General features: G+C 42.9%; 1 protein-coding gene across 4 annotated transcripts; it reads left to right on the top strand.

The window, feature by feature from the left end:
* Nucleotides 1-10261: 10261 nt before the first annotated feature.
* CLTCL1 (clathrin heavy chain like 1) lies at nt 10262-65495 on the top strand. 4 transcript variants are annotated; one of them, XM_056859917.1, is made up of 33 exons: nt 10262-10316; nt 20831-21038; nt 26260-26528; nt 27231-27392; nt 27884-27997; nt 32139-32312; nt 33953-34150; nt 35131-35331; nt 36222-36374; nt 37337-37459; nt 38547-38684; nt 39666-39830; nt 42006-42186; nt 44537-44700; nt 45165-45290; nt 45634-45776; nt 46425-46659; nt 48266-48388; nt 49386-49531; nt 50341-50524; nt 51131-51323; nt 51760-51917; nt 52057-52221; nt 53202-53309; nt 54994-55161; nt 55259-55408; nt 56392-56523; nt 56887-56997; nt 57560-57730; nt 59340-59561; nt 60421-60441; nt 63579-63654; nt 65335-65495. In XM_056859917.1, the coding sequence occupies exons 1-33, from the start codon at nt 10275-10277 to the stop codon at nt 65448-65450; spliced, it is 5040 nt and encodes a 1679-aa protein (XP_056715895.1). In that variant the 5' UTR covers nt 10262-10274; the 3' UTR covers nt 65451-65495. The 4 variants fall into 4 exon arrangements, with proteins under 4 accessions (XP_056715895.1, XP_056715896.1, XP_056715897.1 ...); XM_056859918.1 differs by lacking the exon at nt 60421-60441; XM_056859919.1 differs by lacking the exon at nt 63579-63654 and having other exon boundaries at nt 65335-65494.
* Nucleotides 65496-68210: the final 2715 nt, after the last annotated feature.

The following is a 68210-nucleotide window of genomic DNA, read 5'->3' as shown; positions in this document are numbered from 1 at the left end:
TTTGGGGATTGTATGACTGAATATTCCTTTATAATGGGGGGAAAGAAAATCTCTGCATAGAAAACTAGCATGTCAAGGAGAAGATTATACTAGTTTGCTATTTTGGAGGAACTCTTTTAAATTCAGGATTAATTCATGACAGGCCCTGCTCCTAGTCTGAAGTGGTACAATCCACCTCGGCCTTTTTAGTGCTGAACGTGGGATTGCTCATACATTGCGTGGAGTAAGACAATATCAAACAGCAGAGGATTTTTTCCACATATGTTGCTCACATAGGATACAGTCTTTCCATCTCTGCTGGTGTGCAGTCTCCATTTCAATGGACCTTGCTCAGAATTCCAAACATACATACCTTCTTATGCCGTTATTGGTGTGGAGAGGAGGGTTATACAGCAGCATTGCTTATCAGGTAAATGTCCTGGTGTGTGAGATGCTGGTAATCAAAACAGTTTGTCATCTGGAGTAGACAGGTTAAGTTGTTAAGGTTGTTCTCTTGAAGCTGTAGCATTCTTTAGAGATGTTTAAATTGTTTGGGAGTTCTAAAGTGCTCTTCTGTAGCGCAGATCATAGGAGCTGTATGCCCTCTCCAAAGGGTTGTGTTTTAGTCTTAACTGTCCTATATTTGTATAGAGTTCGACCAAACTACAGATTGTGATCTAATGCACCTGTATTATTGCTGCAAAGTCAGGTAGCCACCTAACTACAATGGATGTAGTGGTCCCTAGAGTTCCATGTGTCTTAGTGTAGCGATTGTACTGAAGAGCTGCAGTTCCTCAGAATACCTTTATATAAAGCCCCAGGAGCTGTAATTTCAGTTTAACTGGAATAAAAATCATCCAGGCATTGCAGTTGATCCCTTTGGGTACTCCTGCAGAGTTGTAGTAGGAAACAACTGCGCTGACACTTTGGTAACTCCATACTGGCTTTTCCTTGGAAAATACATTTCATGGGTTGAACCACTGCTTAGTTCATTTACTCATTGACTGACTTCCATTGAGTATGAAGTTTCCTCTGAATTCTTGGTGAAAGCGTCAGTGCATTCATTCTTTTTTGTATTGCAAAAGTGTACTTCTGCGAAGTGGAGAGGCTGTACTTCATAACATAGCCCCTTCAGCCTTGGAAAGCAGCTGACACTTAAATTCTCTATTGATGATGAAGCCCTTTTCTCCTTGACATTCTGAAGTATAAATCCTTGTGATAGAGATGTTGAAATAACTGAAACTTTTTTGTTGTAAGGTAACTTGTATCTTTGGATCAACTTCTCAGCTAATACATTTCTGTTTAATTGCAAGCTGACTGAAATACAGGTTTGCAGTTTTAACCTGAATTGAAGGTCCTTTGGACAGTCGGATGCTTAATAAAGGTGCTTGTTCATTAAGAGTGTCTGCCTTTGTCTTTCTTTCTTGCTAATGCTGAGAATGCTCAAGTAATGGTTCTGGAAATGTACCGTCCCCTCTCAATAACACCAAATATGTTGATGCAATAAACAATGTGTGCGTGTGATTGGGAATGCTGCTTGGTGAAGCTGAGGCAATTGGCAGGCTAGTCCTAGAAAGGCTCTCCTATAAACAGGTTACAAATCCCTCCCTCCCATACTGGAAGGAGTTATAGGCAGGTTGTGGATGTAGGTGGCAATGGGGATGAGGTAGATCAGGCATCCTTCAGGAACAGAAATGGAAGTGCTCCCCCTTCTGATTTAAAGTGACTTGTTTAACTATTGGACTGCGTTCCCTGGTGGTAAGTGAGTAGGAGGCATTTGAGGACAGCTCTGTTGTCTCTATCAGCCATAACATGTATAGCCCTAGCACCATTGTGAGCAGTTTGCTTATTTATACCCCTACTTCTCAGGGAAACCCTACTGGGTCGCCATAAATCAGCTGCGACTTGACGGCACTTCACAGGCACACACTGTCTCAGTCATAGGCTTCTGGGGTAGCTCCCAGATAAAATGAATAAAATCACAGTCCCATAAATCAACTAAACTACAAGATATGCAAACACAAATAAAATTTACAATATATTTTGGCAATAAGTTAAAAAGCGACTGGAAGAAATCGGTCAAGGTAAGTAAATAGAGAAGTCTTGGCCTGAACCTTAAAAAGATGTCAGGATTCTGTTCTTACCTACAGGCCTGAATGGGTCATGAATGCTATGATGGGTAAATGGAACTTCCATGTTCTCAAGCAGGTATATCTCTAAATACCAAGTGGTGTGTTGACTCCATGGCCTGCTTGCTGGCAGGTCACACCTGTCTTTCCACTGCTGGGAACAACATCTGGTGCAGTAGGATTCTTATCAACCTATGTGCATAGTTAACAGCTTATCAAGATAGTAAGTTGATGGTACTTTACCCAATCGAGGCTGTTAGTAGACCATGTACTCCTCTCTAATTTAAATAGTGTAGGTTTTAGTAAAACAAAAGGCTATGCTCATGGCTGAAAATATGAAAATATGATATTATGGATTGGTCCGGGGGGGAGGGGAAAATTTGTATTGGAAGAAGGAAAGTGTAAAGTGTAATTATAAAGATATGGAGATGTAAAATGACCTCCAATGCAATAATATATATATATATATATATATATATATATAAAAGAGAGAAAAAAAGAAATAGTGTAGGTCAGGATGATCATTTTTTCTACTTTAGGTGATGCCTGATAATACAAATCCTTTGATCCTATGGATGGGAAACCTGCAGTACAACTGAAAGAGGCTTTTATAAGCTGAACACAAAACTTATGTCTTAACCTTTACTGAATATCTAGCGTGCCTGGAGAAACACTTACCTTTTATTGCTGAAGAAATTTGCAGAGTCAGAGTTTGCAAAGCTCCTAAGCCACTTTCCAAAAAGCAATCATTTACTTAAACCTCTAAGAACATCTGACTGTGCAAAAATGACCAGGCTGATAATATACCTCGTAGTCCTCTCCATTCGAAACACTGTGGGTCAGGAGGATCATGTTTTCTACTTGAGGTGCTCAATAATACAAACCCTTTGATCGTATGGACAGGAAACCTGCAGTAAAATTGCAGGATGCTTTCATAAGCTGAACCCGAAACTTACATTTTAACTTTTATTGAATAAACACATTTTTCTGCAGTTCGGCTCTGCCAGAGATAGAAATGGTTATTCTGTGTGTATGCATTTGTGTAAAATGTATAGTCCCTTGCATATTTGTGAATAATGCTATCTTGTTTTTAACCTAAAGAGGTTCCCAAATAGCCCCAAGAAATAAATCTTGTACAAATGGCATTAAGTTTCAATATAAATGTTTACTGGAATGCTAATTCACAGCTGGATCTGGAACCAGACACAATGGAGGGATAACTAGGTGCTTCCTGCCTTCCATCTGGGCCTACTAATGGTAGTTGGAAGGAAACAGGAGAAAGAAGGGCTCTCAGCCTGGAGACAAGGCAAATAAAGTGTATGTGTGTGTATGTGTGTGTGTGTTGCTGCCTTGAACATAAAGTCCAGCAGTGTGTTCACATAGTGGCCAACCAGGTACCTCTAGGAAGCCCACAAACAAGACAACTTCAGCAGCATTATCCTGCCTGTGTTCCAAAGCACCTAGTATAATAGGCATGCTCCTCTGATCCTGGAGAGAATAGGTATGCATCATGGCTAGTATCCATTTTTACTAGTAGCCATGAATAGCCCTCTCCTCCATGAACATGTTCACTCCTCTCTTAAAGCCTTCCAAGTTGGCAGCCATCACTGCATCCTGGGGCAGGTAGTTCCACAAGTTAACTATTTCTTGATATGCCTGGTCACACCAATTTGTTCCTGATGTAATCTTTGGTTTGTACAAAGTTGTTTCTGATTTCCCCTTTCTCTCCTTCCCCCCTTTTATATGCCTCTAAAACCGAATAAGCCCATGATTAAGCAAGAATTGGGATGAGATGGGGGATTCGGAAGGAAGGAAGCAGTTGGTGCAGAAGAAAAGGCCCAATGCGAAAAAAAGCTGGTGGCATGAAGCAATTAAAGACAATGTTGTGACATGGTATGCGTTTGCAACTCAGCAGAAAATATAAACAGCAAAATCAGTTACTCTACATGTGTCTCATGCATATCTTCCCAGTGCTTTAAATAAGCCTCTTGCAGAGAAACAGATGGATTCTGAAGCTTGTAAGCAAACTGACAAAGACAAAGCAGGATTCTGTAGAAACTTAAACTGAGTGTGCTTGGGGAAGAACTGAAGAGTCAGGACTTTGTGACTACTTTGCTTATGAACTGGATGAGATGAAAAGTGAACATCAGTGCTAAATGCACTTCATATACAATTTAAACTTCTTTTTGGGTACACTGCAATCCTCATGTTCTGTTTTGAGAGGATGAGGCAAGCACCCTTCTATTACGGCCGTTTCTGCATGAATAGTTTGCAATGTTTCATGCAATCTTTCATCTTTTCTTTTCCGCACTGTTTCCCCTCCGTTTGGTGTTGAAAACGTTTTGCGATTGTTTAATCTCCATGTAGGGTTGCCAATCTCCAGGTGGTGGCTGGAGATCTCCCGCTATTACAACTGATCTCCAGGCGATATAAATCAGTTCCCCTGGAGTAAATGGCTGCTTTGGCAATTGGACTCTATGGCATTACAGTCCCTCCCATCTCCAAACCCCACCCTCCTCAGACTCCACCCCCAAAATCTCCAGGTATTTCCCAGCCCAGAGCTGGCAACCCTATCTCCATGTCTTCTACAACCACTTATACCACGATGTTTCCTTTTTCTCTATTTCAAAGATGACTTCTCTTGAGGTGCAGACATGTTTGAAAAGCTCTTCATTACTCTGCCCCTCAGTTGTCCCCTCAATTGTCCACACCCACTGTGTTGGCCATCTCTCTTCTCCCTCGCCTCTCCTCCAGCCACCCCTCTAGGTGAGAACTCTTCCTTTCTGCTACTACAATTGCTGCAACCAAACAGAGAAAAAAAGCAGCCTCCTATCATGCATTGACAGAAACATCACTAAAATTAGTTTTTACTTTATATTTTTGTTTTTAATTACTGAAGTCTGCTTTGGAAGCCAATATTTTGGGTTGAAAAGTGGGCTAAAATGCAATATATATATATATATATATATATATATATATATATATATATATATATATATATATATATATATATGTTTGTTTGCAATTTTCTAGCCGCATATCTTAACCATGCCCCTTCCCCAGCTCCTAACTACAGCTAGTGGGCTCCAAAGAATCTGATGACTTATGTTGAAAACTAGACAGATCTAAGAGGATTAACAGGGTCATACTCTCCACCCACCGTCCCCCTTTCCAGATATAAGTCATTCACCAAAGGTGCTAAAACAATTCAAGTCCCCAAATCCTGACTGAAATGGGTCCAGAAGATCAGGGTTTGAATGGCTACCACTGTCTTCATGCCTTACTAAAAACAAAACAAAAAAGAGCAAAGTATGACTGTGGGTTGGTAGTTATTAACCCAGCAATGTTAGTTATTTTAGATTGTTTAGACTAGAGTGACTCTGCATAGAGTGACTCTAATCCACACACACATTTCAAATAAGAAAATGTGGATTTGTTTGCACCTCTCCTATTCTCATACTGAATATTGCTCCCTAAATCCCCAGCCCCACTCCATCACATATTGCTGATAGCTCTATTCTGTTCTATGTTGTATTCACTTGCTCTACAGTAGCCTGTTCTGCATGGGTTTAAAAGCCAAGATAGTTTTTGTTCTTTTGTTGAAAGATATATCCCAGAAAGACAAACATGAAATAATATGCTTGTCACAATTCGAAATGTATCTCAGTGACTCTAGTGTGGGAAATGCTAGGCTGTGTATTTTATGGCCATATGATGATGGGGTGTTTCTTTTAACACCCTAAATGACACATAGTAAAATAAAGTTAAGGTCCCCTGTGCAAGCACAGGGTCATTCCTGACCCATGGGGTGATGTCACATCCCAACGTTTACTAGGCAGACTTTGTTTACGGGGCGGTTTGCCAGTGCCTTCCCCAGTCATCTTCCCTTTACCCCCAGCAAGCTGGGTACTCATTTTATCGACCTCGGAAGGATGGAAGGCTGAGTCAACCTTGAGCCGACTACCTGAAACCAACTTCCCTCAGGATTGAACTCAGGTCGTGAGCAGAGCTTTGACTGCAGTACTGCAGCTTACCACTCTGCGCCACAGGGCTCCTAAATGACACACGTGTGTGTGTAAAGTGCCGTCAAGTCGCAGCCGACACATGCACCCCTTTTAATGTTCCCTTTTTTGCTGTCAAGTCACAGCTGACTTATGGTGACTCCTGGTGGGGTTTTCAGAGGTGGTTTGACATCGCTTTCCTCCGCATCACAACCCTGGTATTCCTTGGAGGTCTCCCATCCAAATACCAGCCAGGGCTTAGATGCTTAGCATCTGCAATGAGATCAGGCTAGCTTGGGTCTATCGAGGTCAGGGCTAGCAGAGGGGGAAAATAGGTACTTGTGCTCCAGTCATGGAAATCCAACATTGCGGGTTGGATCCTGTGGATCTGTTCCATTAGGGTGGCGCTTTTCTCCAGTGTGCCGACCCCTGATGCAAAAGACACTCTTGTGTCAGTAGAAGCCTCCTTGCACCAGAGGAAAGCATAATTGTTAGTGGAAAGCATCCACAGGACCCGACTCTCTGTGTAGTCTGGCCCTCGTTCATGCATTTATATGCACAGACTGTAAGGACCAGAGGAAAGCTTTTCTCCACTCAGAAATGTGACCTACAGATGCTGGGTGGGGGAATGAACCCTTGAACCATGTTTGATTTGCCAGGGATGGGTAACAAAGCACTGGGACTATTCATGGTAAAAGGAGACAGTTGCATTGTAGGTTATGGTCAGCGATGTGTTCATTGCAGCTCCCCATTTTAAGAACCTGATTGTTTTGCTGAGTGATAAATACAATTAATGCAAATATCTAATTAGACGTATTTTGTTAATACTCGCTGGTAGCTGATGCACTTTACTACTCTTGCGTCGAAGTTCGAACAAGGCAGTATGTTTCCATGGCCTTTTCAATCTGCAAGCCACAAATCATCCCTTAGCATCAGAAGTCCATTGAAATCTTGGGAAGTCTGCGGTTTGTGGAATGCCAACCAAGTTTGGAACTGTGTAATTCAAGAAACCTCACAAATGGACTGAATTATATGATGAGATAAACTTCAGCCAAGATCCTGTTCAGTCTCCTACCACAGGCTTTCTTCCCCTAGTGTTTTTCATATTATGCATACTATTCAGAATTAGTTGAAAGTTTCAATTATTGGCATCTCTGTACCCCATCCGATTAATACCCACTTAATTTAGTCCTTTAAAAAAAATGAGCAGGGCAATGTGTAAACGCTTGTGGCCACCTTTTTAGTAATAGACCTATAAAACATTGAATTCAGGTGTCATGATAGGGTTGCCAGGTCCCTCTCTACCACCCTATTATGGGTACAAAGAAGATCTTCAGGTTGAACCAAAGCCTACTGGGATGGAGACATACTGGCATCTCTCCCTTGGAAATAGAAAAGTCAGCAGTAGTTTGAATGGATTTTTTCTATGTTATTTTGCTTGGCTTTATGCAGCTAGCTACATACTGTTGCAGTTCAAAATGCATTGCATTAATATTTGCCTGTGAAACTTGTTTGCACTAGGTGATCTCAGGTATGCACGCCCAAAGCAAATACGAACCTGCCAATGGTCTAGCTAACCCTGTCGTGCCTACTCTTGATTGGCAGTGGCTACCAGAGATATAATGAATTGAACCAGGAACTATTTGCATGCAAAGTGTATCTCCTTGCACTCCAGGTGCATATATGCCTTCTTTCCTAACCACACTGACAAGGAGGGGAACAGCAGTGCTTAAAAGCTGGTAAGGTTGCAACCCTATGGACACTTGGACTCTATGGCATTGAAATCCCTCCCCTCCCCAAACCCCACCCTCCTCAGGCTCCGCCCCCAAAACCTCCCGCAGGTGGCGAAGAGGGACCTGGCAACCCTAATAAAGAGTAACAAATTTACTGCAGCAGAAACTTCCACGGAGTCTACTATTTATATTAAACATGAACTGTTGTTGCAAGGAGATGCTGCATGGTAGAGCAGAAGGTCCCAGGTTCATTCTCAATTAAAAAGATATCATGTTGTAGCTGGTTTTGGGAAAGACGTTTTTCCTGCCTAAGACTGTAGCGAGCTACTACACAGTCAAATGTATCTGAGGAAAGGGCACCACCAAAATCTGACAGGCCTAAGGTTGCCAACCTCCAGGTGGGAGCTGGCAATCTCTCGCTATTACAACTCCAGGCCAGAGATCAGTTCACCTTGAGAAAATGGGTGCTTTGGAAGGCGGCTTCTATGGCATTATACTGCACTGAAGTCCCTTCCCAAACCCTGCCCCCTCCTTGGGGTCCACCCCCAAAAATCTCCAGGAACCTGGAGCTGGCAACCCTAGCAGGCCACAGTGCATGTTTACTCATAAGTAAGTCCCACAGAGAATAATGGAATTTGCATCCAAGTAAGCATACATCAGATCGTAGCCTTTAAGGTGCTAATTTCTGACACTTTTAAATACTACTTTCCCCCCAAGTCTCTCAGGGCAGCATACATGGAGTTTCCCCCCCCTCTCTCTTGACCCTCACATCAACCCTGTGAGGGAGGATGAGCTGAACGATTGGCCTAGTATGCTGAGTGGCAATTTGAACCCAGGTCTCCCCACTCTTCACACAAGGGTGCACCTCTTTGCGTACTCTAGAATGACATGCTAGCATGCTCCTTATGCCGCAACTTCTTGTAATTCACAGGAGGCTCTTAATGTGCATGGTATTTTTCAGAGCTGCCTGAGTTAAAACAAACAAACATGCCAAACAAGAGGAGCATGGCCATCATATTAGGTGCTGTGGAACACAGGCAGCACAATGCTGCTGCAGTCGTCTCTTTTGAGGGCTTCCTGGAGGCACCTGGTTGGCCATTGTGTGAAAAGGCTGCTGGACTTGACGGGCCTTGGTCTGATCCAGCAGGGCCTTTCTTACGCTCTTATAAATAAAAAGGTGGGTCTCTAATAGGGTTGCCAGCTGCCTGAAGAAGAAAATGTCCCATCCCTTAAACAGAGGCTCAATGGAATGTTCTTTACCAGGTGATAATTCACAGTGGCTTGTTCAATTCAGACTAATGCTTGTCTGAATTCACTTTCCTCTGCTTAAAGACAGATGGATCCACATTCTAAGCTGTATCTGAAGAAGTGAGCTGTGGCTCACCCTACCAGAAAACATTTTTGTTAAGTCTTTTAAGGTGCTACTGGACTCTTGCCCTTTTTTTACCAGGTGATGTCATTTACATCCACGCTAGGAAAAGCTTCAGCTGCCCATCTCTGCACATTAAACCGGTTTTAAAAAGGCATGGCATTTTTTTTTTTATCCAGGCTTGTTGGCAACCCTAGTCTGTGACCCAAGAAGCCTTCTGTAGATTGTGTCATTGAGGAGAAGAGCATAGGAGGAGGGGGGGGGTTGATACACTGGAGGCAAGTGTTGTAACATTTAAAGGTAAATACTTCTTTCGTGGGCCAGAAGGAGCAGCAAGCCAAAGCTCCCACCCCAATTAAGGAGATCTACATCTATGGGGCAGAGGATGAGAAGAATTGGGGGCGTGAGAGGAGGAGGAGGAGGAGGAGGAGGAGGAGGAGGAGGAGAGGTCACGTGACCACGTGTGGCAGGCCCAGATCCCAGATTCTGCAGCGGAAGAACACACGAGCGTTGTCAACGTTCCTCAGCGACAGGCTTGGGGGAAAAATCCCGGGAGAGATGCTTTTCCCCCGCCAGCCCTGTCCCTATCAAATCCCCTCGAAAAAACGTCTGAAGAATATAGTTCTAAGAATAATAATTAAAAAAAAAAAAAAAACATTGACTCGGGCAAGGGACTATTTGTCAGAAGACCCTGCCTCTTTTTTTTCTCCCCCCTCCCGTCTGAAGGGCGGAGTGATCTCCACCGTAGAGTGATGGGGTCCGGGAGATGAGACAGAAAAGGGAGCCGGAGCCGATGGAGCAGAAGCCCTGAGAGGAGGAGGAGAGGGTGTGGGGGGGGGAAACCGTCTGCGCCTGCGCAGTGGCCACTCTCCCTGCGAACCGCCGCCTCCGCCCCCCTCCCCTTGCGCGCGCGCGTGTGTGTGAGGGGGGGCAACAGCCGCGGCTTCCTTTCTGCCGCCAGACCCTCCGCGCTCCCCCCCTACCCTTAACACCTCCCCCTGGACCCCCTTCCCCCCCTCTTTTCGTGCCCCTCGCCCAAGGAGGGGGCTGCTCTGCCTCCACCATGGCTCAAATACTCCCTATACGGTTCCAGGAGCATTTTCAGGTGAGCAGCTGCTGGGGGGTGGGGGAGGAGAGGGGCTTTCTGGGTGGGGGGGCTTCCTGGCGAAAAGCTGGAGTGGTGGGAGTGTGTCCCCTTTTTCATATCGTCTTCCCCACCTACCCACCCCTATTTCAGTGTTGAGCGTTGAAAGGATGGGGGGGGGGGAAAGCGGCTGCGGCCTACTGTGGGGGTGGGGGCTTCCCCCACGAGGAAGGGGACGTGTGTTATTACGCCCCTCAGTCCCACCCCCGAGAAAGGCAGTGATGCCAGTTATGGGGGTGGGGGGAGGTTGAATTAAGGGAGGTTGGATGAGAGGCTCCCTTCTCTGTCTATGGGGGTTCCCCTCTATTTGGGGGGTGGGGCGAAGGAGGTTTTTCAGTTTCGCCCCTAGCCTTTCTTCTATCCCCCCCAATAGGAATTAAGGGGGAAAATATGGCTTTTCATTGAACGTGGGGGTTTCTTTACCCCCCCCCCCCACTCCCTTATTCTAGTTTTAAAAATGTGCACAGTTGCCTATTTCAGATAAATTCCTTATTTCTCTGTTGGGGGAATAATCTAACTCCTGCTGCACCTGATGTCGGGACTGGATTCCCCCCCCCCTTCTTTATTTGCGTTTTGCTAAGGGCTTCCGACTTGGGATTGCTGCCTTTGCGGGTATTTGTGCAGAGTCACTGGCCCCTTGAATGACTGACTCTCCTCCTTTTTGTATGTGTGTGGAGTGGAGAGGCAAGGCATTGAGCTCTCTGGCTGCATTACCAGGCTATGAGGAATATGGGGTGCAGTGAAGGACACGTTCAGGACATAATTGTGGGGTTTGGGCAGTAATGGCTCACAGCTTTGCCCCCAGAGATGTTTTCGCCCGTCAGCAACCTCTAAAACTCCTGGTGGTTTTTAGGAACCTCTCAAATCCCGCAGATTGAAACACAGACTGAGAAGGATTTGGAAAGGAACGGATAAATTTGGTCTGAAACATGCAGATCTCTATCTTGCCTTCCTTTTTACTTCTGCTCCTCTGGCAGAAGTATTTGGTAGCACTAACAAATTAAAAGGGCTGTGGCCCCTGTGAATCACAGTGTAAACTGTAACGCCACAAGAGCTTTGATAAGGGTTGGGGAGAGATGCCTGCAGACTGGGTTTACGGAGAACGCTGCCTTAAGAAAAGGCAGTTTAAAGTAGCAATTGAAGGAATTCTATAAATGAATTAGACGACAGGAAGTCGGCTTGGCAAACACTCTAAGCTCTGCACCTCCCTTGCTGTGTCGGAGGCCTCCATTTCCAAATGTGAAGTGTCTGATGTCACCATGTGTTTTGTTTCCTGTTCAGTGTTGGAATTTTTACATTTTTATGGTCTCGTTCAAATATGTTAGCATTCCCTAGCAAGATAATCTGAAGGATCTGCCGTGTGACCGTACCCAGTTTGTTTTACAGACCTAGTTTTTCAGAAGTTTAGCTTATGATTGCTGGATGACTGCAAAAAGAGTACATTTGTTGGTATCTTCTGGTGGGATAAGTAGGATAGCATTCCTGCCTGTGACTAGGACTGTACTAGATCAGTTTGAATGTATATAGCTAAGCTAAGGCTCATACTTGAACTGAAAAGAGAAATTAGACTCCTACTGATTGAGTTCCTGCATTGGTGAACTTTACATTTGATTGTTAAACCCGATGGAGATGACATTGGATAGCTGTTTTGAAAACTTTTAAAAAAATTATTCCAGGCTGTCCTGTTTTGAATGTTCCTTCAGCCTCCTTTCTCCTAGTTTCTCTTGGTCTCTGCACCTTTTAGTCCTTGATCTGTCCCTGCTTGAGGTTTAGGTTCAACCCAAATTGACAACTGGACTGTGGGCTTATTTCTGTGATGAACTGAGCACTCTGACCAATCAGTGTCAGAAATTTCATTACTACGAAGGAATACAGTATAATTGTTGAACTGTAACTGTTTTAAATATAAATTCTTAAACATTCAGCTGCTTGCAATAATTTAATGTGATGCAGGAAGACAGCACTTAATGCTGTAGAAAGGCAAATAGTATGAACTATATACAGGACTTGTTTCTGTTCCTGTACAGCCTGATTGTAGGACTTAAAGTGGAGGTCTACCTTGGATTTTTGAGGAGTTGGGAAGGATACTGGAGAAGCACCTAGTAATGTACAACATCTAAGGCAGAGGTGAAAGGAAATTTAGCCTCTGAACCAGTATATTAAATTGAATGAGTATTCCTCCAGCTGTTCTCCCAAGCGGTTTCTGGAAAGGAACTGTTGAGAGGCAGTGTGGCGTAGTGGTTAGAGTAGATTATGATCTGGGAGACAAGATTCAAATTGCACTCTGCCATGGAATCTTACTGGGTGACGTTGGGCCAACCACACTCTCAGCCTAACCTACCTCATAGGGTTGTTATGAGGATAAAATGGAGAAGAAGAGAAAGATGTAACCTGCTTTGGGTCCCCATTGTGGAGAAAAGTGGGCTGTAAATGACGTCAATAAGTAAGTAGTTTGGCTGCACCTTGAACTGATAAAACCCAACTTGATAGGCAGCTGTGTATTGTGTTAATGTTGTGGTCATGTCTGAAGAACTCTTGACTTGAGATGGTGGCTCCTATGGAGCTGCTTATTCTGTTATTAAATCTGGAAATAACATTAAACTGTTGAGACTGAACATTTATTTTTAACGTAGAAGCCATTCTTCATGAGGCAGCAATATGGTGTCAAGTGGTTAACAAGAGCCATAATACAGTAGAGAAAGGATAGAATGAGAACAACTTGAGCTTGACAATAAAGTACCAGGTTTATGAATGCAAAAGATGTCCTGTTCTAAACAGCAATATTTAAATAGGTGGTTTCTGCTTCGTCAGACTATCTATGGAGTGCCTGTTCTCTTAGCCGGATGTGGGTACAAGAGGGAATCCCAAGCAATGAGTTGGATGCTTCTAATGCTATAGTATTTGCCTTTGGGAAGTCTGCATAGTGGATTGTATCAGCCAGTGTGTTTTTCTGGCAGAAAGAGCACTTCAGTCAGTGCAATAGAAGAGCAATTATAGCTGCTTTCTTTCCACTGTAGCACCCCATGATTGTGAAAGTTCTCTGACCTCCTTAGTGCAGAATTCTGGGGGGCTCAGTGAGCTTCAGAAAAAGGGAGAAGTGGCAAAGACCCATTCCGTAAGCTTTGCTCTGCTTGTGGTTTGCTGGATTCAGCCCACTGCTCCTTTTAAAGATCAAGTCGATAGTCAGTAAATGACTTCGGTGAACAAATAATGAGACTTTAGTATTTGATTTCCACTGATCATGGAAGTTTGGCTCCCACTCCTGTTTTCCAAGAAAATCAAATTGGAATCCAGTGTTCTGATTGCGTCATTAAAAACTGTATTTGATGATAGTTTATCAAACATTTGTCTTTGAAAGCCTGGTATGAATAATAACTTAGGTGTGTGCTGCTGGTACCTACTAGATTTGCTTATACAGGTTCTGATGGGCAGGTCAGGTACCCTACCAGTGAAATTACCTGACTTAAGAGCATATCCTTATGTGTTCTTACAGCTGTTGATGCAAAATGACCTTGACACAAAGCATCTTATGTGTTTAACGTCACTATTCCTCATAAACAAATATGTGGACACACGTTCTTCATGAATAGACTGCAGGAATTGTGAGTCATTATCTGAACGAAACTATTTGTTGCTTTCTCTGTAGGAACTATTCTCTCAGTTGTGCTGAAACTGTGATATTAAAAAGGCCTGCTATAATACGGTTTTCTTTGGTTCCTGTGTACATAAGTTCATGGGAACCAGTAACCTGGATTTGATAGCCAGTTAAAATTTCCACTACAAAATGGTCATCATGCTTAAGCTTTGCTGAAATCTCTGCTCAGAAACAGATTTTAAAAATGTGGTAAAGAACCAGAGCTTGGAATGTGTTCCTTAAATGAACACGAACTTGCATGCCTTTGCCTATATTACAGGCAGTAAATAAGCACCATTAAAATTTGATTAGGCAATTAAAAATCACAGCTAAGAAATCATAGCAGCAAGTAACTGCTGACATATGATTTCACCAACAGCAGAGTGGAGAACAAATCTCAACAAAAAACAACCTATCAGAAGTCAAGCCCCCCCCCCAAAAAAAACTCACCCCAAAGTGGAACAAATACTGTTGCCTATCCTGACATTTGTCTCACTCTTCTTTCAAGGAGCTTAGTGTGATATACATAGTTCAGTTCCATATCCTTCAACAACCCTATAAAGTAGGGGTTTTTTTGCCATCAAATCACAGCAGACTTATGGTGACCCCATGGGTTTTTCAAGGCAAGAGACATTCAGAGATGGTTTGCTATTGATTTCCTCTGTATTGCAACCCTGGACTTCCTTGGTGGTCTCCCATTCAAATACTAATCAGGGCCGACCCTGCTTAACTTCCGAGATTTAATCAGATTGGGTAGGCTGAGGGTTATGGGCTGAAAGTCCCCTAGTGACCTGTATGGCTGGGTGGGAATCTGAATCCAGGTTCCTCAGGTCTTAGTCCAGCACCATGTAACACCCAACTCATGGGAGTAGCATGTTAAAGTTGTAGAGCACATTAAAAATATTGGTTGGAATTTTTAAAGAAGGGTAATGGATTAAGAGCAATCCTAAACAGGTCTACTTGAGTCTATTCATAGGGTCTTACTCCCAGAAACGTGTATTTAGGATTGCCCTGTCAGTTAGTGGCTGGAAGAAACATGGTAGTGTTTACAAGTTTGTCATGAGATGAGAATGATTACAGCAATCTTTCTTCCTAACTTTCATTGGGGATTACTTTAAACTCCCTCCTCCCTGCAAGTCTGATATTAGAATATCAGTGGAGTACTGTATATAGCTATCTAGGAGAAGGACTCTTCAGATGGGAGGAAGGAAGGAATGCTATTAAAAAAAACTTGTCCAGTGCATTTGGTTAGATTAAAGGAATTCAAGTATGTTTCAGTTCTTGTCGCCCTGCAGGGCTTCAGTTTTTCCATATTTCAAAAAATAGCCTTTAGATTTGCTGTTGCACCAGGCACCATCATGTACAGAAAAGATCTTTATCTCCTGCGATTGAAGGAAGGAGCAATGGTGGATTGCTCCAGCTCTTTGTGTAGAAAACATGTATTATTTGGGATATGAGTTTCTTTCCTTTCATGTAGTCAGTTTGAGTAGTCCTAACTGTTGTAGATAAACAAATGAGATGCCTTGATTCTTGTGAATGGGACTTAAAATGAAGAAGAAGATGAAGAGTTGGTTTTTTATATGCCGACTTTCTCTCCCACTTAAGGAAGAATCAAACCGGCTTACAATCACCTTCCCTTCCCCACAACAGACACCCTGTGAGGTAGGTGGGGCTGAGAGAGTGTGGCTAGCCCAAGGTCATCCAGCTGGCTTCATGTGTAATAGTGGGGAAACAAATCCAGTTCACCAGGTTAGCGTCCGCCACTTATGTGGAAGAGTGGAGAATCAAACCGGGCTCCAGATTAGAGTCCGCCGCTTCAAATGCAATGATGCAAAAGGTGCACCAAACAGGGACTCTCGAACACTTCCGTTGTTTGTGCAAGTTTATTGTTCAGATTTTTTAAAGTTCTTCCACGTTTTGCCTGCATGGTACTCTGAGTGAAATATTAGTCTGTGAAAAGTCCGAAGTAGGAATATAGCATTTATTTTAGATGCTATTTTAATTCCTATTACGAAGCATTTCCATCCATGCCTCCTGAGAACAGCGTGTAGCTGCAGCAAACAGAGCCTATTGATGTAAGAGTGGAACATTGCCACAACTGAACGGCACAGAAATATGGCAAAGCTGTAACTTCTCATCTTGCTTAATGCTACAGAGCACAATTTAAGAGTGTTCTTCTTTCTTTTCATTCTCTGTCCCCTCCCCCAAAAAACTGGGATGACTGCTCATATGTTCATCTGTGGTCGGATTTATTCAGCCTCCTCTGTGGCCCATGATATGCAAGGCCTAGCTTCTCCTCAAGTTATCCATCTAATATTTGGATGAACCTGCTTCTTTCCACAGAGCTGGAAAGACTTCTTACCGGCTGATCAGCGTTCCTGAAATGTTGCATGGGTGCCTTCTAGACATCAGCTCCTTTCATTTTAATTTGATTTTGCCATAAATTTCTGTATTTTCACTTTGGGGTTTTTTTTTTTTTTTTTGAATCAACATGCAGCTATCATGTTCACTGGCCATAATAACCTAGGACATAAAAACAGCACTCTAGATCAGGCCAGCTTTATTTATTATAGGTATATTTGCCATGCCCTGACCTGGATAGCCCAGGCCAGCTTGATCTCGTCAGGTCTCAGAAGCTAAGCAGGGTCGACCCTGGCAAGTATTTGAATGGGAGACCTTCAAGGAATAGCAGGGTCGTGATGCAGAGGCAGGCAATGGCAAATCACCTCTGAACATCTCTTGTCTTGAAAACCCCACCGGGGATCGCCATAGTTGAGATGTGACTTGACGGCAGAAAAACCAAAAACAATATTTGCCATATATAAAAAATACAGATCTCAGGCATATATGCAGTGAGACCCTTGGCCTAATGGCCATCAGCTAACTCCTAATGTTGGAGTTAATTCCTGTTTGTCATTTGCTACCTTTTGACAGGATGTGTGTAAAATCTTGGATTTTATTTTCACCAGGGGTGTGTGTGAGCAGGACAAGTTGAAAGAAGGAGCTTCTTAAAACCCTGAATGTTCCCCCCAGTTCATTAGATCTTAAATTTAACAACAGAACATTGGATAGTGAATTCTTCTCTTCCTCCACTCTCTGCAAGAAATATCTGTGCCCCAGGATGGACAGTGGCAGCCCTGATGGTGGTTTCTGCCCATATTTTAAAACTTTTCTTGTAATTATGGAGTGTGGTTATAAGAATGGGGGCATGTGTTGTGTATCCCAGCTCACCTGTTGCACTCTTATAGTTCGCTAGTAAGGTGCTTGTTCCTGGTAATCTTTCTCCTGAGAATACTTACAGAAGGGACAGAAAAGCACGATGGGCCTGAGACGGGCAGTATTGAGTGTTTGGAAGAAATGGAAAATGAAATGGATGAACAAACAATCAAGATGGACCCCAATAGTCTGCGTAAAAGAAAGTGTCATAGATGGTAACTTAGGGTTAAAAATGAAAAATAAGGGTTATTATAGAGTGAAGGACATATTAGATCACCAAGGAAATTTGAAACCTCTTCAGAGAGTATTAGATGAAGTGGGCCAAAGACATTGGCTGGGACTGAGGGGACTATATGAAGCAGTAAAACAAGGAAGATGGGGAGAATGTATGAAAAGAGAGGACAATGAATTGGAAGAGTTAATAAAGAGTGAAGCATATATTAGAAAAGGATTAGCAAGGAAAATATACAGAATGATGATAAGAGATAAAGAATTTATGATTAGAATAATTCAGGCAAAATGGGCAAAAGAAACCACAATATCAACACAAATGGTGAATAAAATGATGAAGGGTATTACAATGTTGAAGATGGATAGATATAAAGAGTTGGAAAGGAAAATAATGCTGAAGTGGTACAGAACACCGGCCCAAATAGCACATATGATTAAAGGAATGAGACCGAATTGTTGGCATTGTAACGCAAAAGAGGGGTGGTTCTCACATTTGTGGTGGGAGTGCCCAAGGGTAATAGAATTTTGGAACAAAATACTTAGTAAAATTAGAGAATTGTTTAAGATTAGACTTCAAGTAACTGTAGACCTGATGTTTATGGGAATAATGGGTTGTGAGAAGGTAGAAAAGAGTGAACAAGAGATGTTTAAAGCGATGATATTAGCGGCTCACGCAGTTATAGCTTTTGGATGGAAAGATAAAACAAAGTGGACTATGGACAGGTGGAATAATTATGTGTTCGAATATGTGCAAACAGATGTATTGGGATACTTAAAACAACAGACGATGGGAGAAACAGAAGAAATGGAACTGAAGACTAAGTGGAACCCATACATTAATTGGGTGAAAAGAGGAGAAGCCAACGAAGAGACTTTAGTAAAACTAAAAAGGCTATGCTCATGGCTGAAAATATGAAAATATGATATTATGGATTGGTCCGTGGGGGGAGGGAAAGGGGGGGAAGGGGGAAATTTGTATTGGAAGAAGGAAAGTGTAAACTGTAATTATAAAGGTATGGAGATGTAAAATGACCTCCAATGCAATAAAAAATATATTAAAAAAAGGGGGGGGAAAGAAAAACACGATGGAGGAATTTTCTGTTGGCAAATAAAGTGACAGTATGATTCTTATAGAAATGCATGTAGGCCATCAACAAAAAGATAACACAGATTATTAAACTTCACAACATAACTCTTAAGGCAAGTAGAAACAATAAAATAACATTTGAAGCCAATAGTAGATCTTTAACTATTAAACAGTTAGCTAAGCAGGAAATAATAGCAATGAAGATGGCAACTACCAAAGACCTAGATAAACAAATTGATATTCTTGGTTCTGTTGTATAGACCCTCAGCTATGGCTTGCATAGTAATTGTGATTAAACTGTGGAAGTCTTGTGAAAGCAAGCCATTGGTTTGATATCAAATAATTCTAGTGTTTGGCTAAACCCATGTTATTTGGTCGCAAAATATCTAAGCTCCAGAAGGTAAAATAGTAGTTTGAACAAGAGTGAACTGTTCTTGATGGTTTGAATATTTGTCTATTTGTTAGTTCTCTGCACCTTCTACCATATGAAATTCTCAATCCCTAATTGAACTGACTTCTGGTTTGCTTTGGTTTCAAATACTTCAGACACTTCTGATTTCGCTTATGCGAGTTATATGTCAGAAATCTGCGTTCTTGAACTCCTCCTATTCTTGTTTGACCTGATGTTATTGGGCATTAACGCATGGGCAGAATGTTCCTGGTTCGCTCCTCTGTTATCTCACAATAATCCCACAATATTTAATCCCACAATATTTAAGTCTGGATAATCAAACGCATGACGCCAGCCTATCCCACATTAAGTCTGAAACAAGTAGCTGCTGGAGGCTCCCCGTGCGTTTGAACCAACCATATAATGTGGGATAGTTCGCAATGCGGGATAGCAGGGGAGTGACATCACCCAAGGATTGGCTGAGGAGTTATCCAATCAAAGGGCGATTCTCCCTCTTTTTTTTTTCTTGGAACACCAGCGTTCCGGTATACCATCGTCTCAACCTGTCAATTAAAAAAAGGCGGGACGGGAGACCGGAAGCGGCAATTGCTCGCACAGGAAAGGGGGCGGGACGGGGGACGGGAAGCGACAATTGCTCGCGCAGGGAAGGGGGCGGGACGGAGGAGACCGGTAAGGGGCATTAGTAGTGAGCTAGCCGAGTAATTACACGCACGTCGGCGTTCCGGTAATGTAGCGGAATAAAAAAAAAGTAGCGGATTAGCACCGAAAAGATCGCTATAAACCAGGGATTGATTAACCCGGGTTTTTTTGCCTTAATTCGCGACTAAGGTGGGTCCGATGCGCAGCCCTTGGACGGTCGTGCGTGTGGACCACGGAGATTCGCTACTATTAAGGCACAAAAGCGAGACAAATTGGCCGTGCGTTAAGCCCCATTATTTGCTTTGCAAGGCAAATAGGGAGTGCAAATGTCACTGCATAAGTACAAAATTGCTAGATGCTCTTACAGTGTACAGCAACTTGAGATGGTACAAGTTTGCTCTATAAGGCATTCATGAATTGGATGGGAGTATAGGGTTAAGGTGGATGTGGGATCGTCATTTAATCAGTAGGAATGGATTTTTGATGTACTTCTTTGGGCGAGAACTGCAACTTAAATAACTGAAATGATGGGAGACATATGACAACCTACTGACAATGCACTTTGATTAAATAATCAGACGCTGTCATGGACATCTGTGGAAGGTGTGGAATCAAAGAACAGAGTAGTGGAAATTACCATTCTTTAATGCCATACATTGTGATGTGAAGATTTATTATGAGTTAAACCCAGTCTTAAAAAGCATTTCACTCATTCCACAAGAGAATATGTCACAGGAATTTTTTGTTGTTCCCAGAACGTATAGTTGTTCCTCTGCAAAAATTGAAATGCCTTCTTAAAATGAAAGGAGATAACAGTTCTTCCTTGATTTTTCTAGCTTTTCTCCAGGCCTTCGCATCTCCAGAGTCTAATGGAGTGTGCGACCCACAAAACAAGAATTACATCCCTTCTAGTGTGTTTACTGTTTGTCTTGTACAATTCTGCTACATAGCGATTATCTCAGTTCTTCTGGTCTTGTAAACTGAATCTCACTCTCTAATAAAGAGGCTTTGTATGTAAATATAAAAACACATAAATGTGGCTGTTTTTAAAATAGTTACCAAGAAGCTTATACTATCAATATGGCAGTTGGACAGTTGCATAACGTCTGAGGTTCTGAGCCTTCTAACTGGGTTATGGTAAAAAAGTGCCCCATTTCCCAAAATGCTGTAAATATTTTAATTTGAATATTTAGGAGGTGCTATCTTCTGTGGGCAAGATAACCTATTCAAATATTAACTAGTTATCTCCTGTTTAGCTTCAAAATCTTGGAATCAATCCAGCAAACGTTGGATTCAGTACCTTAACAATGGAATCTGACAAATTCATCTGCATCCGTGAAAAAGTCGGAGAGCAAGCGCAGGTTGTGATCATAGATATGAGCGATCCAACGACTCCTATCAGGCGCCCAATCTCTGCAGAAAGTGCCATCATGAATCCAGCTTCTAAAGTAATTGCTCTAAAAGGTAAGTTAAATTTACTGTTTTGGTATTTACCTGGGACGAAAGGTGAACTGCAGAAAATGCAGTACAACTGTAATGCAGCTGTGCTGCAAACTTAATTGACATCCAATAGATAAAGCACAATTGTCAAAAAATTGGCACGTTAGGAATGGTGCCTATTATTTTACTGAGAAGGAGCTAGCTTGTCAAATCCTATATTAAGCAAGCTTTCCAAAGAAAACTATTGAAAATTAGTGTTAAGATGATGCAGCTAGTGTGCAATCTGGTCTGTAAAATGTATCTATATGGAATAAATTAGCTGGGCTAGACAATTCCAAAACTCCCAAGTGACTTTTCCAGCTCAGACAGCACTTACTGCTGTTACAGGGCAGTATTTGTCAACAGTTACATCTGCCAGTTAAATCGCACCCTGTGAATACAAATCGCAAAACTAAGTTTAGATTCAGTTGCAAGTTTCTAGCGAAGTAAAACTGAAATGTAAAGTTTCTGTTGCAGCTTGTCTTCAAGATTCTGGGACTTTGGTTTTTCTGATGCTCCCTGAGCAGCAGCTAAAAATGTCCCTGTTTGAGCAAAAGCACTTTAGTGTCTAGTATTAAAATGGTGTCACTGTCACTGACCATGTACTTTCCTTCCTGCATTCTTGTCTTAAAACAGATGGTGAGTTAACTTGTCCTGACACATTTCATGTTTAATAGTATGGAATGGTCTAATCTCATAAAAAGTACTGAATTTAAAAAAACAATCTGGCAATTCATTACGGAGTTAATTGGGGTCTAGATGCTGTAATTTTTTTTAAGTTTGGAGAACAAAGCTACTTTTTCTCTATTGTTTGACTTGTGGTGGGTAAAACTGTACCAAGAGATGGCCACAAGCAGTCCCATCAGGGTACAGTTAATCGACAAAAACAAGTTGCAATACTTTTATGAGAGACCTCTGCTAGCATGGTGTCTTGTGTGCTGGTCACTGATTTGATCCTAAATGTGGTACTTGTCCCCACAGTCTATGACAATACTTGTAGGGGTCCACGATGCCGTTTATCTCTTAACTTTTTTATTGGGAATGTACCATCAGAAGCCTGAGGCATATGCTCAGGCTTGCTAAAAACAATATTGGAGGCAGTAAACTCTTTTGAACCGCCTCTGCGCATATAGCATGCAGTGAATAACAGGAATGATAATTCAGACCCAAGACTCAGTCTGTATGCTATTAAAATCTTCTAAGCCCTATCTTGGACCCCTATGAGTCAAGCTATTGGCCAAGAAACAATTATATCCAGGGCTACAACTAAACTAACTAAAATCTAACACTATTTTGTTGCTATGCTGTGATCATGCTAACCACAGAGATGCAAGTAATGTAGAATGGCAACATTGAGAGGGGGAACCACTAATCTGTAAGAGTTGCTGTAGCATTACCATATGCTTTTCTATTTGCTACTTGAAAAGGAGATAAGAGACTGGCCTGACAGTACCTCTTAATGTACTTATCCAATGTTGGTAGCGGAACTGCAGCCTGCACAAAAACATAGCTTCCAGCAGCTATGTAGACAAACTTATGTTTCTTTGACACTTGAGTGCTGTATTCTAAGCTTTCTGTGGTGGACAGTGGGGATTGCAGAAAAATCCTTTTGCATATTGTGATTTCCCTGAAAACGTAGTGTGGTTTGTTTGATCAATGAACCTACAATACTAGTTCCTGAGAAACAAAGTGCTTCTCTAAGCTGTGTGTATGCATACAGATTGCATTTCTGGATTGCATGTGGCATTCCCACAGTGATCAAAGCATTCTTGTCCTTGTATCTATGTATCTTGTTTTTTGTTCTGTACCACTTCTAGTAATCTTTGTTGAACAGAATGGGGAATGTGGCACACTCTGGAAGACATTTCCATATGCAAAGCATGGGAATGCAAAAATGCAATTTCATGCTCTACTCTTGCACAAGTATAAAGTGTTCAAAGCCTCTTCTCCCAGAATCTGACATACTATTCAGGCCTGCAGTTTTTTAAAGGCATCTGAATAGAGAGCAGATTTCTGCCTCTTACGATAAGAGACATAATTAAGTTGTGTAATTCATGCTGCTTTGTACTGATCCTCTATTGTGGGTAAGTTTTCTGTGGGGATGACAGTATATGACCTAATCTGCAGTGAGGGATGTTACTGTTACGATTGGGGTAAAGCTGTTGCATGTTGCTCTTTCCCCAAATTTTTTAGAGCTTTCTAGGCAGACGTGAGTCTGCTTGTTTGAGCTGCTACGGTAACTGTTCTTGGCAAGTCCCATCCCAGTAATACAACTCTGTACTAAGGAATCAGTTAAAGAGGCTACAAAATAAGATGACGTCATCTGACCTGATAATAAAACATGAGCCAGGTTTTAATGCATCCTCATCTTGGAAATTTCAGCCTCCTCCTTGGCATTGTTGCAGTAGTAGGGACTCAGCATCATTATTCATACCCATCCATCTTCAAAGATAATGCTGTTCCATGCGGGAATGGTGCTTGCCTCTGCCTGCTAATGTGATATAATATTGTTGTTCCAAAGGAATAAAAGTCTGAAGCCTCCAGTTTAGGGGCTTGAAGCTGACTGTGGACACTGAGGTCAAAAACAGAGGATGAGAGCGAGCTAGCCTGACAGGGGCACTACACATAAAAAGGGCACGTTTAGCTGCACAGGAAGATCAGTGGCTTTGATATGAGGTGAAAACTCTAGGAAATGCAAGCACTTTGATCTTGATCTTCTTGGCAGCCATCGATTACTTCTAGCTTGATTCTTGGTATTTTTTGTTGTTGTGTATCAAGATGAATAGCGCTTCATTTCTCCTTTTGCCCCTTCCTGGATCCAGGCCACTTTTGCTTCTAGAGAAAAGAATGACTAATCTGTTCTCCTCCCAGATGAAGCATAGTTCAATTGGGTTAGCCGGGTTTACTTCCTTTTTAGAACAACAAAAGCTGCTATTCAGAATGGACTAGTAAAAAGTAGTGGCAGTGTACTCAAATCACTTTGCTTCTGACTGCAGACAATTCTAGGATAGCTATCCTGAATAATACTGAGGGGTCAGTCAAATAAGTTAATTTTTTTTCTTTGGGGGCTGAAAGTGTCCCTTATCCAGCTTGACTACTATCCAGCCTTGAATACTACCATTGCAAGGTTTTGAAGCGCACAGAAGGTTTCTAGATCCTGCAGATGGCAATCTTCTGGAACCACTTAAAAAAATTCAAGTATCAGTGTAGTATGCAAAGTAGGAGTTTGCAGATTAGAACAGCTAATTAATTGCCAGAAGGGTTTGAGCTTGCCTTGAAGGCTTTTGGTCAAAGTTTTCAGTTTAAGATTGCTCTGCAACAATCCAGTTCATTGCATGTTGCAAAGAGCTAGCTATACCTGGACTTCACCAGTTGGTAGGAAAAGAAATACCAGTGTCTTGGCCATGTTAATCAGTTGCAGCAAAAACAAATGGTGATCTTGTGGCACATTAAAGACAAGCTTTTACTGTAGCATAGGCTTTCATGGACCAGAGCCTACTATGTCAGATACATGTAGATTTACTGTTCAATCTTGGTGGGGGGGCGAAGCATCATGGGAGCTGGCGGAACCCCATGCTGGCACCCATTCCACATTTTGCTATGATAAAGTGGCAAAGATACCAATGCGGGGGCACTTACACCGGTGTCACGGAGCGGCACAGCAGCGTGGGTCTTGGCTGCTGGCGCTGCTGTGCGGGCAGCAAAATCCCGGAAGCGGGTGCCCACACCAGCGTTGGAGGCATTCCTGGGGCATTCCCAAAGGCGGAGCTGACATTAGTCAGCTTCCAAACCCCTTTTGGCCTGGGAATGCCCCTCTATGCTGCAGCGTTGCTATGCCAGCAAAATAGCTGGTATAGCCCCACCTCGGTGGAGGTGGTGCGGCTGCGCTGCTCCTGGTTGCCACCTATCTACCACCCCCTTCAGGAAAGGGCTGTAAATGTTGGGTATATAAATTCTTAAGCTGTTTTAAATTACAACAGTGGTAACAACACAAACGACCTCATTTCACATAGCAGTGAAGCAAGTGAAGCCATATAGTTCAATTCTGGATGAATAGTCATATTCCAGATTACTTGCCATATGCGAAGAATGGGGGTGAAAGGCATACTGGTTATAGCATTAGAAAAAAACCTTTTTTGTTTGAGCAACAAAGGCACATAGGGCAGTAGATTGTCCTAGAAATAGCTTGTTTAGAACCCACCTCAAGTTTGTGGAGAATGTCCCAGAATAACTTTAATTTTAAGGCAGGGTAGAACATGAATTGAAAACTTATCAGTGATGTCTAACTGTGACTGGTGTCACAGACTAGGGCCTTCTTTGATCTATTTAGCAGAAATATCTAGCCTCATCTGTTCCAAATCTTGCTTCCTACTATGAAGCAATGATAAGGGTGTGGCGGGGGGGGGGTGTCATAAATTCTTCCCAGCTAATGCTTAACACCCTCTTCACTAGACATCTCCATGTCTGCTAACCCTTTAGAATCTCTCTTTATAATGCCGTGAAGCCAAAATATAATGCCGTGAAGCCAGAATATCCCTTTCTTTTTTAAAGAGTAGCTTAACTTTTGAAAGACTGAAAATGATGCATAAGCATCACCAGATAGAAGCATGGAAACCATTTGCTCTCCCATTTCAAGAACTTTTTATACTAAATCAAAAGTTGGCACTTCACATGTTGGTGACAAGAGTTTCAAGTCCATTGAATACAGCTGTGGGTTAACTTGCTTTCTCTGAACATCAAACCTTAGCAATCTGACAACTGCTATACTCTACGCCCTACTGCTTTCAATTTGCTGGAGCTACACATTCAGTAGAATGAGATGGTAGAATCCTGAGGCTGTCGAATGGTCTAAAGAGGCCAATTTTGCAGATGAGGGGAGGGGGGGTCAGCTTTGAAAACATTCAAGCTTTTCTTTGAGCTAGTTTTCTCTTTCAAAAAAACCCTGTTGTGAGTATGTGTGGGTTTTTCAGGTGGGATAACGTTAACAGTATGATAGTACTGTCCACTCTACCACATCAGGGTTCTGCTACCTCTTACACTGCATGTGTAGTATGGGCTCTTGCTTTAACTATAGTCCTAGAAAACAATTCTAAAACACTGCTTTTGTTTTAGCTCTTATAACACAAAACATAAGCTGTGGGAGTAGCTATTGCTTAATATTCCGGAGTTCTGTGATTTCTCCTTGTTTCTGTATCTTGTATACTAGCGGGAAAGACACTTCAGATCTTTAACATTGAGATGAAAAGTAAAATGAAAGCCCACACAATGGCAGAGGAAGTGATCTTCTGGAAGTGGATATCTGTGAATACAGTTGCCTTAGTGACAGAGACTGCAGTCTATCACTGGAGCATGGAGGGAGAGTCGCTCCCTCAAAAGATGTTTGACAGACATGCCAGTCTTGCAGGCTGCCAAATAATCAACTACAGAACAGATGAAAATCAGAAGTGGCTACTCCTCATAGGAATCTCTGCTCAGGTAAGAAATGATCCAGTGTGGTGTTGGTAGTTGGATCTGGGAGACACAAGTCTGACTCACCGCTCTGTTGTGGAAACTTGCTGGGTGACCGTGGGCCAGTCGCACTCTTTCAGCTTCGCTTACCTTGCAGGTTTGTTAGGATAAAATAGAGGAGAGATCGATGTAAGCTGCTCTGGGTCCCTTTTGGGGAGAGGCCATGGCTCAGTGGTAGAGCCTCTGCTTGGTGTGCAGAAGGTCCCAGTTTCAATCCCTGGCATCTCCCGTTAAAGGGCCTAGGCAGGTAGGTGATGCGAGAGACCCCTGCCTGAGACCCTGGAGAGCCGGACTGACTTTGATGGACTGAGGGTCTGATTCAGTAGAAGGCAGCTTCATGTGTTCAGGGGAAAGGCGGTATATAAATAAAGTAAATACTATAATAATAAACGGGGTCGGGGAGGAGTCACCAGCCTCATCCTCTTCTTGTAAGATGAAACGAATGTTTCTTGGTCATGGCTGGTAAGTGGAACTGTGGTTTACTGAACATATAAGCAATACGTTCTGCTTTCTTACTAGTTCAGATACGCGAGGATATATGGCATGGATCTGAATCTGTTCTGTTGAGTTAGTAACAGAAGTCCCTTGGAGGGGTAAAGGGTTTCTGACTCTCCTGGCATTGGTAAAGCTCTTGTCCACTTAATGTACGTGGCCCCTTGTTTTCATTAGCAAAATCGTGTGGTTGGTGCCATGCAGCTATATTCAGTGGACAGAAAAGTTTCCCAACCCATTGAGGGCCATGCAGCAGCATTTGCAGAGTTCAAAATTGAAGGAAATGCCAAGCCATCTACTCTCTTCTGTTTTGCTGTGCGAAGCCCTGCAGGAGGCAAGGTAAAAATCTTAATGCTGACTTTCTCCCTCCTTTTTTTTTTTTTTGATGTTAACAGTTGCTTTCATTCAGCTAATTGAGATTGTTAACAAATGAGAGAACGTTCTCAAACTTTGCGGCAATACTAAGAGTTTGCATTACTTAGACAATGCAGACCCTTGTGAATTATCCCAAAAAGCTCTGTGTCAGGGTTTGAGATGAAATTCCTAGTGATGGTTTTAAGATGCGACAGTGAATGCTGAAGAGCCTTTGACTTGGATGACCTGCAGCAGTGAACTTGAAATACCATAACTTGATATGTACCACATTTTTGAAACAGACTATAAAACAACATTAAACTTTTAAACAAAATGCACAGCTAAGAATTCCAAGTTTTCTATTAGGGGAAATCAAAGATGTATGGGAACAGTCTTTTCTTAAATGCAAAAACTAGAAGTTTGAAGCAGAAAGATATGTATACAGTTGACCTTAAAACCTCTGGTTGTCTTTACAGCTTCATATAATTGAAGTAGGCCAGCCTGCTGCTGGAAACCAGCCCTTTGTCAAGAAAGCCGTTGATGTATTTTTCCCTCCTGAGGCTCAGACAGACTTCCCAGTAGCGATGCAGGTAATGAGTGTGATGTTTATTCCCTGTACCTATTTTTGTGCAGGTTGTGGACCGTAATAAAGTTTTAATGTAATGAGCGTGATGCTTCTGATGAGCTGTCCAACTTGTATGGATTGTTAATAATTGCATGATATTGCTTCTTTGCTGTCTGAGTGTGGATAGTACTACAGGATCCTCAAAATACTGACGGTAGACCTCTGTATACTGAGGCTGATACAGTCAGTCAGTGCTAATAAGTGCACATGGTGGGGAGCCAAAATCTGTTGGAAAAAAATAGGTTCTGGTCTAGTGCGCCAGCCCTCAAATTATAGTGCAGGGACAGTTAAATTGTGGAACTTCCTGCCCCAGGATGTGGTGATGACTGCCATCTTCGAAGGCTTTAAGAGGGGAGTGGGCATGTTCATGGAGGATAGGCCTATTTATGGATTCTAGTCATGAATCATACCTACTCTCTCCAGGATCAGAGGAGCATGCCTATTATCTTAGGTGCTGTGGAACACAGGCAGGATAATGCTGCCTCAGTCGCCTTGTTTGTGGGCTTCCTGGAGGCACCTGTTTGGCTACTGTGTGAACAGAAAGCTTGACTTGATGGATCTTGGTCTGATCCAGTATGGCTTTTCTTATGTTCTTAAGCTAGCCTCAGCTGGTTCAAGAGGCATGTGAATTTATTATACCTGTTCACTGCTATCGTAAAGCTGAATGTGTTCTTGCCTTCTGCTCTGAAGAGTGAAATTGTGGTGAGATCCAGCTGGTACTTCTGCGGCAGTCAGTTCTTGACAAAATAAGCATTTGTCTTGTAGTATATCTGGAACAGACCTAGAATCAACACATCCATCCAGCTCCTGCATGTGTTGCAGTCTGATTGTACCTGCCAAGATGAAAACTTAACTTCTATAACTCTAGAATAGCATCTCTGTAATCAAATGAAGTTTTGTTTTTGGTGGAGGCCAACTTGATATTGTATCTGCTTTCCTAACTATTAAATTTTTTTGGTATGCTACAGTGACCCCTAAGTTAAAAAATGGTTTAGAAGTTAGAAGCTTTTTCCTGTCTGAAGCTGATATAGCCCCTCAAATTTGGGTGGACCATTTTTCCAATCTTTTAAATGCATTTAGCAATGATGCACTTTCTCCTGAAACAATTATACCCCCTCACATCCCCAGATGGCCTCCCATTAGTGAGGAGGAAATTATTGACTTAATAATCAGTTTGAAATCTTGTAAAGCCCCTGGCCCTGATGGTCTCTCTGCAGACGTTTTTAAGGAGTTTATTAACTGGTGGGCACCAGTTCTTGCCAAACTTTTTTAATCTATTAATTTATATGGCATTTTGCCAGACTCATGGCTAACTTACATAATAATCCCACTCTACAAGAAAGGCGATCCTAAAATACCCGTATATACTTGGGTATAAGCCGACCCGAGTATAAGCCGACCCCCCAAATTTGAGGCCAGAAAAGGGAATTTCTTATTGACCCTCGTATAAGCCGAGAGTCAATAAGAAATTCCCTTTACCGGCAATGCTGCGCTCTAAAATGGCAGCTGCCATTTTAGAGCGCAGGGCCCCTGCCCCAGGCCGCCCTCCCGGCGGCCTCCCGGGCCCTCCCGCCCCGCCCCAACCCACCCCGACCCCCCTGCCATCCAAGGGGGTGAGGGGGAAGAGCCCCTGAACCCCCTACTCACCTGGAGAGTCGGCGAATCGGCGGCGGCGGCGCGGCCTTCCTGGGCTGGCAGGAGGCCCCTCCAGGCTGCTGCTGACAGAAGGAAGGCGCCTGAGCGGCGGCGGAGCAGCCGGCAGGAACCTCCTGCCGGCCAAGGAAGGCCCCTGCCGGCAGGAGGAAGGCGCCCGGGCGCCTGAGCGGCTGCGAAGCGGCCAGCAGGAACCTCCTGCCGGCCAAGGAAGGCCCCTGCCGGCAGGAGGAAGGCGCCTGAGCGGCAGTGGAGCAGCCAGCAGGAACCTCCTGCTGGCCAAGGAAGGCCCCTGCCGGCAGGAGGAAGGCGCCCGGGCGCCTGAGCGGCAGCGGAGTGGTCGCCAGGAACCTCCTGCCGGCCAAGGAAGGCCCCTGCCGGCAGGAGGAAGGCGCCTGAGTGGCAGCGGAGCAGCCAGCAGGGGCCTCCTGCCGGCCCAGGAAGGCCCCTGCCGGCCGGGTAAAGGTTCGCGGGCGATGGCGGTGATGATGGCGGTAAGTTCCCCCCTCCCCTCCCCTACCGTATTGACCCGCGTATAAGCCGAGTTCGGCTTTTTTAGCCCTTTTTTTGGGCTGAAAAACTCAGCTTATACGCGAGTATATACGGTACCTGACAACTATTGCCCTATTAGTCTCTTATCTGTAACTGGCAAATTATACGCGAAACATCTAGAATTGCGCTTGCGCAGCTGGGTAAAGGACAACAATATCATTGGACCTGAGCAGATTGGATTCTCTAAAAATAAATCAACCCTGGACCATTGTTTAACTTTACTAACCTTGGCTGAGAAGTATATGAAAATTGGCACGAAGAAACTTTACGTTTAAAACTCCTTTATTGATTTAAAAAGTGCATTTGACTCTGTAATAAGAGACAAACTCTGGGTCAAACTGAGTAATCTAGAAATAGATCAGCGCCTTTTATTCCTTTTGAGGAAACTTCACATTGGTACATCGTGCCAGGTTAAATTTTCTCCAAATAGTTTTCTCACTGACAAAATCCCATCCAACAAGGGTGTTAAACAAGGATGTGTTCTTGCCCCTCTTTAATTTCTTTCTTTCTGATTTGTCTGGAGCATTGGAATCTGTGGACAGCCATCCTCCAAGATTAGGTGGCAGAGCAGTGCCTTTCTTTTTATATGCAGATGATACGGCAATTTTATCTTTTTACCAAAGTAGGCCTTCAGCGATATTTGATGGCCTTTGAGAATTACTGCAATCTTAATGAACTCAAAATTAACTATTCCAAGTCCAATGTTATGGTTTTTAATAAAAAGTGGGTCCCCTATAGATGGCATGTTGGTAAGAATAAGATCCAACAAGTTAAGTGTTATAAATTTTTGGGTGTTACGTTTAATTTTAACCTCCAATGGGCTACTCATAGGAGAAGGTCTATTACTTTGGGGAAATTGTCCTCCAATCAATTAAAATCCTTCTTTTCCCCCCAAAGGAAATCAAATTGTCCCTGCCGCTGTTAAAGTTTTTAATTCTAAAATTTTACCACAGATTCTTTATGGGGTTCCTATATGGTATAACGCTTTTAATCGTGGAGGCGATTCAAGCATCCTTTTTTAGACAAATTATGGGTTTCCCAATCTGTGTTTCTTACTATGCATTGTGTTCTGAATTAGGATTAAATTTAATTGAAACTAAGTTATGGACGTTAATTATTTGCTTCTTGCTTAAACTGTATTTTAATACTGATGATGGCTCGCTTCTGTCTTTTTTATTAAAGGAAATTTATAATACCTCTTGGGATCATAAAATCCCAACTAAAATAAGATCCATTGGTATCTCCCTGGAGGAGCTAACTTTCTCCTCGGAAGTTTATATTTTTAAGACAATTAAACAGAGACTTTTAGATATTAAACTGCAAAAAATGCAGCCTTCTCAACCTCCTGTCTGTTCATCAGCTATGCTAAATCTCAAGAATGTTGTGGGATGTATTCCCCATTATTTATACAATCTTGATAGTCCTAGCCATCTCAGAGCCTTTTCTCTTGCGCGAGTAAATGCCTTTCCATCGAAGTTGTTAGATGGAAGGTTTCAAAATATTCCTAAACATGAACGGAAATGTGAATGTGGCTCTAATTCTTTGGACTCAATTGAGCACATATTGCTAGATTGCTCATTGTACGCGTCCGCTAGGAAGAAATGGTTAAATACTTGGATACATTCTAAATATTTTCTTCCTAATAAAATGTCAAATCTTATTTAATGATACAACAGTAGAGATCACTGTGGCGTTGGCCAATTTTTTAGTTGATGTGTTAAGAATGAAAAATTTGGGAAACTGTGTGTTATGATTTTATGTCTATTTTAGTTTTTAGCTGATCGTTGTATTTATACTGCTTTTTCCCCTCTTTGTAACATTGGATATGCCATTAAAGGTTTATTGATTGAAGTTAGAAGCTTTTCAGTGTAACAGGTGGAATTCTTCTTTTGGTTTGGTAGATTGGAACAAAGCATGGTGTAATCTATCTGATCACAAAATATGGATACATTCATATGTATGACTTGGAATCTGGTGTATGCATCTATATGAACCGTATTAGTGCAGACACTATCTTTGTAACTGCACCTCATGAACCTACCTCAGGAATTATTGGTGTGAACAAAAAAGGACAGGTAAGGTTGATTACAGTGGATATCTTTGAGCTATAGATTATTGTTGCTTGCTAAAGAATTTTACTCTGGATCTACCCCTTCAAAGGGCTCCAATCACTTGTTCAGATTTTGGTTCTAGATTTCTTTAAGCCACTTTATCAGGTTCTAATAACTCCTGTGGGTTTCCATTTCTGCTGCTGGCTCAAAATTGTACAAATTGGTCAGGGCTGTGTACTGAAGCAAAACTTAAAAATTCTCAAACGTACATACTTAAGACAAATCAGATCAACGCATGGCATTGCAGATGTCTGCTCACACAAATTGTGGCTGCTCTTTCACTTAAAACTGTACAGCTGTTCGGTCTTCCCCTCTTAACCCCGTAGGAAGTACTCTGTAGTTCTTGCAGACTAGACTTTCATCCTTCTGCTGTACAAGAATGGATGTTGGGTCTAAAAACCTTTCCTGCAAAAGTTCTAAAGTACATAGTGATGCCGACATTCAAGCAAAGGTTAGGAAGTTAATGATGGTGCTCTTGCTCCATTCAAGTGAATTTCCTGCATAGTTGTTAATTTCCTGCATTGTGCAGGGGATTAGACTAGATCAGGGGTCTCAAAACTGCAGCTCCAGAGCCGCATGCGGCTCTTTGGTGTGTTGAGGGCTGCTCTCCGAACTTGGTTCGGAGCACCTGCTCTTGCACCCGCTCGCGCCGGCAGCCGGGCTGCGGAGCCAGCGCGCCTGAGAGCGGGCGCGCTGTCTCTCTCCCCCCCCCTCCGGTGTGGAGAATGGCCGAGTCCCCGTTCCCTTGCCCTCAATGGTTGGGAGGCTAAAGCCTCCCCTCCCCTCTAGCCGCGCGATTGCTGGGCAGGCGGCTCGGCGGTTCCTCCCCCCCCCCGCCTATCAGCTGTTGGGTGGGGCGGGCTTCCTTTGGTAGACCTGGCCTCCGGCTGAGTCCTATTGGGAGGCCATGTCTACCCACTGGCTTTCTTGGCGGTAGACCTGGACTCCGAGGAGGGGAAAAAGTCCCCCTTCAGGTCTACCAATTGGCTTCTATGGGCCTCCGGAGGCCAGGTCTACTGCCAAGAAAGCCAATGGGTAGACCTGGCCTCCCAATGGGACTCAGCCGGAGGCCAGGTCTACCAATAGGCTTTTATGGCGGTAGACCAGGCCTCCAGACGAGGACTCCGGACGGGGAAATGGCAGGGACTTACAATTTAATTTTTATCAATAAATAAGATCACTATTAAGTATGATATCAAGTTTTATTCAGTGTACCGATAGTTTAATTAAGACTTAAAACTTTAATTAAAGTTTATTAAGTTAATCAGTGTACCTACCTATATAGTTTAAGTTTAAGAAATTTGGCTCTCAAAAGAAATCTCAATCGTTGTACTGTTGATATTTGGCTCTTTTGACTAATGAGTTTGCCGACCCCTGGACTAGATGACCCTGGTGGTCCCTTCCAACTCTATGATTCTATGAAAAATGGGACTCAGTACTGGCCCCTGTCCTAGTTAGTATTTGTGTAGCAGTGGTATCTTGTTTACAATTGAAACTCCTCAAAACAAGGGATTTTAAATCTTGTACTATACAATGAATGTACAAATAGCACTACAAGCTGAAACATGTTCTAGTCTGATTTTTTCCCTTCCCCCTCTCCATAGGTACTTTCTGTTTGCGTTGAAGAGGACAACATTGTGAACTATGCCACCAACGTTCTCCAGAACCCAGACTTGGGTCTGCGGATGGCCATTCGGAGTAACTTGGCTGGAGCGGAAGAGCTCTTTGCTAGAAAATTTAATACTCTTTTTGCACAGGGAAACTATGCAGAAGCAGCCAAAGTGGCAGCATCTGCACCAAAGGTGAGCAGAGGTGTGGGTGGCGTATAACCTTGGCTGAACTAGCAGCCCTAAATAATACCACAGCATGATTCTTAGGGTGGTAAGAATAGATGCTGGGGAAGCTTTAGTAATTTCCCTATTCAGTTGCCAGAGATGTCCTTATGTGAGCTTGGAATCAATAGTATGTCTCTCTGTCTTGCTATTCAATTGAGCTATTCTCCCCTGCCCCGCCCCCAAATCAAATTGCAGTTCTGCAGTTAGCTCCTGCTTGCAATATTCTACATCCCAGTCCTGGAATCTTTCAACAGTTATTTTACTGACTTTGGAAATGCTTTCTTTGATCAGCTTGACTTATCTAGAGGATGGTTGCAGTTCTCTTCCTTGACTGCTTCATTCGTTTATAAGTACTGATTAGAATTAGGCTCAGGATTAAACTAGAAGCAAATAAAGCTATGGCTTTTTAGTACAGTTACTTATGTAATGTAGTTGGTCTGAGTCTAGGCAGTCGATCTGGATGCAGAACCTATACTTCCATGCTGTTCGAACAGGAGAGCCATTGTTGATTCTTGCATACATAGAAGGGTTCTGCTGGTCATTCTGAAAGTTAAAATGTTATCTTCAGTGAATGCTACTATTGGACGATTAACCTGGAACTGGTCTTCTGTAACATCACTCCCTAACTCCGTTCTTTGTTTGCTGGGCCTTGATGGTCACGTAGACTGGAGTCTTGGGCGGTGGGGGAGGGGGAGGCTAAGTGAAGGTTCTTATGTATTCCAACCACACTGCTTGCAGGCAACCCTAAGCAAATAGTTCCTGTTGAGTTATTCCCAAGTAAATGTGTTTAGGAGTGCTGTCTTATTGTTTGCCCACCAAAACCCAATATGAGTAATTTGTGGCCAACCTGGTTGCAAAATTCTGAAATTACAAGCTGGGTGAGAATGGTTTGCCTTAGAGCTATCCTTGAAGAAGGCTTTTCCAAGTATCTTCCTTTCAATATTAAGGGAATCTTGCGGACAAGTGATACCATCAGAAAGTTCCAGAGCGTACCAGCTCAGCCTGGGCAAGCTTCTCCCTTGCTACAGTACTTTGGAATCCTCCTTGATCAAGGACAACTCAACAAATTTGAGTCTCTGGAACTCTGCCGTCCTGTTCTTCAGCAAGGCCGCAAACAGCTTCTAGAGAAATGGCTAAAGGAGGATAAGGTAGGCAGCTAATGCTTTAAAACCTGTTGCATCTTGGCTTACTTTTACTGGAACAGTTTTAATTGTTCTTGCTGTCTGCATTAGTTTCCTCATCCAGGCAGAAGGATCAGTGGTAATCATTTTCATTAGGAATGTGTCCCTGATGCTCTCTCCAACCCCAATCGAGAGGTCTGCTGACTTTGTAAAACTTAGCTATATTTCTCTAAAGCTTACATTTTACTTATCTACAAAATTTATACCCTGCCTTTCTGCCCTTATTAGGGCCACAGAGGCAGCTAACAGATTAAAAACGCTTCATAAACCATTAAAACCAAATGAGCATATCATTAGAGCCAAGCTAAAACAACAACAATTAAAACATAGGGCAGGAAGAAGGAATCGCTTGAGGGAACACCCAGATGAAACAAAATCTTCACCCTCGGGTGGTAGACGGCAACAGAATGGTGCAGGCGAGTCTCTCTGGGGAGAGATCCAGAGTTCTGATTCCATGGCTGAGAAGGCCCTCTCCCGGGTTGTCACCTGCCTAATCTCAGAAGGTGGTGACACCTGAATCAGGGCCTTGGAAGGTGACTATAGTGGTCAGGTAAGGAATGCATGGTGAAGCCAGCAGAATCTTATAGTTGAAACTACCTTTTGACAAGGTTTTCAGTTGCATTCTTTTATTTTTATCATTAGGTTTCTCTTCAAAGCAGCAAGCTGGATCACTGAAATGAAAATAGGAGTAATGCATCACTTCAGACAGCAATAGGCAATTACAGATTTGCCATAGTGGGAGGAGGGGTAATCAGCACCTGCAGTGGTTGGAGCAATAAGTGCAAAGTGGGGTCCCAGTCCAGTGTAAAATACTAGTAGTTCCATCTTTGACTCTGAAATGTTGTTTCTTATTTCAGCTGGAATGCTCTGAGGAGCTTGGAGACCTAGTAAAGGCAGCTGACCCAACCCTTGCACTTAGTGTTTATCTCCGTGCAAATGTACCAAACAAAGTAATTCAGTGTTTTGCAGAGACTGGTCAATTCCAGAAAATTGTTCTTTATGCCAAAAAGGTACGTGTAGCATTTCCCTGCCCGTGGTATGTGATTGTGTAACCTAAAATTTAACTTACAAGTCAGAATACATACTTGAGTTTTATCTTACCCAGAGATAAGGCAAGGGCTTGGAACATTCTAGTATTAAGTGTAATGTTCTGCAGTCACCTTATTCCACATTTATCACTTAACTGTCTGGTGATCTCTAGAATGTTAGTGGACTGTACTCTTGTGGGCAAAAAAATGCAGCGCAGCACCCTGAGCTTCAAGACATTTCAAGCATTTGAAACTCCTCTGAAATTCCAGGATGCTTAAATGCATTTTCAGCCCTCAAGACAATTTCAGGTGGTCTCTACACAAGCCATTTGTGTCTTCCCCACTTGTTTAAAGATTAATCTCTCTTGTTCTAGATATTTGCATGTGCAGAGAGAACTTTCAGGATTTATGTTACGTCTCAGAACCCTTGAGTCACATACATTAATATAAACCTAACTTGGGCCATGTGATCTAGGTTGCATATCAGGATGCCAAGACAGTGTGTGGAATTTCTTTCACCCTAAAGTGGGGGGGAATGCTTAGTTATGTACAAATTAGCCATGCAGTCATATGCAGAGGCACTCCAGTTTAAGCCTATTGAAGACCAGAGTAATTCTGCATAATATGTTCTGTTGGTAACTTAAGCAAATGTCACAAAGAGAGCCAGCGTGGTTTAGTGGTTAAGCACGGTGGACTCTAATCTGGAGAACTGGGTTTGATTCCCCACTTTTCCACATGACGCCAGCTGGGTGACCTTGGGCCAGTCACAGTTCTAGAGCTCTCTCAGCCTCACCTACCTCACAAGGTGTCTGTTGTGGGGAGAGGAAGGGACGGAGATTATAAAACGTTTTGATTCTCCTTAAAAGGTAGAGAAAATTTGCATATAAAAACCAACTCTTCTTCATGTGAGTATATTTCTGGGTTTTGTTGTTGTTTTTTGGTAGGTTGGCTATACACCAGATTGGGTTTTTCTGTTGAGAAGTGTCATGAGGGTCAGCCCGGATCAGGGCCTTCAGTTTGCCCAGATGTTGGTACAGGATGAAGAGCCACTGGCCAACATTAACCAGGTAAAGAAATAAAATGGCTTTAGCCTGTTCTAATGTATCATTTCTAGAGGATAAGCTTGAATTTCCCTAAAACCCTAATACTGTTAAATGGTGACTTTTTAACATGTAGGGGTTTAGTGTCTGTTGTTGATCTCTTAATCCAGATTATGTGAATGGCTTTGTAGTTCACTGGCTCTTCCAGTCTCTGGTAAACAAATGAGCTGTGCACAGAGAAACTTCAGATCAATAGGAATGAACAGCCAGTGCTCAAATGTACACATAGAAGCTGGCAGTGCTGTTTCCAGCTCAACCTTGTAAGAATAGCCATACTTGAAGCAAAAACCTACTGAGTTGGATAAACTAATCAGAATGTTGAAAAAATAACTTGCAGTATTAATTAAAAGTGTATTTCTGTGCCTGTTTGCTTAGAAATATTGCTATTCAGTAGCCTTCAATAAGGATTGCCTCGTGTAAGACTTCCTGGGTTGAATCCTTATAGCATTGTGAGTTCTAATGTGTGTTGGAAATGAATTTATTGTTACTAAAATACTCATAATACAAATTCTTGAGAAGAAACTAAGACGGTGCTGCTAAACTAAAATATCCGTAACAGTGAACCAAGCACTACTCTATCTATTTATCTAAAATCCGCATGATTATCACTTCCCTCCCTCTCTGAGATTTACACATTGGAGTGTTTTTTTTCCGTCTTTGAAATTGTTACATTCCAGCGAGCGTCCAATTCTTCTGTATTTTTGTCATTATTATAATACGTCAACTTAATTAAAGCATAGGTTACTTTAACCTTATCAAGCCAATTATTTAAAAGGGAATTTCTTAACATTATATTTCCATTTTCTTTTATTGTTGTATTTCTGTTTTCCTTCGTTGTTGTATTCTCATTTATTGATATTACATTTTGGGGACAAAATTGACTTCAGACCTGCAACTTTAAAACCAGCATATGTGGAATTTGCCTATTAGGATTTTCACATTTGGTTTGCTAATATCTGTGTTGTTTGAAGATGGACAGTGATACTTCCAGCATACAGAAAACCAAAAATAGCTTCATAGCACATCTCTGACAAGCCATTCCTGTCTGCTTTAGATTGTAGATGTATTCATGGAGAATAGCTTAATTCAGCAGTGCACCTCCTTCTTGTTGGATGCTCTGAAAAATAACCGTCCTGCTGAAGGGCACCTTCAGACCCGTCTGCTTGAGATGAACCTCATTCATGCTCCACAGGTAACTTTTCTTCATCCCAGGGGTGGTTTTTTGCATTCCAAGAGGGAGGTTGTTTCCCCAAGTACAGACAAAACAGCTGCAAATTCACACAAAAACAGTGCGTCAAGAATGCAAGTTGGCAGAAGGAAATGCCAGCTATATAATCTATTTTAAAATTTGACAGGAACATGCCAAAGCTGCTTAAACAAATAAATATACTTCGGATTCCTTGGCACTAGCATATGAACGCTATTTCCCCCCCGAAATTCCTGAAATGTTGGGTTGCTCATTGGAATAGTGGCAGTACATAATAAATATTGAAAGCTCTTTCATACAGAGAGTATTCCCCTTTCCCCCCTTTGTACAATCAGTTAGCAGTTACTTCCGTTCAGGATCCTTTCAGCCTTCCCTGCAACTGCAGTTCCCTTGGCTTTTTATGTAACAGTTGAACTCTGCAGTGGGTTAAAACAGATCTAGGCATATGCATAGGATGGTTCAAATCTAGAGGTGGATTGAATTGAACATACCATTCTTCAAGGGATTGGAACAAGGAATAATGCAATTAGAAAAAAAAAACCCATAATGCATTTCTAGTGCTTTTCTAAGGTATGGAACAAAACAAGAACCTCCGAAGGTGTGTTTGAAATGGTTTATTTGGGCCCAGTGTGTCTTCATTTGGGGCATGGCTTTTCTGCTCTACACTGCAGGGGAGAATCACAAACCACCACATCCACCCAGCCCTGGGCCCTAGCCAGGCTGGGGTAGAGAGGTCTTTCTTAATCTCGGCTGCAGACAAACCTCATGAATGATACCCAGTAAGTGGGGTCTTTTTAAAAAAAACTGGGTTTAATTCATATTGCAGTAGTATATTTTGGTGACTTCACAAAATTTGTTGTGATACTTTCAGGTAGAATTTCATCAGTGTATGTTTAAGAGCACTAAAAAGTTTCCTCGCACGCATGTCTTCGTATGATTCCTTGATCACTTGGCTACTTCCTCTAGGTTGCAGATGCCATCCTGGGAAATCAGATGTTTACACACTATGATCGTGCCCACATTGCCCAACTTTGTGAGAAGGCAGGCTTGTTGCAGAGAGCCCTGGAACACTACACTGATCTCTACGACATCAAGCGTGCGGTTGTTCATACCCATCTCTTGAACCCAGAGGTAAGATAAGTGTGCATGCTCAGCTGCAACTTAACTGTCTAGCTTTCTTAGTGCAGGAGAGGTTATCTCCTTGGTTGTGTGCTGGTGTCCTCTTGACTTAAACATGCTCCATGCTCTCTCATCCTGCTCCAGTTTCTAGCCTCGGTTTCAGTGAGCTTGTTAGCAAATCGTTTCTGGTTCTGCAGTCTTGTCCCAAGGGTGACAAACTCAGTTTTATTGAATATCCTGCTTCCTGCCCAAAGCCTGCTGATTCAGAGGCTACACCCATAACTGCTTGGCCAAAACTGAGGTTTTTTTTTTTTTTTGCGCAGCCGTCATGTTTCTGTTTATAGCATGAATTCTTTCATACCTCCCTAACACCCCTCTTTGCCCAGTGCAGGGGCTTTCAGAATGTGATCCCAGAATTCCTCCCCCACCTCCAAGGAAAGGATTCAACTTGGACAGTAACAGTATAATAATGAGCATATTCAAAGTTACTCTGGTTTCAGAGCCATTGTGAGGTTTCTTACATCTGCAGTTAAGAACAAGGTTTCCAAACTAATCCTATCACTAATCATTCCCCACCCCACAACTCATTTTAAACATCATGCATACTTTTCTCCCTGTGCCATCTCCCTATGGAGGAGGAGAAGAAGAAGAAGAGTTGGTTTTTATATGCCGACTTTCTGTACCACTTAAGGAAGAATCAAACCGACTTACAATCACCTTCCCTCCTGCAACAGACACCTTGTGAGATAGGTGGGACTGAGAGAGCTCTTAATAGAACTGTGACTGGCCCAAGGTCACCCAGCTGGCTTCATGTATAGGAGTGGGGAAAACAAACCGGTTCACCAGATTAGCATCCGCCGCTCATGTGGAGGAGTGGGAAATCGAACCCGGTTCTCCAGATCAGAGTCCACCGCTCCAAACCACCGCTCTTAACCACTACACCATGCTGGCTCTCCTTTAGTAGTATTACTGTTACGTCTGTCTGGCCTCTACCTATCAGTTCAGTTCCTTTGTTGTTGCTTACTGATCTAAAATTATAGGGGTAGCTGAAGCAATTTTGGCCTGTTCTTGTTGGCTCCAAGTCATACCTGCCAAATCCTCTGCAAAAGACAGACGTGGCAATATTCTACTCTCAGTTCTTATCACAGCTTGAGACTCATGCAGTTAGTCTTGAGACTGAGGAGTCCATCTGCCCCCTCCACCACCCTTTGCTTATTAAAGACACTTTGTTGTGAAGATATGTGTAATTTGTACATCGTTTCCTGGGTATATGGCAAACTGTCAAGGCTTAAGAGTCTACATTTGACACCCCCGGGTCTATTTTTCCTGCAGTTATGTAGCTGTTCAAGCCTGGGAATCTAGTTCAACAGTGTTAAAAGTTGACCTAGACGAATAGCACAGTTGCCCTTGATGCATTACTAGGCCCCTGAATGACCGAGCAACAAGCAGTTTCTTGAGCTTTTCTGTGTAGGACCCAGGTTCAAATCCTTACTGTGCCATAAAGCTCACTGAGTGACCTTGGGCCACTCCATCTGACCTACCTGTTAGGGTGGCTGTAAAGACTAGGAAGGGGGAGCCATACAAACTTCTCCAAATTCCTTGGAAGAACAGTGTGGGTGTGAGCCTTCAATACCTTAAAGGAAGCATAAGATCAGAGTTGAATAAAATATAAGCTGCCACTCAGAAGACATAAAGCCTTTTTCTTATTCACTACTACAATGAATGTAGCCAGAAGAATCTGAGAAGTATGCATTTGAACTCAGTCCCATTATTTTTTATATGTAGTGTCTTCTGTTATGGGTTAAAACTGGATCCTATTGAGGCACCAATTAAAGGAAGCTTTCGGCCCTTACCTGTCAAGCATAAATTACTGGGAATTATGTAACTTTGTGGGAGGGCTGTATCTTAATAGCAGATCACCTGCTTTGCATGTATAAGGTCCCAGGTTCAGTCCTTAGCACCTTCTGTTTAAAGGATCTCTGGTGACAGATCTTGGAGAAGGCCCTTCTGTGCCTGAGAGCCACTGCCGGTCAGAGTAGACAACGTTGTTATTTAGGGACCAGTGGTCTGACTTTGCACAAGCTGCTTCATACGTAGGTAGGGTTTTATATTCAAGCTCAAATACTAGTGGGTGTTGGCTAATGTCACTTCATTTTGTGAACCTTTATTTTGTCTCTTATCTTTTAGTGGCTGGTGAACTTCTTTGGCTCTCTCTCGGTTGAAGATTCTGTGGAATGCTTACGTGCCATGCTGTCGGCCAACATCCGACAAAACCTGCAGCTGTGTGTGCAAGTAGCTTCCAAATACCACGAGCAGTTGGGCACCCAGTCTCTTGTGGAGCTCTTTGAATCCTTCAAAAGTTATGAAGGTATGGATTGGAACTCTCAATAGCAGCACTTGTGTGTAATAACAATGCTTTGTTGGAGACTCCATGCAAACTATTCAGAGCTGCATGTACCCCATCCAAGCACAGAAAATGCGAAATAGGCTTTTCTTAAAACAGTGTCTCACACCAAATGGGCTTTAGGGAGAGGCCAAGGCACATTAGACAACTGCCAAATACTTCATCAATTAGCATACTCAGGCATGAACGGCCCAACGGGGGCTTTATACATGGCCTTTGTTGACTTAGCCAAAGCCTTCGATTCCATCGACAGAGAAAGGTTATGGGGGAAACTGGCAATGACCAACATCGATAAAAGATTGTTTCTGCTTAAGGAGCTCCACTCTGATACATACGCAAAAATTAGGGTGGGTACTTCAGGTTCATTAACAAATGAAATTTATACAGGGAAGGGAGTTAAACAGGGGTGTGTTCTTGCGCCCCTCCTCTTTAACCTGTATATCAATGACATCGTACCAAAGCTAACAGATCCTGCTTCTGTCCCCCCATCTGTAGGCAAGCAAAAAAATTCAATTTTGTTGTACGTAGATGACATGGCTCTGCTATCTTTAAGCAGAGTTGGTTTAAAAAGGCTCCTTAATAACCTGGGAGAGTATTGTAGTGAAGAAAAGCATACGATCAATTATTCCAAAACCAAGGTTGTGGCCTTCAGGAAAAGACCTAAAAAGTTTCCCTGGAGTATACAAGGACACCAGATTGAGCAATGTAAACATTTTAAATACTTGGGCATCACATTCAGTGAAACTCTGAATTGGAACGCTCACCTCTCAATCATTAAGTCCTCAGCCTTAAAGACCATAAGAGCTATTAGGAGATTTTATTACACCAGGGGTGGATTCCTTATAGACCCGGCTCTTAAGCTTTACATTAGTAAGATCATTCCTCACTTATTGTATGGCATTGAAATATGGGGGTGGAAAGAACAAACTTTATCCAACTTGGAAGTCACTCAGAATATGTTCATGAGGCGCATCTGGGCTTTACCAAAAGGAACACCAGCAGCCCTTATGAGGGCAGAACTTGGACTCCCCTCAATGAAAGCTCGAGCTCAGTTCATAATCCTGAAACCAGTGAAAAAATATAACTTAAAAAACACTGATTCAGTCAGTAAAAGCAGTTTTCACCTACTGCAAAATAGGGATATTGAGCAATCCAAATACCTTGGTAATATCATCTCCCATTTTTCCATCCAAATGATATGCTCCAGTCTTCAGGGAGCAATTCAGAACTACGAGGTTGGATTTATAAAGAAGATGCTTCAATCGATAACCATCTAGTTGCCCATACAAAATTCGTCCCATGGTTTAAACTGATTAAAAAAGACCATTTCAGAGCCTCATATTTGGCAGATATTACAGCATACAGCCTCAGAGCAGCCCTCACATCGTTACATTTTCAAACCATGCCCACGGAGCTCCTTGCAGGCTGTTCTTTTAAAATACCACTGGCTCAACGCATTTGTTTATACGGGGCTTCAGTGGAAGATCTCCCCCATTATGTCCTGGCCTGCCTTTTATATACTGAGCCCTGGAACAAGTTTCTAGCAAACATTCTTTTAGGGTCACAATTGTCATCTGATGCTGACAGATTAATCTATTTGTTGTCAGATAGGGACCCATATATTTCCAAAAGATTGGCACTGTATGGTCTGGCGGCCAAGAAAATTAGGGAAAAGCAAACTATGAAGGGTGGCAAAGTTGGTTAGAGTCGACCGGGCGTATTTTATTTTTTTAATTTTTGTATTCTTTTAACGTTTCTGGTTCTGCCTATTTTAACCTGTTACTATACTGTTTTAGATTGTAATGGCCTTATACAATAAACTTGACTTGACTAAAACAGTGTCTGGCCTATAAGGCTGTAAACATAATTTTGAAAGCACGTGGGTAGTGCTTCGTTCATGAGAAGCAAGAATAAGTCTGAAGGCAGGGCTTTGGGGTGGTGGGCAGAATTAGTAGCAGAAGCAGAATGTGTTCAACAAACTTGTTAAATGCACATAACTTTGCTAAAACTCAGCAGCAAAAACTAGGGATTTGCTAAAAGAACAAAATAATCCTGTGGGAAATTAAGGCCTTGTGACTCTTGATAGCTAGTATGTCTCTAAGTACATAATGCTTAAAGCTGCTGTCTAAATACCCTGGACTTTATGTATTCCATTTATGATGATCTTTGTTTAAAGCTGTTAACTTGGTCTGTTTTTAGGGAGCTCTCAGTTGGGCTCTGGTTTTTGTTGTTGTTGTTGTTGCTACTCCTGTTCCTGAAGAAAGATTTCTCCTCTCAAAAAGATGACTTCCCAATGTTCTTCCATGCTTTCTAGGGTTATTCTATTTTCTTGGCTCAATTGTCAACTTCAGTCAGGACCCAGATGTTCACTTCAAATATATTCAGGCTGCCTGCAAGACTGGCCAAATCAAAGAGGTAGAGAGGATCTGCCGGGAAAGCAATTGCTATAATCCTGAAAGGGTGAAAAATTTCCTGAAGGTAAGGTTTCTGAAGGCCAAGTTGTGTTAAATGAGACAGAATGGTGGTGGTTTCCTCAGTGTTAGAACTGACGGATTTCACAGTTGCAGGAACTTCTTAGATTTAGTTGGATATATTGGGGAGGGAATGATGATGGTTGCAGCCTTTATAGCAAGGGTTGGCCATAGTAGCTACATTAGATATTGCCTGTGAAATCAGAAGGGAGAACCCTGTAGAGAATGACAGGGGAAATGCCCTAGATAGAAATGCTTTGGGGTGGAGAACCAACAGCCTTGAGAATCACGCTGAGGTGGTGCTTGAAAAATATAACTGTGGGAAAAGGCTGGAAGGGATGCCAATATCTGAGGACATGACTTTAAGGAAGACTCACTAGAAGATGAAGAACTAGGTGTGCATGCATGCACACCCCATCATCTTGGATAATTCTGCTTCGTTACATTCCCATTTTCTCTCCGCTTGTACAGGAAGCCAAGCTCACAGACCAGCTTCCCCTCATAATTGTTTGTGACAGATTTGACTTTGTTCACGATCTAGTTCTGTATCTGTATCGGAACAACCTACAGAAATACATTGAGATCTATGTTCAAAAGGTAAGCACAATTGTTTAAGCAGTATTACCTAAAAATACGGGCACCCTTAAAATGATATAATACAAGTTTTTGCCACTCTGCTAAATGTTCAGCACAAAAGGAATTTTCATCTATTGGGCCAAAGGAGTACTCTAAATAGGTTTTGGACCCAGTGAAAATACCGTTTATATTGCTTTGGGTTTGGATGACGGTAGCCTGTAATTGCCTCTTTGGATAAGAGTAATGGAAGTAGCGTTTATATGGTATGTTTTGACTGTCCAGTAGCTCGGCTAAACATTTTGTGTTATATAGAATTTGCTCATTTCTTAAAAGCCCTGAAACTAAGGATACCAACTTGTTCCAGGTAAACCCAAGCCGTATTCCTGCAGTGGTCGGAGGGCTTCTGGATGTTGATTGTTCAGAAGATGTCATTAAGAACTTGATCATGGTGGTTAGGGGCCAGTTCTCAACAGACGAATTGGTAGCTGAAGTAGAGAAAAGAAATAGGTAAGGATGAGCATGATGATGGTGGTGGAGGTGCTTACTGTGGCTCTGAATATTTGTTTCTAGAACTTCTTATGCCACCACCTGTAGAATCGAGTTGGAAAGGATGTAATCTTTAAAAGCCACATTTTTACAGGATCAGGTGTGGTCTTCCACCAGAGGCATTCACTTGAGAGGGGATCCACTTACTTTGCCCATCTAGATAATAAAACCAAGATTGAGTCTTTCCATATTAACTAGCGTATGGAATAGAACTCCTTTTCTTGATAGTTCCTTAGTGCCTGTATTTTCATAGCTGCTTCTTTCTGTGACCAGGTTAATATATTTTATTTATATCCTACTTTTCTTCCCAGTGGGGACCCATAGTGGCTTATCACGTGATTCTCCCTTTCTCCACCTCACCTTTTACAGCCCTGTGAGGTAGGTTAAGCTGAGATAGTGTGACAGGCCCCAGGTAACCCAGTGAGCTTCTGGGACAGAGCAAAGATTTGAACCTAGTTCTCCCAGGTTTTAGTCCAGCACTCTAACAACTATGCCATGTCAGCTCTCTAATAGTGTTAGAGTGCAATATATTTCTGAGAGGAGTAGAATTTAAAGGTTCTTGCTTTCCAGCCAACCTAGCAAGCTGTTTGTTTGTTTTTTTTGTTCAAGGCTGAAGCTACTGCTACCATGGCTTGAGTCCCGAATTCATGAAGGCTGCGAAGAACCAGCAACGCACAATGCGCTGGCCAAAATCTACATTGACAGCAACAATAACCCAGAGCGCTTCCTGCGTGAGAACCCCTTCTACGACAGCTGTGTTGTAGGCAAATACTGCGAGAAGAGGGACCCCCACTTGGCCTGTGTTGCTTATGAGAGGGGGCAGTGTGACCTGGAGCTTATAAAGGTTAGCAGAACTTCAATTTTCTTGGATATGAATATACAGAGATGTATTTGTACAAGAAAACTGCTGTAAAAACACCGTCGTACATGTAAAGAACTTCAGTGGGCAAAGCAGTTTCTCTAAATCAGCACTTCTCAAACTGGATTGTAGGCTTTCTTGGAAAGGTATTGGGGCTTCTCAGTGAGAAGCCCAGTAATGGCTGACAAGCTGCCTTCATGATTAAAACTTTCTGGAAGGAAACCTTATCCACTACTTTGAATATTCCCTTATGCTATACATGGAAGCACTGGCTTTGTTCTTGATTGTATACTTGGTTCACATGATGCACGAGTTAACTTCTAGAGGCCAGGACCTAGCATGAAGTGTGGTTGTGTACATACTGAATTGCACTGCAGGCATGCAGGGTTTCCTTTACATCCAGTGTGACGGGGGAGGGGGAAACCCCGGAAGCTAGGAAGTTTGAAAACCTGTGCTTCACACATACAGTATTTAGGCTGCTCTAAGCAGCAACACACGCAAACCTCACCACATTGTGGTCCGACTTGGAATTTTAAGGCTAGGTTCTTCAGTCTAGTTATGATCTTGGTATCACTCAAGGAGGGATAAAAGTTGTCATCCACTGAGGTTCTTTTTCTTTATTAAAAATATGGCTAACAACCAAACATATACAGAGGGATCCACTGAGGTTCTTTTTCTTACATCCCTACAAATAACGTATTAAATCTGTAATTGTTTTCCCAGGTAAGTGATCTCTTATGATCTTGGATCATAAGACTGGGTTACAGTTCTAGAAGTGTCATGAATTAAAATTACTGCTTTCTTGTGTTCAGTTTCTTATATTACAAGGCATTCTTCAAGTGATGGTATTATGACAAAAGGTGCGAGCACTACTTGATTATGAGAAGACAAGAGTCACTAGAAAAGACAGTCATGCTAGGAAAAGTTGAGGGCAGCAGGAAAACAGGAGGACCCAACATGAGATGGATTGACTCTATAAAGGAAGCCACAGCCCTCAGTTTGCAAGACCTGAGCAAGGCTGTCAAACATAGGACATTTTGGAGGACATTGATTCATAGGGTCGCCATGAGTCGGAAGTGACAGCACTTAACACACACACACTACTTGATCCCGTACACTAATACTTGTCAGGTCCCTTGGTCTCTGCCTACACATTTCCTTGGCAAATGTCCTCCCTTGGGATGTCCTGTTTTTTTAATGAAGTTTAAAAGTTAAACAAGAGGTGAAGCAATATGAGGCGATAGTGCTGCTCACAGGTCCTGCTGGCTATGGTTTTGTAGCAAGCTGGTGCTGTATCGGTGAACTCGCCTATTAGGATGCATCTGGTGCAGGAGCTTCTCCGAGTCAGTACCTTGACATCTTTGTTTTGTGTGCCTGAGGGCAGGAGGAAAACATGTGTTTTATGAGAAGCAGTAGCGGCTGAGTTGTCAGAACTAAAAGTGTCACAGAGAACAGCAGATGCGATGATGAGCAGCCGAAGTGACACTTCCAGCCTAAATATTGGAGCAGTTAATTGTCAGTGAGGTTGGAGATGAGTTCTAGGTTATTCTGGGCCAAACGTAGACGTACTCATTAGTCCCTTTTCATCCAGGTTTGCAATGAGAACTCCTTGTTCAAGAGTGAAGCGCGCTATCTGGTGCGCAGAAAAGATCCAGATCTGTGGGTGAATGTTCTAGAAGAAAACAATCCGTTCAGAAGGCCACTCATTGATCAGGTATACCCAATGAATACTACACGAAAACGAAATTTAAGCTTGCATCTGTATTCTAGCTCAGTTACCAAGCTGCTACTTAGCACTAGTCTTTGCTCTCGTCTTAAGAGCAGTCAAAGCCATTATCTCACTTTTATCCTTGCAACAGCCTTGTGAGGTAGGTCAGACAGAATGACTGGCCAAGGTCACCCGATGAGCTCCATGGATGAGCAGAGTGGTGATTTTAATTGAGGTCCCCAGAGTCCTAGTTCTGCTGTACTACAAAGCGCTGCCTGCTCTTTGTACTTCTGTTGTAAATAAGATTTGGGCCTCCAAGGTTATAGATTGCCTTCTATTCCTCAGTTGTTTTATCAATAGAAAGACTGAGGTGATGGTTAGCAGAATTTCACATGACTTCTCTGGCAAAATGGCAGTTCGTTTGTTTAATCTTCATTCTCTCTGTGCTAAGAGAACCAGCATAGCACTGATAGTGCCATCATCATTCCTTTATTGGCATAAAAAACATGATACAGAAGAGTACAAAAGGAATTGAGATATTAAAAAGTGCCCTTTATAGAATAGTTTATAAAATAGTTAAAAGACAGTTACATTGAATAACGCTGTTTGTTGATACTGCCATCTAATTAACTGTTTGGCGGGCTTTTAAAACAAACTTTAAAAACTGTGCCACTGTCTCCAATATATGGGGCGAACGATTGTTCAATAAACAGGAAATGTTAAAAGAATCTGAGGCATTCTGTCTATTAACCAACAGGGGGCTTAAAAGATCGTTACGAGATTCTGTGTAGAAACTACAATAAAATAAGACATGAGTAACCTTTTTCAATACAATTGTTGCTCTAAGAGAACCAAAGGAAATCTTGTCAAGCTTTTTTCGTAAATTTACTTTTATTTCTCAAAGCTTTCGATATCTTGAAGCAGTGGTTTATAGCTACCTCCTAAAAATCAGGCTACTTAGAATGTTTGACTCAGGTCACTGACACAGTTGTGCAACTGTTAGGTGGTCCAGACAGCCTTATCGGAGACCCAGGATCCAGAGGAGGTTTCTGTGACTGTTAAAGCGTTCATGACTGCTGACCTGCCCAATGAACTAATTGAGTTGCTTGAGAAGATTGTTTTGGATAACTCTGTCTTCAGTGAGCACAGGTAAAAAAAAGTGTTCCCAAGCTAAACTAAGTGTGCACAGAAGGCACTGTTCATATTTTCACTTTGGTGGCCAGTAAGTTTGGGGGGGGGGGTTCTGTTTAGGGGATATAATGCTACAGGTCTCATTCTGCATGCATTTGAGAAGAAGAAGAGTTGGTTTTTATATGCCGACTTTCTCTACCACTTAAGGAAGAATCAAACTGGCTTACAATCACCTTCCCTCCCCCTCTCCACAACAGATACCCTGTGAGGTAGGTGGGGCTGAGAGAGCTCTAAAGGGCTGTGACTAGCCCAAGGTCACCCAGCTGGCTTCATGTGGAGGAGTAGGGAAACCAACCCAGTTCACCAGATTAGAGTTCACTGCTCATATGGAGGAGTTGGGAATCAAACCCGGTCCTCCAGTCCACTGCTCTAAACCACCACTCTTAACCACTACACCATGCTGGTGTATGTATAAGATTTTGGGTTGGAAATAAGCTGCTGTTCATTTTTAAGTTACACGTGAAGCTGCCTTATACCTCCCAACATGAGTCCCTATTGGTCCTTGTTGTCTGCTGTGACAGAACCTCTAGCAGAGAGGGGCCTTTTCCCCAACATGTGTTCCTTGAGATCCTTTAATGGGAGGTGCCAGGGATTGGACCCAGGACTTTTCCATGCAGAGCATGTGCTTGACCATTGAGTCAGGGTCCTTTGCAAAGCAAACTAAATGCTGAAATTGACTCTTCCAAATGGGTTGCCTTTATTACTTTGCAATTGCCTTTCTTTGGCACAAAACTGTAAACTGTTCCTTAATGTAATTGCCTTCAAAGGAATCTCCAGAATCTGCTGATTTTGACTGCCATTAAGGCAGATCGTACACGTGTGATGGAGTACATCAACCGTCTGGACAACTACGATGCCCCCGATATTGCAAATATTGCAATTAGCAATGAGCTGTATGAAGAAGCTTTTGCTATCTTCAGGAAATTTGATGTTAATACATCTGCCATTCAGGTGAGGCATAGTCATAGTAACTTCAGCTGTGTATGTATTTATATGGACCCTTTTCCTTGAGTTTAAACTTGGGCTGGGGATGGAGGGTGGGGTATAAGTTGAGGAATAAATAAATTCCAGAGCACTTGTATTGCTCATTCTTGAAACATTGGCAGACCACTGTGCATGATCTCTTGGGTATTTAGTCTGAAGGTACAAAACAAGAAAGGACTTATGAATATTCAGGAGGATTTCAGAGGACTAGTACTGTTGCGTTACTTCACTGGACACTTCTGTGCAGAGCAATGGAACCTTGCCCATCTCTGCATTAATGTCTGAAGTGTCACCAGAAATAGCCAATATAGTCCTAAATTGTTTCATGCAAGCATCGGTGTTAAACTGGTATGTTGAAGTGGAGACTGCTAGCATATTCCATACTCAGGATTTTAGGGAAGCAACTTCTTCTAAACTAGAACTATCCAGTGAGTCTCCCTCCTCCCACCCAAACATTGTCCACAGAACACTGCTTCATATATGGAGACACCCATGTTCTGTAGCATCCCCCCTCTTGTGGATTTAAATTGGCTACCTTGTAGGAATTCTTACAGCTGTTTCTGGATCTTTTAGGTGTTGATTGAGCACATTGGCAATCTAGATCGTGCGTATGAATTTGCTGAGAGATGTAATGAACCAGCTGTTTGGAGCCAGCTGGCCAGAGCACAGCTTCAAAAGGACTTGGTTAAGGAAGCTATAGATTCTTACATCAAAGCCGATGATCCTTCTGCCTACATGGAAGTCGTCCAGGCAGCCAATAGAAACAGTAAGCTAAGGCTGCTCTCAGCTTGGCACCTCTCTGCCCAAAATGCGGGAGGGAGGGGGTGGTGGAGATAATGGGGGGATGTTCTTGGACAAACATTATTTGATGGGGCTGGAAGCATGAGAAGTTTCCTCATGCAATCCAAAAATGTAGCCAGTCTGTTGCTGGGGCATAGGGATTAAACTTTACAGCAGTATTTAAACATAATTGCCACCTTTTGAAGGATTAGGCAAAGCTGTCCTTCTCTAGGTGGACAAAGCACCTTCTGCAGTTAGGATCTGCTTGTAGGTTTACTTAAAATACCTCCATGTTTGGTCAGATGTCACATCGTTCCCTGTGTCTCCTGCAAGTTTAGCTAGCAATGGGGAAAAATAAATGTTAAAGAAACTAATAGATGTGTTTCTTCTCATCTCCTCTGTGTCTCCCCGTTTTGATTAAGATAACTGGGAGGATCTGGTTAAATTCTTGCAAATGGCTAGAAAAAAGGCCAGAGAATCTTATGTCGAGACTGAACTTATCTTTGCCTTGGCAAAAACAAATCGGCTCTCGGAGCTAGAAGAGTTTGTCAGTGGCCCCAACAATGCTCACATACAACAGGTATGTTTTATGCTAATTAAAACGTTTGCAGTGACAGTGTTAAGCGCTCAGGTCTCAAGCTTAATTGAGAGCTTGACCTGGTTTAAATGCACATCTGCTTCATTTAGCTTTCTTCTTGCACCGTCATGGACCCTTTTAGGTTGGAGATCGCTGCTATGACGAGGGAATGTATGACGCAGCAAAGCTGCTCTACAACAATGTGTCTAATTTCGCCCGCTTGGCATCAACACTCGTGCATCTCGGGGAGTACCAAGCAGCAGTGGATAGTGCCCGCAAAGCGAACAGCACCAGAACGTGGAAAGAGGTAACTTATCCTATGTCTTGGGAGGGTGTTAAGACCAACTTAACACATAGTTATATTGTGGAACTCCCTGCCCCAGGATGTGGTGAGGGCTGCCAACTTGGAAGGCTTTAAGAGGGGAGTGGACATGTTCATGGAGGAGAGGGGTATCCATGGCTACTAGTCAAAATAGATACCAGTCATGATGCACATCTATTCTCTCCAGTATCCAAGGAGCATGCCTGTTATATTAGGTGCTGTGGAATACAAGTAGGACAATGCTGCCGCAGTTGTCTTGTTTGAGGGCTTCCTAGGGACACCTGGTTGGCCACTGTGTGAACAGACTACTGGACTTGATGGGCCTTGGTCTGATCCAGCATGGCTTTTCTGATGTTCTTATGGTAAAATCTAAGATTACTACATTGCCGTTTCCGCTAAAAAGGTAACTTATCCTGTGTCTCAGGAGGGAGTTAAGACCATGGTAAAATCAAAGACTACTACTACACTGTAGCGTCCGCTAAAAAACAATGTTAAGATTACTTTCTTGAAAGTATCTGCCATTACTGCAGCACCTTCTTGAGGAATTGTCTAAACTTTTTTTTTTTTGCCATTGAGTCACAGTTGACTTATGGCGACCCCGTGGGGTTTTCAAGGCAAGAGAGGTTCGGAAGTGGTTTGCTATTGTCTACCTCCATGTCACAACTCTGGTATTCCTTGGAGGTCTCCCATCCAAATACTAGCCGGGGTCGGGGCTGAGAGTGTGTGACTGGCCCAAGGTCACCCAGCAAGCTTATGTGGCAGGAGTGGAGATTTGAACCTGGGTTTCCGAGGTCCTAGTCTGAAACCTTAGCCGCTACAGATTTTTAAGTACCATATCTGTGTTACAGAAGACACAGATTTTACCTTCGGATATTTTGAAACTCGAGGGTCACGCTTTACATTAGGACAACATGGGATGAAAACCTGTCTCTCTCTACATTTTGGTAATAAGTTTCTTGTTGCAGGTGTGCTTTGCCTGTGTAGATGGAAAGGAGTTCCGACTTGCACAGATCTGTGGCTTGCACATAGTAATCCATGCCGATGAGCTGGAAGAGCTGATTAGCTATTACCAGGTGAGCTTCCTTCTAACTGCCTAAGATGCGAATACCTTTTGTTTCCTGTTGCCAAGAGGTGCTAACATAGTAACATAGCTGAAGCTAGTATAGTTGGCATCCATAGCTTAAAAAAAAACTGGCACTAATAGCCTCCTTCATCTGTTTGAAGTCCTTTAATATTGTAATATAAGTTTCATTTCTATGCCAAGTAGGGCATTCTACTAGCTGGTGAGGCTAGAGAATGACTTGAGGTGAAACCTGTGGTACAGAAATCCCTGAGCAGGTCTACCAGTATGTATGTGCACAGCAGGAATGCGACTATTGGTTTCCCAAAGGAACTTCGGCCTCAATGCTCTGTTAAATCTCCAGGGCACTGCTTGGCCACTGTGTGAAACAGGATGCTAGTCTAGATGGACCCCCTGGTCTGATCAGCAGGGCTGCTTTTAATGTTCTTTGGGCATTCTAATTGGATGTTGCTTCATGCTATATATATCCGAATCTCCCGCTGCCAGGTGTCTGTAAGTCTGTCTTAGGAAGAAACATCTTGCAGACTGATTAAAAAAACTATTGATGTTTAAGGAAATTGATGCTGAAGCTATTAGTTGCAAATGTACACTGGCATACAAGTAAGCTGTCTTTATTTGTACATAAACTCAGACTCCAATTATTACAAAACACTGCAGCTCAGCTACTGTTAGGATCTAGGTGGAGCACGCATATGACAACCATTCTGCAGTCACTCCATTGGCTGCCTATCAGTTGCTGGACTCAGTTCAAGTTACTGGCTATCATATATAAAGCTCTTCATGTCCGTGGACCCTCCTATCTGCATGACCGCCTCTCCTCCTAATCCCTGCTGTGACAGCTTCACTCATCTGAGCAGGGCCTTCTGCAGGTACCCCCCTGAAAATGGATAGGATCAACATTTTGTACATGTTCATTCTCTTGCAACCCCATCCTATGGGATGGCCTGCCTGATAACTGCCCCACAAACTGTAAATTGTTCAGGAAGGCATTTTTGTGGAAGTAACAGGCTTTAGATCAAATCAGGCCTGAACTGACCTTAGAAGCTAAAATGACTAAACAGAGGCTGTCGTATTTTGGTCACATTATGAGAAGACAAGAGTCATTAGAAAAGACAGTCATGCTAGGAAAAGTTGAGGGCAGCAGGAAAAGAGGAAGACCCAACAAGAGATGGATTGACTCAATAAAGGAAGCCACAGCCCTCAATTTGCAAGATCTAAGCAAGGCTGTCAAAGATAGGACATTTTGGAGGGCATTGATTCATAGGGTCGCCATGAGTCGGAAGCGACTTGACGGCAGTTAACGCACACACACACACACGCAACAGGCTTTCTATTATGATGTCATTTAATAAAGGGAACGGGACTGTGGGCTAAACTACCACAATAGTATATATTACCTGCTTGCTGTATATATTATCTTTCTCTCACTGCATTGTTACCTAACTATGTAATTCCGCTTTCTGGCATTGTTAAACACCGCATTTCTAATATATGCTTTGTTTCCAGATTTCTGTAATCCTAATCCTATTACTTATCAGATGTCTTATTATGTTGAATGCACTGATTTCCATTGTGTAATCCACCTTGAGTCTCAGTGAGTCTATAAATAACATAAATGAATTTTTAAAATATGGCGATACAGAGTTCTAGCAATATATTTTTGCCTTGAATCCTAGGACCGTGGTTACTTTGAAGAGTTGATTGCCCTCCTAGAAGCTGCTTTGGGCTTGGAGCGTGCTCACATGGGAATGTTCACTGAACTTGCGATTTTGTACTCTAAATACAAACCACAGAAGATGAGAGAACATCTGGAACTGTTCTGGTCCAGAGTCAATATTCCGAAGGTATTGAAGCTACCTCTGTGCATAGCAAGAGCTGTTGCTACTGTCTGAAGTTATCGTAAATGCCTGCATATATCACTTTCATCTCACTATTCTTAAGGTGCTTCGGGCTGCAGAACAGGCTCACCTCTGGGGAGAGCTGGTCTTCCTTTATGACAAGTATGAAGAATACGACAATGCAATAATTACAATGATGAACCATCCTACAGATGCTTGGAAGGAAGGACAGTTCAAGGACATAATTGCAAAGGTAGGCAGTTTTATTTATTCATTATTCATGGCCTTTCTGCCCATCAAGGACCCAGAGTGGCTTACTTCGTTCTCCCCACTTCCATTTTATCCTCACAACAACCCTTTGAGGTTGGTGAAGCTATGTGTGCGTGTGACCGGTCTGAGCTTCCACAGCGGAGTGGGGGATTTGAACCCTTGTTTCCCAGATCCTAGTGGCTCTTAACTGCTACACTGCACTGGCTCTCAGTTGTAATGGTAATGCTCCCGTTTTTGCCCGATGCTGGAGTACTGCATGGCTGGAGTTCAGAAATTTTCAACAGTTGTTCGGCAGCGTCTTCAACAATGTTACGAGTGCAGTTTGAAAGCCAGGAGGTAGGGCCAAGTGTCAAAAAGACTCTTAACGAATCGGTTGATATGATTCATAGCCCCTATGTTTAAAGGTAGTCCCCTGTGCAAGCCCCAGGTTATTACTGACCCATGGGGTGACGTCACATCCCGACGTTTACTAGGCAGGCTTTGATTATGGGGTGGTTTGCCAGTGCCTTCCTCGGTCATCTTCCCTTTACCCCCAGCAAGCTGGGTAAAGTTTTTAAAGTAAAGCTGGGTAAACTCATTTTACCGACCTCCGAAGGATGGACGGCTGAGTCGACCTTGAGCCAGCTACCTGAAACCGACTCCCGTCAGGATCGAACTCCGGTCGTGCGCAGAGCTTTTGACTGCAGTACTGCAGCTTAACACTCTTGATAGGATGCATTCAAGACTGGAAGGACAGCTGGGTAACGCCCAATGAAGCTTGCATTAAAAGAAATAAATGTCCTGATCTCTGCTGTTATATCATTTTAGGACATACTCTGCCAAATATTTGCCAAAAAACCTAAACCCAGTTGCCCACCTGTCCTGGGATACAGGTCTTCTGACATCACACGAGACTACTGAGATTAAGGCTTAATGTGGTTCAGAGACAGTTTTGGATCCAACACTTCATTATTTTGCTTCTTCTAGGTGGCCAATGTGGAGCTATATTACAAAGCTCTGCAGTTTTACTTGGATTATAAACCATTGTTCATCAATGATCTGCTGCTGGTTTTGTCTCCACGGCTGGACCACACCAGGACAGTCAGCTTTTTCTCCAAGGTTAGTCAGAGGTATCTTTACATTAACCTATTTGCCAGTCTTGATTCTTCTAAATGGATGTGGTGTCTCCAAATTGAACATTCAAGGCACGGGCACTTGCTTTTCTACCCTGTTAAGATCTTGTGACTAAGTTGTTTTTTCATTTCCAGATCTGTTGTTGCTTATATATATATAGAGTTAATCTTAAAAAGTAACCTGTTCCCTAATGTTTTACACATTATATGCAAAGGTAATTTCATTGAGAGGGGCAGGGAACTGAATGGGATGGGGTTCATGCTGGCCAGCTAGATGTGCCTTAGAGGGTACGCTTAATTAATCAGGATACCTTTCAAGGTAGCTTTTGTCTCTCTCCCTGCTCCATAGGTTGACCAACTGCCCCTAGTAAAACCTTACTTGCGGTCAGTCCAGAACCACAATAACAAAGGTGTTAACGAGGCCCTGAACAATCTTCTAACAGAGGAGGAAGACTATCAGGTAGGTACCTCTTTGGAGCAGTGATTATAGTTCATGATGTCAAGCAAATATAGTATGATTGCAAAATTAATGGCTGTCAAGGAATGACTTTTTATCAAGCTCCCTTTTTAAAATGCATTTGCTTGTCACGCAATCCATCCAGCAGTCTGCTGGAACAGTATTGACTTCAACTAGTGATCTTACCAGCGAGAGAAGACTGCGTAGTAGGACAAAGCTGTTCAACGGGGCTAGGAATGCCGTCTTTTCCCCCCTAGCTAGAGGAGCAAGCAGTTTGCATTGAATATACCGTATATTTAGACCACTTGTAGACCATTACATCAATGGCTTCTCTCCCCCCTCCCTTTTTAAGTTTTCATTCCAGAATGGTAGTTTAATGGTGTTGGATACCAGTGCTTAACTTATGGGAGGCTGTACACAGTGTTGTTATTAACTCTTGCTTTAGTCAAGAAAGCTTGACTAAAAGTTGCATCACTGGAGGACTGGCAGCATTTGAAGCAAACGTTCAAGTCAGGAAAGAGTTATGTATCATCTGGTGGGTCTAACTTTCTCCCTGTCCAAATAGGGCTTAAGAGCATCCATTGACGCTTATGATAACTTTGACAACATCACGCTAGCTCAGCGTTTGGAGAAGCACGAGTTGATTGAGTTCAGGCGCATTGCAGCTTATTTGTTTAAAGGCAATAACAGGTGGAAACAGAGTGTGGAGCTCTGCAAGAAGGACCGTCTTTATAAGGTGTGTTGAATGTTGGATCCTTGTGCTTACTTGCATGTTAAAAAGGCCTGCAAAGACAAAATGTTGAACAGCCGTACACATACCTTCGTGACTACCAACAGTGCCTGAGTTGCTGTAGTTCCAGTCCACTGAAATAAGTTGGCTTGGACTGGAATAACTTGGAATGGAGTGAACTCTTTATAGGATATTGCACTGCAAATCTGATCTTGCGTAGTACGAAATGTCCAGGATAGACACCTTGTATTTACTTTATAATGGCGAGTTGTATTGCCAAGAAGCAAAAGCTGTGAAATTTATGGCTTGCACTACAGCCAAGGGACAGGGTGGGAGCTGGATACATTGTGGGACAAATGGTGCATAAAGCGAGGCTAGCTGGTGTTTTGGGGAAGGGAAACAAATGTGGAGTTTCCTAATTGGAGAGGAGAATCCCAGAAACAAAGGAAGGAGATTGCTGTGTTAAATTCTTCAACTAGCCCTCCTTCTACTGATTTGGTGGACCTCCAATTAAAGGTCTTCTCAAGCTCTGCTGTCTTTGCTCCCACCTGCAGGTGGCAGCCAGAGATGTAAAATATTTCTCTTCCCAGGTATTTGACTAAGGGGAACCATCTACTTTAGCTACTTTATCACATAGTAATTGAGGGCAGTGGACATGTTCATGAAGGATAGAGCTATCCATGGCTGCTAGTCAGAATGAATACCAGCCATGATGCATACCTATTCTCTCCAGGATCAGAGGAGCATGCTTATTATATTAGGTCCCTTGATACTTTCCTTCCTCTACAACTGTCATTCAGTGGTACAGGTGGGAAAACCTTCAGGGACTTTTGCAGGATGGGAAATAACTGTCTGTGGCTGTCTAAGGGAGAGAGATTTTTATTTTTTCCTGCAACTTGGAAGGCTTTAAGAGGGGAGTGGGCATGTTCATGGAGGAGAGAGGTATTCATGGCTACTAGTAAAAATAGATACTAGTCAAAATGCATACCTATTCTCTCCAGGATCAGAGGAGCATGCCTATTATACTAGGTGCATTGGAACACAGGCAGGATGCTGCTGCAGTCATCTTGCTTGTGGGCTTCGTAGAGGCACCTGGTTGGCCACTGTGTGAACAGAGTGCTGGACTTGATGGGCCTTGGTCTGATCCAACATGGATTTTCTTATGTCCTTATCAATATTTTAGACTGCTTTATTACATGTTTATTGGCTAGCTTAGTTTTTTTGTCTTGCTGGCATTTTATTGTGGGCCGCCTCAGCCAGGCAGCATACACACTTTATAAATAAACCAAAATTAAGAACATAAGAAAGGCCCTGCTGGATCAGACCAAGGCCCATCAAGTCCAGCAGTCTGTTCACACAGTGGCCAACCAGGTGCCTTTAGGAAGCCACAAACAAGATGACTGCAGCAGCACCATCCTGCCTGTGTTCCACCGCACCCAAAATAATAGGCATGCTCCTCTGATACTAGAGAGAATAGGTATGCAGCATGACCAGTATCCATTCTAACTAATAGCCATGAATACCCCTCTTAGCCATGAATATGTCCACTCCCCTCTTAAAGCCCTCCAAGCTGGCAGCTTAATAAGTCTAGCTTCTTTACTGTGCTGTCCCATAGGATGCCATGCAGTATGCCGCAGAGTCCAAAGATCCTGAACTGGCAGAGAAACTGCTCCAGTGGTTTTTGGAAGAAGACAAAAAGGAGTGCTTTGCAGCTTCTCTCTTCACTTGTTACGACCTGTTACATCCAGATGTGGTTCTTGAGCTGGCATGGAGGCACAACATTTTGGACTTTGCAATGCCTTATTTCATCCAGGTGATGAGGGAGTATCTTACCAAAGTAAGTATGGTTTCTATGGAAAGGCTTGCTCCTTTGTGAGGCTGTTGGGTGACCCTTGTTAATTTGCTTGAACATAAAGCTTCATCATCCTAATTATGAATTTTTCAAAACTCTTTGCAGTGGAACAGCATAATAAAACATTTCAAAAGCTGGTTACATTTGCAGCAGTTGTAGAATCCAGATTGAAGGGAAAGGGTGTGGACTTATAAAAATTCTAGTTTTCCACAAATAGAGGGGATATGTAACATAGTTAGCAGAATTCCAGTTCTTGCCCACTGTCTACCCTTGAGCTCAGATATGACTACCAGAATTCCTAACAGCCTTGCTTACAGTACAGCAGTGGAGAGCTTTTCTGCAGTCCAAGAACATGGCCTTGCTACTTTTTACTCAACCCCTGTTTTTCATGTGATATTTTATATAGTACATCTGAGTTCTCAAAGTGCTTCCATGCTGTCTCACTTAGCCTTAGTATCTCCCACCAACACACTGTCCCTGCTGTAGGCCTGCCCTGCTCCTTTCATGCATTTTCTTGCCTGCACAATTAGACTTAGGAGAGACAGTAAACCCCACTTCATGTACTGTTTCAATCACAGCTGTGAATTTAATGTGGTATTTCTATAATGCCAAGCAAACCAGGTAGTTCCCATGCATACAAACTAATGCTTAAGTATTCAGTAAGACAAGCAAACTCTTCTAGGGGCTTAGAAGTGTATGTTAGTACTTCATTCCAGTGTGGGCCACTTCCTTTCTCTCCAGTATATTCTCTCCCCCCCCCCACCCGGACCAATATGTAATGTGATCTTTGCTTTGTTACCTGGCTTGCTGATTTTTAAGTGTTCCCCTCTGAATTTTCTTGCAGGTTGATGGGCTGTTTAATAAGGTGACAGTCTCTCTGGTTTTACACTCTGTTTAATTTTTTGTGTCCCTTAAAACACATCTAGGGTTCTGTGGGAACCTAGCTGTAGCTTTTGTGCTGAAAAGCAGAATAATCTAGCTTGGTCTAACTAATTCACTCCTAATGCTAATAGTAAAACATATGCTCACAAACTACTTGGGGGGAAAAATCCAACCAGATCTTGGATGTTTGCTTTTGTTGGGGGGTGGGGGAGGGGAACTAATAGACTATTCCAGTGGCATACCTGGTAATAGTAAAACTTAGTCAAATGGATGTGCCTGAAAGGTTTGTCTTCATTGCTGAGATGTATCTCTTTTATAGTACTGCCAGAGATTCGAAAAGCCTAAGTATTTCTCCAAACTTGGAATATATGCATAATATTGGGCCACTTGGATAGTTGCTGCCTAACCTCCTTGGAGAAGTGGCAACATTCCAGCATGCCGGTCTGCATTGCTGGTACAGTAGAGCTACATTGCTGGCAGACATTTTAAACAAACAAACTGGGATATAACTGAAATGGCTGATCTGGTAAACGCTACTGTGTTAAGCTAAACTCTGGTTGGATTTTACAAGTGATGTGTCTACTAAATTCTCAGTCTTCCAGAGAGAGAGAGAGAGAGAGCATGCTTGATGAGACTGGTATTAAAATAAACTAATCTAGTTTGTGGGATTAGAAATTAATTGGAGAACAAGTTTTCCCTTTTACGTAAATCCGTTTAACTTCCTTCATCAGTGTACCTAACAGCAAGATGTGCATCCCTCTACCAGCAGGTGTACCTCCTGTTAAAGTCTGACCATCTTTAAATATTGGGATAGCAAAGCAAGCCATCCCAGTATGTATATCCATTTGCATGCCCGCCTTGTGCATAGACGGTTCATCCAGACTCTGTAAAGGCAGTTTCCTATAGAAATGGAGAAACTGCAGTTTCTATACTAGCAGACTAGTACGACTGTATAATGGGAATAAATGTTGATGCGTTGGCTCCCTCGTACAGGGTAGTCCTGCATCTTAGGGAGCAATCTTTCACTTAATATAAGGTGCCAGATATGTGTAGCCATCATGGGTTGAGAATAGAAGCACATACAACAGCATTCAAGAGCAGCGTCTGCAGAGGCTTGCAGGATGAAAACTGAAGAAAATGGCTCGATGTAGCTATATGGCTCGAAGCTCAATAGGGCTTGGTAAACAGAGGCTGGTGGTTTTCGTCCCAGGGAATCCCCACCTGTTAATCTGTAATAGGCAGCAATGCTGTTAAGGTTAAATCCAAGGAGTGTCTCCAAAACTGCAATCAAGGAGGTTTGGATGACTTGGTGATTGTTTGCACAAGTTCAGTCCTGAGGGGAAGCAGAATTGGGTCAAAGGTGTGGAACTTGTCAAGAGCAAAGTGCATGGCAGCTAGTAGGCAACAAGCAGATATGAAAGCTGTCTGGTTCCAGTGCCCTGAAAACTGAATTATCAACGGACGTTAGTGCACTTCTGAGTGAAATTGCTCATTGCCTTGTCCCAGCTTGAAGCAACTGAAGGCTAAGTTGTTGAGTAAGAGGTGGTTGTAAAGTAAAGTATTCTTTCCTGCGGTCCTAAGGCTGCATAAGTAGACTCAGAAACGATGGCGCTAGTTACAGCCATATGCGAAAGAGAAACAAACTCTCCTGATGTACCTTCTTAAATTCTCAGGAACTCGCTCTGCTGGCTCATAGTGAAGAGATACTGTTTTTATTTGCTAGTGAAGCAATGGACAGAACTTCATTAAGGCTGTTTAATATCTTGACGTGATTCTCCACGTTCTTTAATTAGTATGGCAGGTCTTTGTTAACTGCTTTTGGGTCATTCAATTGCATTTCATCCTCTGGACCAGAAACTTTACTATTAATATCAGGAGTCAAGTAAATGTTTCAGAACTAACTAAAACCCAGTCTGGTTAGACAGATGGGAGAGTAGAGCATTTTAACTTTCTCCTACTTCCTCTGCTTTCCCTAGCCCCACTTTCTACCTTCTGATCAGGGAGGGGGCGGGGCCAGGCCTACTTCCACACTGAATGGGGCTACCTTGAGAAACAATGGCTGTTACCACACTAGGGATTCCCACCGATGTATTAGTTTGAAAATGTTATAAAAAACATCGCTTTAAAAGGGTTTTTGGATGCCACGGCTAAAAAATGGTTGGAAGACGTTTTCACAGCTAAAGGGGCCAAACAAAGTGCGAACAGTATTTTTATAACAGTTTCAAACTCTTAATACGTCGGTGGGAATATATAGAAAGTGTGAACAGTATTTTTTATAACATTTTCAAACTCTTAATACATCGCTGGGAATACCTAGTGCGGTAACAGCCAAGGTCGAACACATATCTCCATGCTCTTATTCTCTTCCCTCCAAATTCTGCTTCGATGCTTATTTGAGCATATCTCTTCCCCCCCACCCCAATGCTGAAGGCTGTTTAGAAAGAAGTTCAGTCTTTTTTACCCTCACATGGGCTCCCTGTTTGTGTTGTCAGAGGTGGCAGGCAGAATTTTGCTGCAGTGAAATGGCCAAGTACAGCACTTGATAAAGAAGAGTGGGAATGAATGGCAGCCATTCTCTTGAGAGAGCACACTGCATCTTGTTGGGTTCCTCCGGGGTATGGGTTACACCTGCTTCTGATTACTCTCATGCCAGAATAAAGTAAATGATCTTATGCCCTCTCCTGTACTCTGCAATCCTTTCCTAATTAGTAGGAACCATAGACACAAGCCAGACCAGCTCTGGGTTGCCCTGCATTCTGCTTCTTTACTTTGCTAGAGTGGTAGGAACTAGCTCTTAGAGATGTCTTCAAGTATACCAACAGTGATTCTAGGCAGTAGCTTACTGCTAGAGACTACTCCGTTTTGGTGAGCATAACTTAGTCTTTATTAGAGCCCAGAGCTGCGTCCAGAACTCCACACTGCAAGAAGCTCTCTTAGATCCCAGGGACATTGAAGCCTTCACCCGTGTTCTGCAGACCCTTTGTTTAAACACAGCCCTGAACATGATCCTTTCTCAGATTGGAAGCACCTGATTTGGGGGTAATTGTTCTATAGGAGGTCACAGAAGAGAGGCTTTAGGAAGTTCCTTCATGAGCATTTCCTGTTCACTTTATAACTCAGGTGGATAAACTTGATGCTTCTGAAAGCCTAAGGAAAGAAGAGGAACAAGTAACTGAACCCACTCCAATAGTATTTGGTAGGTGAAGACTTCCTTTCTTTTTATTGTTAGGCCCTCAGTGGCAAAATCTAAGCATATCTTAAGTGCTGGTGGCACTCCCATTTGTTCCCCTCCCCACCAGTCTTTGTTCATTAATGCTGGAACACAGACATGAGATTCCTCATAGGATGTCATCAAAATCGTAATGATCTTGCACTCCTCCCAGTTTAATACAAATGACAGCTATTTAGAAGAGATCAAGTTGTAATTCCTTTTTCTGAGTGTCTTGGAACCAGAGTGTCTTGCAGATTGTGCAAAGAGGTTCCTTAGAGTGCGCCCGCTAAACGGGTATCCGAATGGGTCAATCATGCAAATTACTCATCCATGAGGTAGAAGTAGATACTGGATTCCTGGGGGAAATCCACCTCTTCAAACTGTGATATCGGCAAATTGCATGGACGACCCATTCCAGAAAAATATATGTACCCACAAAAACTGTGAGCCATCAGGGGATTTAAAATGTTAGACCTAGAGCGGGCCTTGAGGCTTTCAGTAGAAATCCTCTGTAAACATTTGCTTGGAATGACCCCAGAGACTCGATAATTCAAGAGAAAACATTATTTGATTTTCCTTTGAGCTATGAAATCTCTTCCAGAAATATGTAGCCCTTTTCAATCTTTATTTGGCAAAAGGTAGACTTTTTTTTTGTTCAAAATCGTATTCTAGGGTGCACCGTTAAAGGAAGGTTGTGACAGAGGTTCCCTTTGTAGTGGGAATAGCTTAAACTGAAGTTCTACTTCCTGCATGAGGCATGTGGGGTTGTAGTAGTGTGTTAACATCATGTGTGTCTGGTCTGTGACAAGAATTAATAAACAGAGGCTGGGAAAACACAACTAACATCTAACTACAGTGTGTTAAAATTCTGGCCATGTATAACATATTGTATATTTTTATTTGTTGAATTTCAAAGATTCTCTGAAACTCGATTTTGAATCTCAGATGAGGAATGTGTACTTCTGGGTGCCTGAAAAAACCTCCCCCCAATATTCATTGGCATATTCTATGCACTGTATCACTTAAGCCACTTTTAAACAATACAGAAATATTGGAGACATGATGCTAAATCCCGCCACTTTAGAAGTAGCTGGACTCTGTTGTAAAGGAGACTCTAAAGTTCCAAGTTGAATATATGAAGTGCTTCCTCCTGAGCCAGACCATTGATCTGTCAAGGTCACTCCTGCCTACTCTGGTAGTGGCTCTCCAGGTTCTCAAGTGGGCTGAAAGATCTCTGCCTACTACCTGGTCATTTTAACTGGAGATGCCAGGTGTTGAACCTGGGACCGTCTGCATGCAAAGCAGATGTTCTGCCATACCCCTCCCCAGTCTCAACCTTCACTTGAAAGCATCTCTAATAGTAGGGGAAAGGACTGATGCCCCAGAGAACTGCTGCTGGTCAGTAGGCATTTCTGGGCTACTTGGGAAAATAATTTAATTTGTCGATGGTAGCTTCACATTAGTGTCGCTTTATAACGTAATTTCCCTGTACCAGTCTTCAACCCAAAGCTAACACGTCCCTGTTCTATTTCAACGCCAAATGCAAGGATTATGGGAAAAACAAAAGATGCGTTTGGAATGTACAAAAGCTCTGGTTCTCCAGTGTTTCAAGGTGAGGGGTGGGGTGGGAACCAGCTCTGACTTCTTCTCCTTGCCTCCTTCCAGGCCAGCAGCTGATGTTAACAGCAGGCCCCAACGCAGTACCTCCACAAGCCAACTTCCCATATGGATACACCGCGCCAGGATTCACCCAGCCACCCGTCTACGGTTTCAATATGTAACTTGTGCTCCGATGGACCTGTTAATGGTCTCGGGTCTTCTCTTCCCGTCCCTTTTTACTTTTTTTGTTTTTGTTTTGGTCCAAGAAGGCACAGATGACTCCCAGTGTTCTGGCTGAAAGTGGTCCCAAGTGGGTTAAGAGACAGCGAAAGGACACTTATTATTTATTGCTATGTCCTGTTACATTTCAACTTTGAAAGGCAGCTTTTTTTTCCTCCTCCCCCTTTCCCTTGTCACTGACATTGCAAGGCTCTGGCTGAGGTGGGTACTGCCACGAAAACTTACAATGCTGCAATAACTTCTTGAGGTCGGAGAGAGGGAGAGGGCAGGGGCCTGTCCCTTCTCACTCGCCGCAGAACCCTTTTCCCAGCCATGTTCATGCTGGGGCGTACTCTGTCACCAAGCTGTTAGTACTCTAAAAAATACTAGATGAGGTTATGCAACTTGGTAGCAGGGAATTAAGTTCAGAATCCTTATTGGTGGGAGGCATTTTAAAAAAACTCTTTGATTCCACCCTGCCCCTGCTTGTATGTAGCCCTGGGCAAATAGGAAAGAGCTAGAAGTGTATTTGGTAGGGGTGGGAGCAGCGAACAAATGTCTACTTGACAGAGTATTGTGGGGCGGGGGGAAGGTGCAGAAAAGCATTTAAGCCTTCTGGATTAGTTTGAAGCTCTTTATGGGAGAATAAATGGATCATATCACAGAGCAGACATTTCCCAGGTCTTCCCCCCCTCCCTTTAGCGTAAAGGGCGAGCATGATACTCATTGGCATTAAATGGTACACCCTCCAACATGATTTGGGAAGCGAATGTCTTCAGAGGTGTGTGCCCAGGCAGCTGTGGTTGTGGAAGTGTGTGGTGCAAAGAGAGCCAGGCTAGGCAAGCAGCACCACCAACTTTGAGATAAAAGGGGGGGGGGTTACTCCTGCTTCAGTACCTGAAAGCTGATCCTTAAAAGATGAGGATCTGGACTGTCAAGGGTTGAGAACTCATGGCTCTGCCCAGCTTCTGTGGGGTAACTGGTGTGCCCGCCACACGCACGCACACCTCTTCCACTGAAGAATGCCAACAGGGATGTACTACTTTGTGCCACTCTTCAGAGATACATCATTAACATTTTATGTACTTAGATAACGATGTATAATTTATGGCTATGAATCTTGTGCTAATCATGAATACTATGAAAGTCCAATTATAAAACGTTAATCAAAACCGGTGTCTGCTGTGTGGCTTGAAATGCTGAGGGACAAGGTGTCAGTTAGTGCTCCACAAGAGATGGTTCAGAGTAACCACCAAAAGGGAAAATAATCTGCAACCACCTCATTTCCCCCCCTTCTGTGTCTCAGTCCCTCTTCCCCCCACCTTCCCACCATGGAAGAGGGACAGTAAAATTCTAACGTGGTGGCGCACCAAATCTAAAAACAGTAGGGACCATGCAGATGGCAACCCTTCACTCGTTCCTACTCAAAGGGGGGGGGGGGGAGGCCAGTGAAGATGGTATAAGTTGATATAAGCAGCTGTCCTCAGTTGTAGGCCTGGCAGAAAAGCTCTGCCTTGCAGGCCCTGCGGAAGACTCTCAGATCCTGCAGGGCCCTGATATTACCAGGCAGAGCATTCCACCAGGCTGGAGCCAGGGCCGAAAAAGCCCTGGCTCGTCTTGGATAGCTGCATGCTCTTAGGGACAGTAATCCATACTTATCCAGTAATACCATATGCTAATATAACAGCTTGCCAAGCACCAGTAACTCGCTATTGGTAAACAGGCAAATAGCCACCAGAGTAGGTGTATATAGATGTGATCTGCATACAAGCCCTTTTAGATGTGATAAGAATCCATGCTGAGTTGCAGGGAGGGGAAAGGCTGTGTATCTTTAAAGACCATTATATAGTGTGAACATACTAGATGCACACTCCTGGCTAAAACTCAGCATCTTTAAACCTGTTCTGTGCCCAGGTGTGGGGTTGTCTTGGAACCTCAAACAGACTGCCTTGGGTCTGTTGAAAGAAAAGAAAGCTATAAATAAATAAAACAAGGAGGAGAGGGATATTCATGGCTACTAATAAAAATAGATACTAATCATGATGCATACCTATTCTCTCCAGGATCAGAGGAGTGTGCCTATTATACTAGATGCTTTGGAACACAGGCGGGATAATGCTGCTGCAGTTGTCTTGTTTGTGGGCTTCCTAGAGGCACCTGGTTGGCCACTGTGTGAACAGACTGCTGGACTTCTTGGACCTTGGTCTGACCCAGCATGGCCTTTCTTATGTTCTTATGATAAGCCTTGGAGTTTACTTTGTTTCAAAGAAACCCATTCTTAGCCATGTAAGCTGGTGGCTTTCTTTGTGTGCTGGAGCACCAGCTGATGTGGTTTTCTGTCTTTAGTGTGTATACCGCATCATGTTTGACATATTTGGTATGTATTATCTCAGGGCCAAACGGCATGTTTACGTGCAAATGGGTGCTAATAAGAGCCCAAAACAAGCAAGGAAAGCTGCTTCAGCAGGTGCTCGCTGCTTAGCTTTTTCCCCACTTGTCCCACATCGCATACATAACACTCCATGCTGTGCACAAATGTGAATGTGTGCTTAGGTCTTTTTCAATCTTCACAGTAGTCCTGAGAATTAGTGTGGGGTGTGTGTGTGGGTGGGGGAGTATCCCGTAGGGAATGAGAAAGCTCACTGCAAATCTCTTGCAAAAAATCCTGGCTGTGGCACTGAGTTCAGTGCTTACGAAACTGGGTCTTTAAGGGGGGCTCATGG

The sequence above is a fragment of the Euleptes europaea genome, chromosome 13, assembly GCF_029931775.1.
Source record: "Euleptes europaea isolate rEulEur1 chromosome 13, rEulEur1.hap1, whole genome shotgun sequence".
Lineage (NCBI taxonomy): Eukaryota > Metazoa > Chordata > Lepidosauria > Squamata > Sphaerodactylidae > Euleptes > Euleptes europaea.
Note: the sequence above shows the minus strand (reverse complement) of the source record. Positions and strands in the feature narration are given on the sequence as shown.

Excerpts from the sequence above, each read along its gene's own strand:
- CLTCL1 (XM_056859917.1), top strand. The coding sequence starts at position 10,275 with ATGGCTCAAATACTCCCTATACGGTTCCAGGAGCATTTTCAG. Across the intron at positions 51,324-51,759 it reads CCAGGCAGCCAATAGAAACA|ATAACTGGGAGGATCTGGTT; the intron begins GTAAGCTAAGGC and ends GTTTTGATTAAG. Across the intron at positions 55,162-55,258 it reads CCAGAGTCAATATTCCGAAG|GTGCTTCGGGCTGCAGAACA; the intron begins GTATTGAAGCTA and ends ACTATTCTTAAG.